Genomic DNA, 72089 nt, shown 5'->3' with positions numbered 1-72089 from the left:
TGATGCTGTGCTTATAAACACCTGCATACTCACTGAGGGACTGTGTCACATGAATGTCTCACTACTTTATTTTTCTTACTGTAGTGCTGCAGGTGGTTAATGTGTCCAAGACGTAACATGCATTGGAACTTGGATTATGTCATCGCATACCAGAATTTGCCAAGCCAGTCTGGCTGCTGACCGTTAATTTCTGACGGCCGCTCTCACAGACCATTCATCTGAGACGCTGTATATCTGAGATCGGAAATACAGCTAAAACTTTAAGCCCTTTTCACACCACCGCACGCAAACTTGCCGCCTCCAGTCATTTTAATGAGGGAAGGGCGGCAGACGGGAAGTGGTTTTAACCATGGCGGTAGGACCCAGAAGCAGTTGCCGCCCACATGAACGTGCACAGATTTTGCCCTGAACTTCCTGGCAGCAGCCAATCACATCGAAGGAGGGAGAGAACCTGGAAATACCATGTTGGTGTCGGAATATCCTGAGCTCTACAACACAGCTCTACCATCGTACAAAGACAACCAGAAGAAATGTATTTTCTAGGGGGAATTAATCTGATGACGGAACCATATTTTTCCCTTCATTTTATAGTACATTTCTAGTACATAGTACATTATACATACTAATATACAGAGATTGTGAGGTACTCTACGTGTTTTTGGGGAGGGGGGTTGTGATGGACTTGTGGGCGGGCTCTGCTGTGACGTTCACTGAAGCACCTCCATGTCATTGCTGCCTCATACCGTGGTGGCAGCAGCCACTTTAAAAAACACTCGGCATTTCGGGGGACTCCTCCAGCAGGGAGGTGGTTTTCAGGGTAGCTACTGCGTGGTGGTGTGTAACCGTCCTTAGAAATAAAATCTAATTTAACTTCTGTTCAGGATTAGGGCAAAGGTTAGGATACTAATAGTTAAAAACCTCCCCTGCAAAACCTAATTACGTTTAATAACGTTTACTAAAGCCAAGTAAACAGTCTGCTTACAGGAAAAAAATTCTTCATCCATGAAAACATACTAACGCAGTCAGCATAGCTTATGTAGCTCTGTGAGCTAAAAGAAAAAGCTACCATGGAAACCACTTGGTTCATGACCTGATCAATGATTGCTTATGTTTTATGCCAGCAAAGGAGCCCATTTTGCTACCATGAATGCCTTTTCAATCATTTTTAAGATGCCAACAACAACCAGCTTCGTACTTAAACATCTATGTGCAGCACAGAGGGTGAAATGGGCCGTGCCTTATGGACCCAACGTTTGTTTTTTTAAGACAGAAGTTAATTGCCTTCCACCTGCAAATCCACCCGCTGACTACTTGCTGTCATAGGTAAGGTGAGTCATAGCAGACCATTTGTTGATTAGACTGATTATTTCCGCTGTGAATTTAGAAAAGTGTTGTTACGATGACATGAGAAATTATCTGTTTCATATCAGGTCACGTTTGCTTTCTCATCCCATTTGTAGTAGAGTCCACTTGAGTCATGCCCAAGACCACCCCACCAAGTACCTTGCCTGACCAAACCAAATCTGACTCTGGGCTCAAGTGTATGTAGATACGGGGCCAGGCTAAAACCAACAATGCATAGCCTTTCAGGCAGAGGAGCAAATCCAAGTGATACTCTTTCCATATCATTTTTCATCTCCAGCCAGTGACAAGTTATATATTAATTCACAATTTGATATTATTAAGCAAAATGTGCGACATGCACAGTTAGAGTCTGTAAAACAACCAGGTGAGGCCCCGTCATGGCTAACCTCGAGTGTGCCCTTAATATTATAAGTAATTAGGTTATAGAATGAATGAAAAGCTGGTCCCTCCTCCCAGCTAGCTTGGCTGATAAGAGGAAGCAGCACAGTGACTAAAACAGTAAAAAATGGCACTGACCCCCCACCTGTGCGTAATGGTACTGTTAAACATGGAGCAGAGGGGAGAGAGGCAGAAAGCTTATCTTCTACTCTAGTGAATCTCTGTTTAAAAAACACTGCAGACTTTCACAGAACAAATGTTTTTGGAATCTGCATAAGTTATTTTCTGAAATTGTTCCACTAGAAAGGTGTGGAAAAAAATTGCCTCCAAATAATTTGCAAATTTGTGTTGTTTATTTGAATCGTCCCTTATGTGGAGAAGAGAGATTACAAGTATCACAGGTCCATAAAATAAAACATGAATAGATGGCAAAATCAGTGAAAATTTTGGGGAACCTAAAACAATATCAGTAAATATTTAACATGAGGCGAATGATTAAGTTTTCCCTTATTCCTGACACTGTCCATAAGTTAAAAGTCCTATTTCTATAATCTGTTTTCATTTCCTGTTTTATTTTGTTACATTTATCTCTTGGTGTCTTTAAATGGGATCACAGGATTTTTAGAAATGGTGAGGCCCAATGACCTCAGTTTACAGACACACAGGACCAAAAGGAGCTGTGGTAAGTGTTAATCTAGATTGTCACTGTTGTCGTCTCATCTCTTGTTCTTCTATGTGGCGTTGTAACACAAAGATATAATGTTAGCATATCTTTGCAAAAAGTCAGGAGGAAAACAGGCCATCTATTGCATCCACATCCTTGCCCCATATGGTTACCACTTGAAAATCAAGCCTTTCTAGTACATGACTTCCCAGCTTAACAAGGACTATTTGAATGCCACGTACACCGTTCCACCCTTACCTGATTACTCTCACCTGCGTCTCATTATCCTCTAATTGGCTGTGCATCCCCTTGTGTCCCAACTTCCTTTGTGTTTTTTTGTCCCAGCATTCTTCTTGTAGATCTTTCATGGCCTGTTTTCTGCTTTTCTAATAAGCAAGACAGCTATAATTGCAATGGAAAAACATTACATCAAGTTATAAAGCTATTTAATCTCTCGTGGTAAATTAAAGTTGTGCTTAGCATTTTTCGTTTTTTTGGTAACACATATGTCGCATGTAAAAATAGATAATCATGCCTTTATGTTCATGCATGTGATGGAACAGGTGCAGCTTTTCAAGCGAGAGCAGTTCATTCTCATCGTTTCTCTTCATGAGTCGGAGATCGTGAGAGGGGAGAAGGTCGTCACTGCAAGACGCACAGTCTTGACCCTGATCGTAAACGTTGAGGTGCCACGGATAAACAAAAATGTCTGAAATTCACGTTTGGGAGTGATGGAGAAGCCTGCTGCTCTCTGCCTCGGTATGTGGGATCAGCTTCTGTGAGCTATTTCAGTCTGCTGTTGGGTTTTTGGTGGACACACATGCAAAGTTTTGAAATGAATTACACGCAGAAAGACAGACAAAGAAATGTGAAGTTGTGAAGGCATGCAGCAGCACATGAACACACAACTCTGCAGTGATACTCATGTTTATTATCTGGCTGGCGTTAGGGAAGGAGCTTAGTGGCAGGTCGGAGGTCGTGATGGTGGGATTTCAGGGCTAAAGCGGGGATCGGGGACACTTGTGAAAGAGCGTGGCCTCGCTGAGGTGCAAAAACAAAAAGAATACTGAATGAACACAGAATAAACAGAGAGGCTTCACTGAGAAAAGAGAATGCTGTGTTCTATTTCTGTTATGAAAAGTTCAAACAAATATGCAAAAGAACTGTAATAAAAACAAAGCGAAAGAGATATGATATTATTTAAAGTCCTTTCTTTCCTATCTCTGTGCTGATTTGCATGTGTTTGTGCTTTCCATTTCTCTCTGCTGGTAAACAATTTAATATTAGAATAAATTACAAATGGAAGACTGATGCCTGTGATAGATTTTTCTTGTGGGAAGTTTAGACTCCGCCAACATTAACGTCCCTCGCCACCATCGGCGGCATAAATCTCCTTTTCCCTCTTTTTGCCTTGAATCATATAGGGATATTGAATTACTCCCCTGCTCCACACACATCGAGGCATTGTGCATTACATTGACTGATAAGCTGTCAACAGCAGTTTAACTTAGAGACATTCAAAGAGTAATACACCAGTTGAGGATAAACTAACCCCAGTCCCCTTAGAGTAAGCTATGGCGCTGTCAGCCTGAAAAATACGGCGGGGGCATTTTATATAACATGCAGCATCTGGCATCAGAAAATAGAGGAAAAAACCTCTGAACAATGCTTGGTTTATGGCTGTTTTCATACTGGGCGACAGTTTTACCCTTGAACGTAAGGGGAAGCTTGGTTCAGAGAAGCAGAGCTCAATAAAACGCTGATATACAAGCCTCACTGTAATCTTTTGACAGTGGGAGAATAATTGTACCATTTATGAAGCAGAAACTTGATTCATCAGTGGTAAACAATGTTTTTCTTTCATCAAAACCATTATTAATGTATTCTTACTACTCACAACACCACCAGCGGTCGTATTCTGAGCTCATGTGTGTGCAAACCTTCATAACTCCTGTGATGGATCAGTCTTATTTTTTACCTCTTTACCATATTTATGAGAGCAGCTAAAGGGCCTTTTCACGCTACAATCTGGGAACGGCCATTAACGCTTGCAGACGGACCAATGGGAGCAAGCCGTCTCTCACTCGTCGGAGTTGGCATGAGAGCGGGTCGATCCATCATGGCAGGTTTGGCGGCGGTGAGACTGTTGGTACAGTAAGCCACAATGCTTCGGGGTGGTCTGTCCAATTCCACATCTGCATGAGAGACTCCGACAGAGCAGCTGTGTAGGGGGCTGTTCCTCTGTGTGAGAGTGTGGGGGGGTTGTTTTGATGCTGAAGTGCTGCATTGTTACTGTCTGGCCTCTGAATGGGGAGAGCAGAGACAATATTACACCATTAATAAAGCATTGCTTATATTAACACAGGAGGAGGGAAGGAAGGAGGGAGGACAGTGAATACGGCAATGTCTTGTTTTTCTTGTATCTTTGTATTTATGATGCTGGAAATACATTGTTACATAAGTATTCACAAACTACAGTGTTGTCTACAAGACTTTTAGAGTCTTGGTAAAATTTCAAAATCTTACAATTGCAGCCGTCAACATTTTTGATACTTTGATAAATTCTCCATTATTTTACTGAACTAGTCTAGAAAAGCGCTAACGCTTCTAAAAACTACATCTATTTTGTAAGCCAGATGCTTAGGAGAGTTGAGTCCTTTAAAAATTGCAGGCAAACTCCTACACACTGTCCAAATTATGTAAAAATATTGGCAATATTGGAGTTTGCTTGCAGTTTTGGATAGCTGTCAACAAGAAATCACCTGAATATCAAGATGGCATTAATTTAGATTAGCTCAGATCCATAATCAGCGCATTCATTTTTTAACATCGAGATTAATTGCAAGCTTATTGTACCTTTCAACACCCTTTGGTTAAGCTACTTCAGCATCTTTCTGCAGCCTTAGTGATGTGAAATAAGGCAACCACTGCTCATTAATGTCTCATTTTACTTTAAATAACATACAGGCAGTGCAGTGGACAAGCCAAAAGTCATTTGCACATTGTGTTATCAAACATTCATTGTTTTACTGTGCCCTTATTTCCATTTCAATCCATCAAAAGTCCTTTTTTCTTGGTAAGATCATGTCATTAATGTTGTACTCTGGACCCATGGGGAGGTTGCGGGAGGCTTTCTTAAAAAAAAAAAAAAAAAAGACATTTAAAATGGAAATGAAAGTTGTATGTTATATCCATTATGATCAAATAATTCAATAGCAAATAAATTAATTTTTGATAAGAGAAGATTTTGCTTAAATGTAACTTATGTGTGCGAAAAATGACTTAAAATGTAAATTTGCACATGATCCATTGTGCAACATCACCTGCTTTATCAACCTCCCAAGGAACGGTGGGGGTCCCCGGTCTATGGCACTGTTATTTGGGGGGTCACATGCTCAAAAATTTTGGGAACCCCTGGTTTAAACAATAAAAAAACCCAAAATGACACAGGGACAGTCTTGAATGTAAATTAGTGAAATTAGGATGTGATTTTAAAAAGATCCTTTTGATCAGAGTTAACATCAGAAACTCTGAGATTAATCGTGATTAAAAATTTGATCATTTGACAGCTCTACTAATATTTGGTTCCTTGGCCTAAAGGCTCATTTATACTCTCCTCATATACAAAACCAGTGTTGTTAATGCAGGAGTCCGCTCAAATGCTGGCTCTTGTACATGAATGATCAGATCAGGATAACATTTGAGAGCTGTTTTATATAAAAGTTATTGCTGTTAAATGATTGAAAAAAAGGTCAAGTTTATCACATCACTATGCTGTGATTAATCATGATTAATCATGCAGTTAAAATATTATTAGTAAGTTACATTTTTATTTGAGGTAAGAGAATACAAGTATGGTGTTTAAATAAAGAAATGTTTATCACACTGGTAACTCTCCATAGTCATGTTATTCTATTCTAACCTGGCATTTTACTCCTTATTTTTATTTCAATGTATTTATGGATTTAGAACTACAGAAGAAACAACGGTGCACATATTTCATTATTTTTATCTATAAGTGCTATTATCAGCCAGTGATTATTTATTTTTACCCTTAATGATGCTGATTTAATTGTTATCATGATTACTTTATTCTCACACATACACTCATTACACTTACTGGTAGAGAATATTGAAATTGCCTACTATTCACCTACAGACGGCCACTTCTCTACTTCATCTCCTCACTCTTTCACATGCTGCTGTCTGTCTATGTCACATACAGGAATGCAGTAGGAAAGACATTTTTTGGCCTGTTCAATAAACAACAGCATCCATGATCAATGAGTCATGTACTGCATCAACAATACAACCAGGACAGAAGGATTTGCTGGAGCAATCTCGATTATCACTAAAATATCCACGAGGGTAGAATGAGCTGTTTACAGCCTTTCTCCCTCTATGAGTGACAGATGTCAGTCAGCACCATGGACAGCACCACATTAACACACATGACATTTTCAGCACAAACATCAACAGTCTTCTCTTTTACAACTTAAATGCCCACTCCTACAATGTACCTTACATTCATTACACAACAAATTATTGAAACCATCACCAAATTCATCAATTTTCTGAATCTTAATGAAGACTTCACAGCAGCAGAGTGGAGAATAACAATAAAACTTGAGCCTACCAGTTAAATTACCCCACTATTGATCCCTTGGCTTCCTTTCTTTCTTCACTAGGCTGATGCTGCCAAATGTGTCCTTGTCTTAGTTTTTCATGCTGTTAAAAAAATTACCACAATTCTCCACTGACACTACTTTCGTCCTCTTAGGGTCTGACGGACGCACCTGTTTGATATGAAACTTGTCAAAGTTGATCATCGTTTTCCACATTTTCTCTGCCCTTCTTGCTGTGCTAAATTAGATCGCAGATATTCAAAACTTAGCTTGTGAAATGTGCTCAAAACTCATGCTTCAGGTGTCCCTTGTGACATGACAGCATCCTGACCTTTGTTTGCATGACAGGAAAGTGCCAATATGTACTGCACCGAAGACATGTGACATGACACACATTTGAGTCGATAAAATATTTTTTAAAAATAAAGTTAGAAGTAAATGAAAAAAGCTGCACGTTTTACGGATAAAATATACCAAACTCTCTCAATAAAGCATTAGAATATACATACATTTATTCATGTTTAAAAAAGTTTTCCTTTTTTTATTTTTTCTGGCACATCTGCAAAGAACCGCTCGGGAGGGGCAAAAGAGCTGCAGAGCTGCGGGTTGCCGACCCCTGGCTCAGTTGACATTCTGTTGATGAATCTGGGTCTGCTGCACTCCACCAGTGTATCTTGCTGACCATGATTTGATCCTGTGCTGTTGTTGGCATCTTTGCTCATACTGGCAAAGATGTGTTTTGCTCAAAGGTGGTACTTCTGATTTGTGCTTTGGTGGAAAGACATTTTATCACTGTAGTAAGTACACACAATTTTGGCTTTTTCTAAACTTCCATCTGGCAGCTTTTTAAAAAGAAATTTGCTGATGAGCTGACCTGAGTCATCTGTTTACTTATCACTACTGGGTGCATCTGACCCCCCTGTCACCTCTTCAGTGGTGACAGGGAGATTCAGTTACTGTAACCCTGTTATTTCAGCCAAAGACTTTCTCTTATTTGCCTTTGTGTAAGTTGTTTGAGCAAACAAAATGAAAGCTGAGCTTTTTCTTACACACATACAGTCGACTGCACAATATACGCCTACTTTTTTTTTTTTTTTTTTTTTTTAAAGATTTATTTTTGGCCTTTATTTGATAGGACAATGGATAGAGTCGGAAACAGGGGAGAGAGCGGGGAGAGACATGCAGGGGATGGTGCCACGGGCCAGGTTCGAACCCGGGTTGCCCGCGCACATGGCACGCGCCTCAACCACTCAACTACCGGCATGCCGATATACGCCTACGTTTAACACATAAACAACAGCACTTAGCTTCACATTAGCACTGTTAGCCTGTTAGCATTAGCTGCTACCATAACTTAACAGCTTACAACAGCCAAATACTGTGCTCTACTGACAACAATGAATCATCCTATCAAATAAATAACCAGTGCTCCGTTATCTAGACACCACATTAAAACTCTGTATTTCAAATGAAAATTAAGTCTTACCATCAGTCGTCCAATATCAGTCCTCGTGATGATTTCAACTGCCGCTGCTAAAGCAGTAAATCCAGCCATCAAGGTTTATTGGGAGTAGTCCCGAAGAGACAAAAGTACCACAGTGGATAGTTTGGTCCAGTCCTCCGTTCATCAATGATTTATCTTACGTTGCTGCTGCTAATTAGCCAGGACACCTCGAGCATTAACAACCAGCCTTGAGGAAGAGAGATGAGCGCTTGCTATCAGCCCCATGCCACTCTGCACAACATGACCAGCGTAGGCCTTTATCTCCCGGCTGCTGCATTTGTTTTTTATGCCGCTCCGCTGTCTACAGTTTTTTTCAGTTTCTTTATTAATTGTAGCGATGACTAACTCAAAATCCTTCTATACTGTTGATTTTATTGAAGCTTTATTTAACCAGAAAAACCTTATTGAGATTAAAAATCTGTTTTCAAGAGTGGTCTGGTAAAGATTTCCTTGCATAGTTTTCCTCAAGTAGCTCTAAACTCCCTCCAAGATAGGATTGGTTTGACATCATCTGCGTTGTACTTATGCATATTAATGTGCCTTAATTAGCCATGTGCTTGCTGCCTGAGTAGAAAAACAACCCCATCACCACACAGAAACTAGTTTGTTGTGTGAATTACTTTGAGTTCATGTTAAAGGATTCATGCAACATATCTTCTAGGTGACAATATATATAATAAGTACGTATTAAGCAGTTAGTTATCTGGTAACTGGCATATTTTCTGCCGGTCATTTTGACCTTTAATATTTTAATGTGCCTGACATCCTCCCTTGAAACCGGCCAATGAGGGGCAAATGCCAGTTAACAGAAACTCAGGCTCTGCCACAGAAAAGCCATGCATTTAGGACACAAGCTTGATGGTGTACCATTGTTTTATATCAGGTATGTCATACAGCCAAGCCAGTGAGCAGGTTTTACCTGAGCCACAATGTAATTTTGGGAGACGGTGCATGTCGAAAAATAACTCCATGACATGTTCATAAATTAAAAAGTAATTCCCATGACTGCTATGAGAGAATGGACGAAAATTTGGGAAACCAAACTCAAGAGTTTGGTTCTCTGTTATTGTCTTTGGTATGAGTATTTAAGACAATAACAGAGAATCGTGTCTGTCTCTACAAAATGCTTAATACCATGTGAAACTATACCTCATTATTGGATTTAACAACAGATTCTTTCTCTTTAGAACATAAACACTCCGTGTCTAAGATCCACTGTTAGTAGTAACAAGTTTCGACTTTATTCACGCCATTTTGACTTGAATCTCAAAATTGTATTTCAATGTTATTCTAAATTTTGACATTATTGTCATCATTTCAACTCAACTTGCCCAAAATTTTTTTGTCCTTCGAAGGTGTCCCTAATCCTCTTCCATACTAGGCCCTTGTCTGGATGTGGTTTGAACGTAGAGTATAAACGAGCCTTAGGACTGCTGTGGTGTTGAAAAGTTTATGGGTATCATTTGGTTTTAACGGGTTTTGAATTGAAGACTTACTTATTGGTATCGTGGCATTACTATCTTCAAAAAACATTTGGAAAGTCTGGTTTTGCTTTTTTATACAGGTTATGGCCTTAGAAAATGTTAAAATTTAACAAATGAAGGAAAAAATCTCTTTTTGTGCCTGACAACTTGCTTTTTGATCTTTTTGTGAACTGAGATTTACAAATGGAGCACCAACTAACAAATAAATACAAAACTGTAAAAAATAAAAAAACGTACGAAATTTACACAATGTTGCTAAAACAGGTGCCTGATTAGTTGTGCATAAGCAGCTGCAAGCTCTGTTATCTGGATGATTTTTGTTTTATTCCTCTTGTTAAAGTTCTGAAAATCCTGTATAAAGAAAAAGGAATTCAGTCTGTCTTGATAGTCATACTTGGTGGTGAAGAGCATCTATACAGCAGAGTTAGCAGGTTTTCTAACAACAGCAGTAATAAGTATAGTACACAGAGGCTTTATCTTTTGAACATTGCTGCAGAGGATTAATTCAGTATCTTTAAATCTCAGACTCAGTGTGACGAAGAGCCGCTTAAAGGTAAGGCCGTAAAAATGTGATATAGCAAAGGACTGCCACTGACTGAGAGGCTGAGAGAGGACATAAACAAGACGGATGCCCGTCCCTGTTAATATAACATAAAGAGTGAGCTGGAGAAAATAAAACACCCCATTGTAATGAAATGCATTTACTGCTGCACAGGCTTGAAATCAGGCAGAAGTGAGCACAAATGTCAAAAGAGCTCTCCTGTTGAGCCGGGCGGCAGAATTAAGAGGCCTGATATCTAATCCATTTCCTGTGAAACCGGCGGTGTAGAGGACATCAAAGAGAGTTAAAGGGGATTCAGCAAGAGCTGCTGGAGTGGCGAGGCGGTGAAATATGGCACATTTGGTTTCTTCTCTCCCCCGGCACTGGGCCTTTGGAATAATTAGAGCCTAATTCTGTCTAATTAACGGACTCAATTACTCCTGAAGAAAGCTCATCAAAAAGATGGCGGGAAAGCAGAGAAGAGAATGGTGGCGTTTTTTCTTTAATTAATGAACTGAGTTGAATAACGGCCATGGAATTAAACATTTCCCCCAATGTGTATGAATTGCAAATTGGAGCATCGTTTTTTTCCAAGACGGGAGCCCAGGGGCTAACGCTGCTGTCAAGTAGCTTTCTAAAAAGTCAAAGCGCCGATGCAGCACTAACAAATTACTTAAGATTACCATCTTTAGCACATGCCGAGGTTCTAACGGATAGCGATGAATTAATATGCCGTCTGTGTTTCAGCGCTCCCATTGGCTATGAGTTTCACTGATCCTAAAAGAGCCAATAAAGCCGGCACCAGCGTGAACTTTATGGAACACTTTTCTTCCTGTACAATCGGTTGCCTGTCGATTGCATATTTCACATCCTTGAGACGTTGATATAAGTCTTGTTAAATTACTCAGCTGAGATAGAGCTGTGCATACACCGGTGTTTTCAGGGGTTGAAAACTTTTTATGTGCTATCAGGGCCGTGTGTACGAGGGTGTGTGTGTGTGTGTATGTGTGTGTGTGTGCAAAAGTGCTGTGCTGTGCTCAGCAGCTTTAAAGGCCCAAGGGTCGGCTAAGCTAACTCACTGCCTCAGCACTCTTTAGCTCGGCTCCTCAACACATTCGCTGAGGCACTGGGAAACAAACTTAAAGGCCCAATATTACCGCCCATATGTAGACGAGGAGCAGCACAAGAGCACAGGAGACATTTGTTTTTATCCTCAGTGTAACTACTGCTTTTCTGCAACCTGGCATATCTTTGCTACTCAATAGGTATGTGCAATATCGAGCTATGACTTTATATTATGACGCTTGGAGGATTTAGCTTTGTTTTGGCAGTGATTTTGTTGTTGCATTCAAGCTGGTGCAAAGTCTTTAAAGCCTTAGAGACAGAAGAGGAAATGAAATCTTCACACAGCTGACTGAATGCAGGTACAAGTCGTCCTAACATAAGATTTGATCAAGAGTTTGATTTCCTGTGTAATAATGTGATTAATCTGCTTAGAATAAAGAGAGGTCTTAAATAAAACTCAATATTATTGATGTTAAATGGCTTTAGCATAAAATTACCCTTGCAGCTCATTACAAAGGACTTTCTGCTGCTGTGGTTTTGTAGCATGATCATCTCCTGCATAAGTGGATAGGGGATAATGCTCACATCCAGCAGCTCAAAAAACCACACACACAGTTTTCAGAGAATATGTTGATTTCAAACACAACGCACCTGAAAAAGTCTTGACTACTTTTAATAAACTTAATTTAAAAACATGTTTATAGTTCTTTTTAGAATATGTAGCCTAAGTTCAGGAGGGTGATGTTTAAAACAATTTACTTCCCCTTGTGACTTTTTCTGTTATGATATTCAGCCTTATCCAAATGTAATGTTTTGGGGGGTTTTGTAACTTTTTTTAAATATATATAAAGTGTAATAGATATATTACATTCAAGTAATAAGTAGTAAGAAGATCATGTGTAAAGCATGAAATTATATAAATCAATTATAATTCACACACATTAGGTTATTTTTGGCAATACATAATTTTGAGTAAATGTTCTTGTATATTTGTATTGCTGTTACACATTACAAACCAAACTACCCAGCTTTGAAATTATTTTGTGACAATTAAGAAGAAACAAAAAAATCAATAAAAATAGTTAAATATGGTGATTAATGAATATGACAGACTAACATGGTGATTGATTTTCTTTTCTCCTTGAATATGGATCTCATTGGATGTTATTTTAGAGCCAGGAGGAAGATTTTTAAGACTCATTGGGAAGGTCAGTGGTGTAGAGGCCAAAATTTAATCCCCACGTTGTCTTGATAAAACTCCTATCAAAAACAACCATACAATGATAATAACAATAACAATAATGCTAGTTATTATTATTATTACTATAATCGTTATTAATGTTGTTATAATAAGCTAAAGTTACAATTTGTAATTTTTTTATGTTCCAAATTTACTAAGTCTGAAATGCTTAATCAAAACATTTTAACATTTTATAAAACAAATCAACATCAGCCAAAGACTTTTACAAATGATTTAAGCAAATTAACCATTTTACAAACAAATTTACAGAAAGTCTGATACAAAATCACAAAGTCTAAAACAGTTATAAAACATAAAACAAAGTTACAAAGTCTGACACAAAATTAAAAAGGTCTGAAACACTTATAAAACTTGAAACTAATTTGCAAATTGTGATACAAAATGACAGTCTGAAACACTTCTAAAAGTTAAAACATAGTCCCAAAGTCTGACACAAAATTAAAAAGCCTGTCTGATAAAAAAATACAAAGCATAGAGTGTTTTACATGACTTCAAACAAATTAATAGTCTTAACAAAATAAAGTCTGAAACACTTTCACCAAACTTCAAACTTGGGTCCCTTCTGGCATTTGTTACATTCCTTTTCCTGTAGGTGTCTTTGTTTGTAAATTAGTTTCAGGAGTTGTAAAGGGTTGAAAACCTTTACAACTTTGCAAATTAGTCTCAGCGCATGTAAAAAAGTTTTGTGTTTAGTGTTGTTTTGTGAATTGATTGTTAAAAGTGTTTCAGACAAACTTTGTATCGAACTTTTTACATTTATTTCAAGTCTTAAGTCTTTCAGACTTTGAAAATTTGTATTGTACTTTTCGTAGGCTACATTTGTTTTGCAAAATTTGAATTTGTTTTGTAAAATGTTCATTTGTTTTGTCATTTGTAGAAGTGTTTTAATATAAATTTGTATAATGAAATGCAAAAATGTTTTGGTTTACGCAAATATGTTTTAAGCGTTTGTATTGCACTTCCACGCCACCGTAACTTCCAAGCCTCTAAAACAATGGTCCTCAACTGGTGGGTTGGGACCCAAAAGTGGCTCGCAGAGCAGTTTTCAGTGGGTCGTGGCTAGGTGTCAGTAAAACAAATGGTGGCAATAAGTGCTGAGGTTCTTGGTAGATATGCATTGATACCTTTTATTTTATCCTGTGTTATCATGAAATGGGGTAAATGTAAATGTTTGATCAATATTTCGACTAATTTAACTCCTTTTCTTGCAATATGAAAGGCTACTTTTTCCATATTAATGGAGTAACTTCGCAAGATCTCTGGAAAACTGGCAAAAATGTACACGTAATGATGGGGAAAGAGGGTATAAAACTTCTCAGTTATGGTCGGATCATCCTCTAGACCAGTGGTTCTCTTTTTTTGCCCAAGGCACACCTAACATCCAGCCAAGTTTTCAAGGCACACCATATTTATTTCCATGCAAAACAACCTATCTAACATGCATTAAAAAAATCATTTCCTAATATTGACTTAATCTATTCAGTATGATGTCATCTAATAGCTAATATAAGCCAAATGACAAATAATTACCATGATATTGTCTACTGGTTGTTTTTTTTTTTCTTTCTTTTTTTTTCTTTTTTTTGGTGGGTCTTTCTCATAAACAGCTCTTTGGGGTTTAATATGCTTAAGAAAACGATCAATTTCCCCTCGATTTCCCTCACAAAACTGTCAATCAAGCCCTTTGATGTGTGTCGTTCTAAGAATCCCCCCACCCACTGATTTAACAAACTGCAAAGACGGCATTCCTTTTAAGGTGTTATAGGCGTTTTTAAATTAGGCGAATAGAATTTGCAGTCATACATGGAAATAAATGTTTATAAAATACTGATAATGTAAATTTAAAAAAAAAAATCAATAATGTGTTGCTGAATAGTTGTAAATATGACTTATAGAAGCACACCATTTGAGAACCACTGCTCTAGACAGCTAAATATTCAATAAACTAAACATGCATTGTTGAAAATTTTTTGGAAACTTAGGTTGCGATTTGACGTAAGACAGACTGGTGGGTCCTGAGGCTGGACTGGTTGAGAGCCACTGCTCTAAAGGGACTGCTCCTACAACTGTGTGTGTGTGTATATATATATGATATATTAAACATAAATTTACTGTGTCTGGTCCTGCTTCACACGTTAAGGCTCAATAAATGATGTCACTGAACATCAGGTCATCTTAGATTTTTAACAGTTCATAAGATCAAATCTGACTCAAAGACATACTCTCTTTGGAGAGCTGTGGGAGTCATTACTGTTTAGTTATTAAAGAGGCTAATATGAACATTTATTTACCAAAAACAAAACAATAACACAAGCTAACCAATGACAAAAATATTGGCTAACCTCTGCTTTTAACTTTAATTGAGGTGCCCAAAATGCAAAACTGCATTTATACAATAAAGCCAGCTCTATTTTTCTGCAGAAATGAAGTGCTTTCAGAGGTGACACGGTCCTGCTTTCACTCCTTGACCTTAGCTTCACTGTTTTAGAGAGAAAAAGGCGAAGTGCATGGCCATGTGCTGGCATGACATCATGTTAGGAAGGACGAGAGAGAGAGAGAGAAAAAATGGAAAGTTCTTAAGGGCATTTTCATGAGCTTTTTTCATTAGGTGTTAGATGTGCCATGACACGCCTTGTTTACATTTGGAATTGGGAAAAGGACTTTCAGATGATCCAATTAAAGTTGTCCCCCTCCAGAGACCCGGTGCCCTTCCTCTCCTCAGCTTATTGGGCAGCACCCACTGAGAAAAAGCATTTGACTGCATTAACAGTAAATGAGGCCAACTTGCTTTTGTTCATTAAAGCACCATTGTGGAGATGATAAAATTGATAATAGTCAGCGGCATGTATTTCCAAATTTGCGCTCTTAATTTGACGTTTTTCATATTTGGGGAGATTGGTGTTGGTAATTGAATACATTTATAAAAACAAAAACAGATATTGTTACGCTTGGACTAGCAGTATAAAAAAGATGTATGATAGCCTGCTTTCCTGCACTGTCTCCAATGATCATCGTTTAGGAGCACCTACTGTGTTTTTAATATCCTGTAAATCTAATTAAGAAGCAATACTGTGGATTTGGGCTTGTGTGCAAACAGTACTGGCTCCATAGTGGATGTAGAAATTGAAATAAGAAACGAACTAAAACAAGCAAATCGGAGCTCTCTTAATTGTTTATATGAAGACGTTAAAATCAATAACAAGCAGGTTTTATTAGTTTAATCACTCTGCACTGGTTTCCTTTGAAATGTGGTGCTCATTTCTTAGCACGTCCCTTGTGCTATTTTAAAGCAGCAGAAGAGAGTTAGCAGGTACATGGTTCGAGTCAGAAGGAGCATTTCTCAACCTCAACACATTTAAAACACGAGAGAGAGAAAAAAAACAATACAGATGGCTGGGGCACCCCATCTGTTAAAGAAATGGTGCAATCTCAATCCGGAGGGTTGTTTCGCTTTTAGACTGAATAGCATGTGGCACGACATAAACAGAATCCAAGCTTATAAAAGGCTTCGCTGGTTTTACCATTTGTAATTAGCAAAAAATAGACGCTAGTAATTCGCCCTCTCGTAATAGCCTACAAGAAGTCATTAGTTCATCACATTAGTTTGCAAAGTTCAAAGATAATTCTGGACGACGCAGAGAGCCAAACATAGCTTCACTGATAATAAGGCTGGAGATAAAGTGTGTTTGTGTGCCACACATGTCGACAGGCAGGAAATGGAAAAGAATCAAACTTTTGCTCTCGTTTCGTCTTTAATCCCATTTTATGCAGCACAAAAGCAAAGACACACACCAACAAGTTCACAGATGCAAACGACAACAACACACACACTTAGACACACACAAAGGGGCAGGTTCCACTGGGGGGCATCCATCTTATGGTAAGCACAGCTGAACCATTAACCTCATTAGTATAATGGTCACACATGAGTGGAATGCAGCTCCATGCTTCATGATGGCAAATTGATGCTGATACACTCCTAATGTTGCTTTGATAAATATAGGCAGGAACAGGGAACTCACACAAAACTGGTATATATCATTGTTAATGAAAAGAAGCGAGTGCAGCCATTAAAGCCTCCTGGCTGCTGATGGAGGTCTGTTTACAGACAAGGAAAACAGAGAGGTGACAAAGTAAAACGAATGATGCAGATGAGATCAAACAGGGGGCTTCTGACAAGAAAGGAACTCACTTGACTTGATTTTTGTTCTACTAACAGGCTCACTTAAATCACAACGCCCTTACAAAGATCACCACATGACCTGTGAAACCTTTAGAGATTCCGTGCTGCATTTGTAGCCTTTTAAAGTCAGCTTTGCCCCTGCATATTGAGAAAGAATACCAGCATCACAAAGACAGTCAGTGTGTCCACGGTGCGCTGCGCAGGCCGTCTGCCATGACGGGGAGCGTGAGGCTCAGGCTGCGCCCCGGTGTCCTGCAGGCACCCTGTTAAAAATGTCACTGCAGGGAACGAAATGGCCGCCCCGGGGCATCACGGCCCCCTTTTTTCCACGGAGATAGAACACAAATTGCATCCTGGCAGTCACGATGGCTCTCCAAATGTTAGGTTTCAGTATCATTTCCTCCGCCCAGTGGCCTCAGAGAAATAAATAAAGAATATGTTTATAAATATAAATACATTCAGAGGCGGCAAAACGTGTCCGATAGGGCAGTAAATGATAACGCAGCGGGGAGCCATGTGGAATGTGTGTTTATCCCTTTGGAAGGCAATGACCTCTATCCCTCCTGACATTTCCTCGCCGCCCATCCCCAGCCAACACCAACAGGGGGAGAACGTACGTATCTGTGTGTGTGCGTCTTACTGCTTTACAAGAAACTACCACAACATGCCCCCGAGAGGTACCCTTTTCAGGCCGAGCCATAAAACCCACCAGCTTCAGCAGCCTTTGGAATCATTCAGGATGAAACATCGGCAGTTCGGTATTAAGTGTTTTTGATAAATCACTTTTATGAGAAATGCTCGGAAAACAAACCGGGGATAAACTGCAGTGGGCAATGGCGAGTGAACTGAAGGAGAAAAATGTCTCCAATGCATTTGGATAGACGTGTTCATTAGTCTTGCTTACTAACATATGGCACAGGGATGAAACAGAGCAGCTCCTCCAATGAAGAGTGTAGCTTAAAGATGCTAAAGTACTCGCTCCTTATAGGGATTCACAAACAAGACAAAACATTAAGAGAAGAGTGTGAGGTGATAATATGAATGTGTGTTGGGAGGTTGATAGGTACAGGAAGTTGTTGCAACACTCCTCCTGTTTGGCCCTTTGCCAAAGCTCCAGTTTGGGTTGTATCCCTGAAGCATTAGCATCACACATTCAAGCTGTTCCAACAGCCTGAGCGCTAACGGGCTAATGGGCTAATGGCTAATGGAAAGACTGCATCACAGGCGCAGGCTCCGTCTCACCAAACCAGCCTGATAATACAGACACGCGACAACATGGCAACAAAAACTGTGCTATCATTAATGAATCTGTGTGGATACAAGAAATAGTCCCATAAACCTGTTCTGCTAACATCTGCCAGCTAATTTTAAACAGGCCTACGTTTAAAAAAACCTCTTATGAAAGAACATTGAAATTAGCCTGGGCTGATAAATTTACTTGTTTACAATCCTCAGTTTACTTTTTCTGCCTCACTTGCTGAAAGGACAACCTGTAAACCTGCTGAAACACCTGCCTCACATGTGGTGTTGTGGAAAGAAGCTAGCTCTTTAACAGCTTGTGCTCTCTCAAAGCGCTGTGTTGAGGAAACAGTGATGCAATTTTATTGACATGCAATCAACAACTCTCTGCAACACTGACTTTAAAAAGCAATAAGTATCTAATTTCTTAATTTCTTAGTGCTTTGGTCAGACATAGGCCATGATTTACCATCCAAATTTGGGTTGCCAGGTCATGAAAGCTTTCATTTTCAGGTTAGATTGAAATGCTCATTTCAAGAAATGAGGCCTGTACAAAAATAATTTATTGACAGTTAATATTTTAACTGCAAATTTAATGTTATGAACAGCAGTTAATGAATCAAATATCTAAATAGTTTAATTATGAAAAAAGAGGAGATGTTTCACCTAACAGCAAAAATAAAACATGTTATAATAACTGATTTTAAAGCCTGTGATTATTGAACATATGTCAAATTAATCCTGAGGAGCAGGCTAGCTGCCTTGTACAGGGTGGTCTATCATGTCACTTTGCATTTTAAGAAACAAAGATATTACATGTTGTTTAAGGTCGCTGCTTATTCCACTTAACTGTTCTGTATTTGCTGGCTAAATCTTTTCATATCATTAAATATAGTCAAAATTTTGCATCCTTCTCTTCAAACTTAAAACCACGATATAATTTCAGCTTAAATCTATTTCTACTCATTTTATTTTTCATTTTCTTAATGTTGGTTTGAGATGAAATAAAATCACTGAGATATAGATGACCTGTTTTCATGGATTCTTAACTAATTTATTCACTCATTCAGATATCTGCTGGTCAATGTGGGTTCATTTTTACTAACTGAGTGGACTGGTTAAGACGTCACTGGTGTAAACTACTGCTATCTAGTGGTGTGAGGATCCATTACACTGCAGGATCAAGAGCAGACCAGAGTCACCGATACCTCACTGCTGCTGTCCTGCATTAGTCAGTCAATCATGTGTCATAAGATGTACAATAAGTGATGATCTATGTTTTTTCAAGATTTATCTCATTGTAAATAACCACAAGAAAAAAAAAACTATGGACAATAAAAATGTTTCTTTGTATATTTTCCTCTTTTAAAGTTTGGCCACAAACAGCAGAATTACTGTTTTCTCCTATCTTCTTTGTGCTTTTATGATGAATTTTCCTTTTGCCCTTTGACTCCAAACTTTATTTTATTTGAAATGTTGTGAAGAAAACCACAAAGACCACTAAAAACTTATTTTGAAATCCCAGATAACATTACTCCATTTGAAAGCTTGAGTGAGACAGGAAGTGTGTGTAAGAGAGTGGGAGATGGCATGGGTCTGTGCTCATGCTGGCACTCTCCAGTGAAGGTTAAAGTCATCTCCCGCTGGAATTTAACAAAGGTGAAATTCTAAAAATCTATTTGACACTTTCAAATTCTTTTCTGTTTTTGTTCATATTTTTAGAGTAGTGGCCAAACAAGCCTACAACTGTTGTCACATCTTTACTGAACACTCATGCGAAGAGACAGATAGCAAATCAGTCTAACAAAGATCTCTGAGATGTTCAGCAAATCAATTTTTTGTTCTTTTATGACATGATCCGAGAGAAGCCGATGGATAGTGAAAAGGGTTCCTAAATGAAGTATCTCTAACAGATATGAGGAGTCTCTAATTGGTTTGATCAGCATTATTTTAATCATATTTGATAGAAAGATACAATAAAAAAAAGAAGAACGACCTTAGTATATCCCACAACAGGTATGTTTTAGTGTCTTTGGTGAAATATCACAAAGATAGACAAAAACGAGCAAACTGATCACAGAGCACAAATAAATATTTGACAGCAGTCACAGAGTTTCAGTTGTTGCCATGTAGTTTGATCATTCACAGAAATAATAATGACCATTCACACAGTGCACATAAAAAGTTAAACATGATATTGCTGATGTTAATATATTCAGTGTCACTGCACGTCGTATTCCATTCAACATGATTAAATTGTTAACTTGGGGCCTAAGGCCAGCAGCAGCATTGTGATAATTTGGTCTCAGGAATCACAACTTTAAAATTACCTTTGGTTACCAAATCTCAGACCAGGCATCTTGCAGTCAGACAAAAGACAATGTAACGATCAGATACTGTCTAGATTTGCTTGTTTTTAAGTTTCCTGATAAATGTTTAAGATTCGTCAATAAATTAAAACCAGATATGCTAAAAATGCTTTATGTGTCGGGAGCCTGAAATTGCATTTAGTCCAACTCTTCATTTAAAAACACTAAACAAGAGAATTTATTTTACGAAATACTTTACATACATGTCACTTGTCACACATGTGAAGGCCGATCCACCAGCCAGGCTTTTGGTTTGGATGAGTCTCTGTGGGGTGGTAGCTCAGTCTGCAGTCACATCAACATGTACAGTCCTGTCTATATAGGAATATGCAGTCACACACACATCACCTGCTAGTTCTTGAACACTGTTTTTACCCATGGCTAATCTAGTCGTAAAGGTGTGTCGCAAACCCACAATGCAGTTCTTGCAGTCTGGCATTACATACAAGAAATTTTCCTAATCATTATCAAAAGAAGGAATTATAAAATGAAACTTAAGTAAATTTCAGTGAGCATTGTAGTCCAAATACATAGTTCATACACTACTTATATTTAGGATTTACAAGGTTATTGCTGGCTTTCATGGGCCCCCTTTGGCAGCTGGCTCCCAACCAGACTACTGACATACACGTATACACAGTTGCACTATGTTGATGAACAGACACCTAAATGGACTACTGAGGTCACTTCATTTTTGGATTTAGTGTCTAGACCAAAATGTCCTTTAGTTTTAGTCACATTTTATTCATTTTCACTCTAGAAATTTTTGGTCAACAAAAACACACTTTAGTCTAGTTTTAGTTCATAAAAAGTTCTTGTATTTTAGCTTTCACTTTAATTCAAAACAATTCTCTTAGACTCACAAACTGTTCATGTGAGACGCCATCTCTGTCAGAACAGAAATACAGTCTAAAACTTTTGAAAGAAAATTGGATTAAACTTGGCCATGGAGGAAAGTCAACAGGAAATCCATTAGTTTCTATGAGATGCTCTGTGATGTCTGACATGCCGGCGAAACTCCTCCCCTCGTGTAATATTTCGTGCCTTGAGTCAGTTGAAAAGATGTAAGTTTTGTTGTGGATTTCAGAGAGTCCGTATGACAGGGTGCTAGCTGACCAAGCTGCTAATAAGATAACAAGCTATGATGACTCATATTTATCTGCTTGAAATAACATGCAGTCATATTAACCACTTTGATATGAAATATGTGAGGATTTATCACTTGATATGTGCTATCAGATTGCTTTGGTAATTTAAGATTTATTTAGACATTTAAGTGAAAAATTAGGAAGGTGTGATTAGATGAAAAAGTGGTTATTTAACATACAAACTAACATCTGAATGGCTAATCAAGTTAGCTTAGCTTAGCCTGTTTGGCTGTTCATATGTCTGTTTATGTGATACATGATGACTTCTTGGTTAGACAACTTCTTCACTTATTTATTGATATGTAATGGGCTATTAGTCTTGTTTTAGCACAGTAGTTCCAGAAGACAAATATTTAAAGCTGCCTTAATGGCAAAAAAAACTGACACTATCATTCTCTCCTAAATAGTTACATGTACTTTATCAGTTTTTAATTCATCCATTATACAAAAAGGTTAAGAATTAAAAACCTGACCTGCAAAACCCAAAAACAAAACATTTCATAAAGCTGAGAAAATAGTCTGCTTACAGACAAAAGCTCGTCCTCCATAAAAACACTCTAACGCAGCAAGCATAGCTAGCTGACATAGCTAAAGCCAAGATTACAAAGCAGCTATGAAGCCATGTTATCTATGTAGCTATGTTAGCTTTAGCTACATTTGCTAAAGCTCACATGGCTTAAGCTAACTTAGCTAATAGCTTATGTAATAATGTTGATTCCGTTGTTGCAAGGTTAGCTATAACTACAGCTAAAGAAGTTAAAGCAAGCCACTGTTTGTGTAACTACTTCTAAAATGGGTTGATACATAATCTAATCCAGACATAAGACATTGGACCTTTGTCCCTGTCTTATTTCAAAAATGATTTAAGAAATATTGCCAAGTCTGTAATGTTTGCATTGTGTTTTTTCATGAATGTAGCTGCCACACTTTTCTTTATGAATAAAGTTGAATAAAAAAATATATTACATAAATATATATATAAATATATATAATTGTATTATATAGATATATTGTACTGTTCATCATATATGCATTTAGTTGAATAAAGTTTGTTTACAAAAAAAAAACAACACTGATGAAAATACTGACATACCTCATATGCCCAGTGGAGAAAAATCCTGCATTTTGAATGTTCAACACTCCAAGTTCTATCTTTAGCACTTTTAGTCAAAGTTTAAGTTGATGAAATGAACACTGCCACATTACAACACTCCAAAGATACAAACTCTCCTATGAATGTGGGGAGACTACTGAAAACTGTTGAGGAAATGTTCACTTCAGGGACACTGTTGCTGTCTCTGAGTGAGCTGGACTTGTTTATAGGAACAAATAAATCCTTATACCTACCACTGCTATTGTGTGCTTCTTACAGTGTGTATGTCTGTTTTTGCATGTAAATGTGGACAAAGATGTGTTTGAGAATGTCGTGTGTGTGGACAGGATTGTTATTGAAAACAGAGGAGGAAATACCGGCCTTCTTGTGGGCAAGACCTGAAAAACCACATCACACCTTCAGCTGCTCTTTTTCAGGCTCATTATTAAAGAATAAATATTGTGTAATAAAGTGTAGTTTGCTTCTTTTGAGACGTTATGGATGAGGATTTAATTCTAAGTGCATTCACTTGAGCTCTTAAATGAAACAGTTTTTCTTCAAGCAAAATAAAGCACTGCTTAGTCACATCACATCATCTTTAAGAGGGCTCTGATTAATCCTGTCAAAACACTTTAAAAGAGTCTGTCTGATCTAAATCCTCATCATTTCAACTAACTCTGGCACCCTCTTGTCACCCAACCTCCACCACCTCAGCCCCCACAAGCGGTGACATCTCTATTGTCCCCCTCCTTCCTGCCCCCCTCCTTTGCTCTCTAACTGAAGTGTGGCGCGAATGAGTGATGAGCCAGTGTTTGGGTTAACGACAGGGACGGGGTGTTAAACCTGAAGTGTTTAATTAACCCCACAATGGGCCTGCCTGTCAGCCCGTGCCCATTCCCTCTTGATGGAGACTTCAACACACTGACACACTCAAATACACTCATGCACCCATACACACTTCAACACACATATGCATGCACATACACACACATATAATCAGAGGCAAGTGTGCACACTCATACAAATTCACATGGAGGCACTCTGGCTCACAGGCCCTGGGAGACACACGTAATGGCAGGTGCACACACACACATAAGCGCACACAGCAGCCCAGGAGGGGAGGGGAGTAAAGTGATAATGCTCCGCCACAAACGCAAGATTGCTTTTTTTTTCTCCCTCTCCTTCTCTAAAGTCCATTTTCTGGGTCACTGCATTGCATTCATTACTGTCTTTGAAGACATTGGGCTGGGAAGGAATAATGCTTCCCTTTCACTCGCACTGAGAGCGAGCAGAGAGTTGTGAGCACCGGAGTCAGGGCCAGAGGCCTGGGAGGGAGGAGAGGAGGGCGGGGACGCGGTAATATGTGACATCTTTATCTAGTTTTAATTTCAGTCATAAATATTGAATGCTTTATTTGCTCATCTGCAGCTGCCTCCACTCAATCTGGGTTTGTGTCTCCTGTCTTGTTTTTTCTCTTTCTGCTTTGCCAGCACACTCAATGTTTCTTATGTTGTAGCTCCAGGGCCAGAGCGATAGGATTAGGTAACGATTTTTCCATTTTCAAATGAACTCCAAAATGGACTTCAGCCGATTGAAACACTAAAAAATCCAGCGTGTGGATCCCCTCCAGAGTGAATGAATATGAATAAAGGTTGATTTAAAACGCTCAGATCTCAGATCTACATCAGCAAACAGGGAGGAGAGAGGCTATCGGCTGCTCTTTGAGAGGGTGACACTGACATAGAGAGCATTATGGGAGTCATTTCATCCCCTGGGTGAATCAATAGGTGCCATATGACAGAGGCTCACCCATCAAGTGGTGCAGTGACTGGGGCTGCTGCTGGAAATTTGCTTAAAGCCTACACCAATTAACTTCAACATGACAGATTCAGGCAGCCAATGAGTGAGCGCTTTGCATTCTGCCGCCTGCCCGACTCTGTGGGTACAGAAGGGGAAGCTCAGCTGTTAGACGGATGGTGGGCTCAACTTGTGTGTGTCTGCCCTGCATGCACACAGGCATCAACTATAGTGCATTTGTGTGTGCATGCAAAGGCAAAATGTGTGTGTGGGAGGTGGTGGGGAGTGGAGTAAATCTGCAGTGATTCAGGCCCCTGCTCTCGCTCCTTAATGATGATGTCAATCTGTGAAAATGCACGCACACATTGGAGCTGTCAGGGCCTCATCAATCAGAGAGGGGTTTGTCAAAGGAGCCCAGGCCCAGATTAACGAGGCGGGGACAATGACGGCAGCCCATTTGCATAGAAAATTACCCTCATCTTTAGGAAAGTGATAGCGCCAAGGAACAGAGGCTGACAATGGTGATGTTAGTTGTGGTGCTTATTGAGGGAGAGAAGCACTTTGATCTCTGTTTTTGTATTAAAGTGGGCTGTAGGAGCATAATTAGAGGATTTCATTGCAGTGTTTTCATGAAACACTTCCAAAAACTTGCCTTTACATTTCAGCTGTGATAAATGGATTTAATAGCATATATGGAAGCAAATAAAGTGAGGTGTTTCTGCACTTTTCCCTGCTGACTCCACACTTATACCTCCCCACAGAGCACACTACTTCAGTGTATCCCCCTTATCTGTCTGTTTGCCCAAATGAGACAGTGATGAATCAAGTGGGTTTAAGCTCCGCTTTTATGAACTCCTCCAAGGATACACGCCAAGTCCATCTTTAGTCGCAGCTCCAGCTAGCGCTCCTCCCTCCTTGCTCACCCCTTTGTCCTGCAGAGGAGACAACGGTTAAAGCTACATATTAACTCGGCCTGTTGTTCGCAGCCATTCTGCTCAGCTGCCATCTGGCTGCATTGGCTCGTCTCTTACTGACAGACAGGACAGTAAGGGTCAGGTCACCTGCAGGGACAGGCCAGAGTACATTAAGGCAGCTCTAGTGTTTGTGTGTATTCATGTGCGTGTGTGAAAAAGGGAGTCAAAAGGAGAACTGGAAGTGGAGAGAGTGTGTAGTGTGGGAACTGGGATCAAAGAAAGTGGTGTGAGAAGCAGAAAAAAACTGGAGTAGGTGTACGTTTGCCAAGTTTGTGCAGCCATGTAGACGTGCATGCATTCACATCTGCACCTGTGTGAGAAAGGAAAGTGAGCGTGTGCACTATGTGTCATTGTGTTTGTCCTTTCACCGCCACAGGAGAAAGCGTTGTGGTGTGTGGTTTGTGCGTGTTGGCAGGGGGCCTTCCTCACTGAGCGAGAGCAGGACAGTTAAGGTGTCAGCGCCATGATGGAGAGGCTCCTCCTTCACAGGAGGCCAGCAGCTGCCAGGTTTTCAGCAGCTTGTGCCGACGACTCCACATAAGTTAGTGGTCAGAGTTTTGGTGTGAATGTGTGAAGAAAAGAGCCAAAAGCACTAGATTTACAGAGGTCAGAGGTCAGAGTGTGGAAGGTCAGGAAGTGCACTTTCTCTCGCACATATAAACACACACTTCACAGCACTTATGAATACTGATGTGACACACGGCCGCGATGCACTCTGGTCAGCCTTTGTGTTTGAATTTCTCTTTTTTTTTTTTAATGTTACCTTAGGGTCATTTCACCTCATCAGCAAAATTACATTTCCTCTCCTGTTTTGGCTTTACGGAGCCTTGATGGTTGTTTTGGATTTTATTTCTCCATTTTTGGAAATTTAAAAACCAAACTCAGCCAATAACAAGGACCAATTTTCGATGGATAATATGTAACATTAAAAGTGTTTACGATGAGGCCTGCATATTATTCACAATAAGCAGAAAATTAAAGCAAAGAAGAATGAATTTTTAATGTTATGGCCACTATAAATGCCTCTGCTTTCTGCTCTTTTATTTGGAAGCTGGCAGAAATATTAGAGGGAAAAGTGTGAAAAAAAAAAAAAACTTAGTCACACAAAGACAAATATTCATAGGTTTCAGTTACATGACTAGCACAAAGACCTGGAGGGCAAAAAGAGCTTAGGAAAGTGGAAGCTACCATTGAACACTATGTGGAGCTACAGCACGGACTTTTTCATTTTCCATCTTTCCAAAAAGACTTAAGACTAACGTAGATAAAGTAACTACACAGCTTACATAGCAAACATAGCAACCCTTGCAGTAATTAACGTTACTACATCAGTCAATTTAGCTAAGTTAGCTTTAGTTGCGCCAGGTTTAGCAAATGTGGCTAAAGCTAACATGGCTACGTAGATAACATAGCTAAATTTGCTATGAAACTTCTACATAGGTTAAGAACATAATGGCATTACAAAAGCTAGGTTTGCTGTGTTGTAATATTTTCAGGGAGGGCAAGCTTTTTTCCTGTAAGCAGACTGTTTACTCTGCTTTAATAAAAGTTTTGTTATGAGGGTTTTCCAGGTCAGATTTTTTCATTTTTATTTTCGGTATCCCAACCCTTACCTTAACGCTTACCCTAACCCTTTATGAAAGTTTAATTTGATTCTATTTTTCAAATTTGAGTGTGGATTTCTGTCCTGAAATATAAGGCGTCTGGTCTGCAGCCAGCCTGACTTGTTAAAACCGGGAATGAACTGAAATCCATGTAAACTCGGTTAGTGATTCCTATTATCCTGACAGTCTGCAAGCGATGCAGTGTAATAAATGCAAGGTTCCCCCATCTCCCAGTTCCTATTTTACTGTCGCTCGCATTGAGATGAGTGAGGAAAGAGGTAGATGACATGGCATCAGGAGTGTCCGATGGGATTATTTCCCTCACGTTCCTCTCTCAGGTAGCTCGTTGCCTTGCTTTAAAAAGTGGAGCTAGTTGTGCTTTAATAATATCCATGTTTGTTTGAATTGCTATAATGAGACTTGTGTCGACAAAATCATACAGCTGAAAGGTGTCAAAGGCTCGGTAATACAAATCGCCACACTGCTATTTTTTCCACATTCAAAATAAAAGTAATTTTATTCACAACTGCAGCCTGAAATGCACTGTGCCAAGAATACATTTTAAATGGATGGATGCACGTGCTGTTAGGACATTGTGTCATACATTACTTGGAATAAAATTCAAAAACAGCACAGTCTTTGACAGAACTTCATTTTGGTGATGTTTTGCATATCCAGTGATTTTTTCCCTTAACAGCCGCCAAGACAAAAGTCTACTGAACATAAACAGCTTGATGCTGGGTAATTAATGCTGCTGTTTGGGAAGTGAAGGACTAGGTGAGTAAAGCACAGGTGAGCACTACATAGCCATGTTGTCCTTGTTGATATTAGCTATCGAGATAATCATCTTTTAGTTAGTGTTGTGGGGCAGTGCTGTTAGTTAAAAGGTGGTCATATTACAATAATCCAATATTTGATGGCAGGATGAGGCAGCTGTGTGTTGTAATATACAGAAACAGCTGAACAACATTATTGATGCATTCAACCAAACAACAACCGTCTTTCATTTTATCAGGGGTGTAAAGAGAGTTAATATTCACAGTTTAAATAAATTTGTATTTGTATTAACTTGGAAAAACGTGTGCACATGCTGCCTTAAACTTCTCTGAGATAAGTTAGTGACTTAGTATTCATTCATTTGAAAGATCCTGGTTAAACTGACCACTATTTGTTATCTTTCAGTTTACTTGTGATCAAATTTTTATTTTTGGCAAAACTCAATGCAAACAAGACATTTACAGTTAATAAAGAAAAAAAGCACTAATATAACTAAACATGTCGATCAGTAGAATAATAAAATCATACAATAGTAAGAAAGAAACAAGAAATCCAACTATAGATCAGACAGTGCCGATGCTGCCTGGTTCCTTCCATTTTAATCTCTGTAAATGATAGAGACTGGAGTGGCTTCAACCGAACAACTAACATCTTCTAAGCAGCAGTGCATGATAATAACCACAACAGTCTTTGAGCCTGGTTGATTCAGACTGTCTGCCTGCCACATCAGCATTCAAAAGCATGAATTCAAGAGCACAAATGATTTTCACATCAAGCGTTTCAGAAAGAGGATCTGTAAGAAACTTTTAACAGGTGGACATAACCACTAAATGTAATGTCTCCAGTTTGTTTAAGTTGCAAAGGGAATGGTTGACCACTGGGTGTCAAACTAATTTGACAGATTTTTAAATGTATTATTTAAATTATTATCATGCTATGTATTTTGTCAGTAAATTAGTTTATTTCATGGAAATATACAGTTCTGTTCTCTTGGAAGCACAGCCTTTCCTCTCCAGTGATGTAAACTAGCGGCCTTCTATCTATGAGGCAACAGCCGTGACTACCGCTCTATGCAGCCACTTTAATATCATCTCAATTAGATATATTTACTGTATATTTAGGTCAAATAGGTCATAAGGTACACTTTTGACTCAATCCTATTTTCAGTTTAATCATTTTGGTAAATTTTGACATTAGTTTAGATTATTATAATAAACACAATTATCACAATAATTACATCTTTTAGTTTAGTAGTTCTCAGCTGGTCGGGTATCAGGACCCACCACCAGAGAAATCATTACCCAGATTTATAACAAATTTTGAACAAGTTAAATGTATTTAATGAAAAAATGTTGCAATCTGGACCTCAAAAGAAAGAAAGCATAATTTTGCAAAGAGAAAGGACAAACATGTTTAAAAAGCAAATCACATGTATGAATGAATCTTATTTTACTTCATTTTCCCAAGACAGCATGGAAATCTGGTCAATTCCTCTGGGACTTTCCTCATTATCTTAGGAAAACCAACTTTGTTCAAAAGAAAAATGGAGAAATAATCTTGGGGAAAATATTGCACTTTACTTGTCTTCACGGAAAACTTAAAAAATACTTACATGAATTTACTCTATATGTACTTGTGGTTTTCAAACATAGACTTTTGCAGCATTTTTTCCCCTTACACACCGTTACAACCCACTGGAAAGAGCTTCACAGCCCACCTTTGGGTCCGGACCCACCAGTTAAGAATCACTGTTCTAGTTTAACTGAACAATTGCCCTGGCGACACAAAAATAGACTCTTCTTCTCTTGAAGTACGGAGTGAAGGTCACTGTCAAACAACCATAAATTAATAAAAAACTTCTAAGAAGTGCATAATTATTTTGATGTTTCTCCTTTTTGGCCTGTTTTTTATTTTAATCTAGCCCTTGTATCCCAAAATCCTCTCCCAGAAATCAGCCAGTGATATTTACCTCCGCCAAGGAGGTTATGTGATCGTCAGGGTTTGTTAGTTTGTTTGACAGCATCAAAACTCAAAAAGTTATGGATGGATTTTGATGAAATTATCAGGAAATGTTAGAAATGGCATAAGAAAGAACTGATTAGATTTTGGGAGTGATCCAGATCACCGTCTGGATCCAGGAATTTTTTTAAACGATTCTTTACTATTGGGAGATAGGGCTAATGGTGGAGGGCTGCGCTCTCCGAGTGCTTTTCTAGTTTCTTTCTTTAATTATTTAATCTCTTTGTTTTTCCAATCTAGACAATACAGAATCTCCCCTCCATTCAATTTTTGATTTTCTAAGTTTTGAAATGTAAATAGACACAGCCATAACGCTAAATAACCAGAAACTAGCTGGGGGTTTTTTTCTTAATAAACCCCTCTTTTTATACAGAAAATGGTGTCCCTGTCTTGGGTGGAGAAAATAGGCGAATATCATGGTATTTATTGATTTGGTTAATCCTTTGACAGCTTAGTTTCTTGTGTCCACTTTCTAAAAAAAAAAAGAACAACAACAACAACAACCCATGTACAGAACAGTTCTCACGGTTTCTATTATTCTATTATTCGGCTATTCTATTATTTGGCCTTATGTGCCATGGCTTACAGGGCTTAAGCCCCAAATGTTTTCTCAAAAGCCCCAGATCTTTCAGGTTGGTAAAAACTATGTTGCTGCTGAGTTTTATGATAGATAAAATAATAAAAGAAATATATTTAGAAATGGGCACTGTAAATCAGAAAATTCTAGTCTTGTAGCCAAACTGAAAAAAACAGACTTTTAATTTTTCACCTCCTAGCGCTTACAAACACTTTACTATGTAAAAAAAAAGCTTTGAACATGGCATTAAAAACAACATCTTCTGCATTTTTATTAATAAATCTGTACCTGCAGCTTTTTTGTGTGGGTGTTTTTTAATAAATGGTTCCAATTTTAAACCTTTACACAAATTCTTAACCTCCCTCTGTTATTCTTCTAAAAAATTTGACAATGGGATGATTCTGCCCCTTTTTGGGAGGCAAAGGTGAAAATTACTGATCTTCAACATGTATTATGATTTTACAACATTGAGGACACTTTTAAAACAATTTGAATTCAGACAGAAAATCAAAATGGGTGACATTTGATACTTATTTCAAACCATTCAGCCACGAAAAAAGATTACAACAACGTCTCAACTAAGGAATCACAGCATGGCACACTACAGAGAAGGATGGGGAATCATTAAGCGCCAAGTAAATGCAAGATAAACATGAATACTACAAGTATCCACTGCTAAGAGGTTACTACAAGGCGGAGGTCAAAACAGGCCCCTTCAAGGAAGTGAATGTTGTGATCATGCTAATTCTACAACTGCACAAGGGAATTTAAATAAAAAATATTATTTCTATATTATATCAATCATTTATTGTAAGTAAGCACTCAACTCAGTATATCAAGGGAAAAAGGGAATCAGAGCCCAATCTAAACATCTCAGTTGATTACTGGTATGAAAATACACCAAACATTCACCAGTTCACAGATATGGAGGGAGTTCTCCAACCACCAACAATGCCTTTAATGTTGTTTTATTGTCCTCTGTGTTACTTCTGATCATTTAATTTAAAGCCAACATGTTCATCTGTGGACTGTATGTGTATAACATTTTGAAATAAATGATAAAGATTCAAGTTACAAAACAACAACAACAATAAAAAAAAAATGAATAAAAAAACACTGACTCTAAAAGTGTTTTATTAGTTGAAATTGCATCACTTATTTTCAAAATGATGTATAGATTTTTAAACAAGTATTTATTTTGTGTATTAAATCCAAATTTGTATTTGAAATTGCATGAAAGCAGTGCTTGTAACTGTCTGAAAAGCAAAACAAATCAGACTAAGCCCAGGATATTTTGCACTTCCATGAGAATTGTAGGTGTTTAATGTGACCTCTCTCAGCACATCTTGAACTCTTTTCAGGAAATATCTAATAATAATGATAAATCACTGACAATAATTTTCTGAATTAACCCTCTGTTGTATTATACCAGGTTTCTCTCAGCACTCCTCGGAGCTCTTCTTCAGATTTAAGCTGTTTTTTTAAAATACATCTTTAACCGTCCTAGTTACCATACTGCAGCAATCATAATCAGGTGTGGATCATAGAGTCAGTCTATGTCTGTCAGTGTTTTCCTGTCGATATATGAATTTACTGCATCAGTAGTCATAATAAAAAATAAACTCTTTCCCAGTCAGGTGTTTTCAAGAAAGAAAGGCATGATGAATTTCAGAAACATCGCTAAATCTGAGTGTAACTCACTCTGTGTTTCTGTTTTTCAAAAATATATTTTGTAAAGTCAAACAAGAAGAACATGCACCAGTTTTCACTATGATTCAGTCTTTCTGAATGTCAAAGTTGACCTTTAAACCTACTACAGAAGAGTATCTTCACAGCCTGTATTTAAGTCCAGTAAACAGATAAACATTCTCATTAATCACCTCTAGATCAGAGCAGACACTTTAATGTCCTGACAGTCCACTTGGCATCCACCCTCATTACACTGTCATAGACCAATAAACACTCATGCCAGCGCCACTCCACCAATCAAACATCTGGCATTTGCAGGTCATTAGGGACGAGAGCGAATCAGATCCCTTGCTCAAGCAAGGGGGGTGGGGAGTGGGCTCTGTGCCCGGACCCTCCTAATCTCACCAATGGGAATGCAGCACTCCTTGTAATCCAATTAAAGGAGCGTAAGCGGTTTGTTAGACACTGTGTGTTAATGTAAGCTCTATCCAATATACTGTGGGCTGGTAACAGCATGGCTGGGGAGACACTTTGGTCCATGAACAGAGAAGTATACAGCTGGAGGGCCTGCTCTAATATCAGGATAACCTCACAGAGCAGGCCCGTAAATGCAGCAGGGGAGAGTGGGGGTCTCAAACACTCAGAATGATACTCCTATTGACCTTTGATTGTTCCTTTTAAGGCATGATGACAGATATAAAAAGGTGTGAGAGAGAAAGACACCATAAAGTCACTGAAAATACCTGCTCAATATGCATTATCATGTTATAACAGAGGATTTTGTTATGAGGATGCATGCAAACTCTGGGTGGGATGGTTCCTTTGTGCTTCATTGCTATTCAGCTCCATTCCTGCTGTAAATGTACAGCCGTGCATCTTAATTGCATTTTCTAAGCAGCATTTAATAACCATAGATTTGTACCATTTGCATTCTTCGCAGATGTAAGAACATGTTTTCTCACACTGGCACCTCCCATTTCCTCCCATCCAGCAGCTGCAAGTGAACACGCTGCATCTGACAAAGAGGAACTTAATCATATCTTCTTTTTCCTCTTTCCCAGATGCACCGAATTGAACTTAATTAGATGCTACATCACCTCAGTGAGGGGCTGCATGGCAAATCTTATTAAGAAAAAGCAGTGTGTTTCTCCAACGCTCGCTGATTCCTTTACATCACAGCGTCTGTGGGAGAAAACCCCGCTGAGGCGTATTCTCCAGCCCCTGTAACTAATGACAGCGTTGCCCAGATCTGACAGTGAGCTGTGTCTGTATATTGTGCTTAATATCATAATAATAATGAGAGCAAATTAGAACAATCAATTTCCATGGCTGGTTGTTGATTGGAGGAGGAGGTGGAAGTGACAGGCGGTGATCCATCATCCTCAGCCAGTCACATTAAGGAGAGCGCCGTGGAGCAGGTGGGCTGGGCTGGCAGCCAGCCGCAGCCAATGGAAACAGGCAGGAGAGGAGTAGGGAGATCCATTACGTCCAAATCAAGTGCTAATGTAGCTGTGAAGTGGGTGAAACACAGAGCAGGGGAGGAAGGAGGGGAGAGAGGGTTATGGGGTGTCGCTGAGACTTACGGGCAGTCTGAGTGTGTGTTTTTTTTACCACAGGATGTAACTCTTTTCCTGCAAGTGTGTCCAAGCATCCTCCATCTAGAGCCACTGATGATACACAATGACTCCACAGAATTGTCATTAAAATGCAAATCTGAAGCTCATGCAAAAATGCACATTTTGTCCCTTCTAAAGCCCACAATCTGAGTCATCATAAAATGCGATACCACAAGGGGTCAGTAAAATCCAACTTTCTTTATGTCATGAAGTCACTACTGTGCTCAGCAGCACATCAAATCAGTTGAATCACAGAATCATGTGCTGATTCACAACCCCAGTGTGAATAAAACACAAAATTGTGTCTGATAATGGAAATTGTATATGTTCTGCTTCAACTGCTGACCTAACCACAAGCATGAGGAGATCAGATTGCTATGGAAACGATTGTGAAAATAATTAGTGAAGCAGGGAGGCCTGGTCGATGATAGTCACTCCACTTCACGGCCTCAAGATATATAAAGTGTGTGACCTTTACTCTCTCAAAGCCACTTTCAGCACACACAAAGAAAAGCTGCATCCATCAGTCATCAGGAAACGTCCTAGACTCCTGCTCAACCACAGCCCAAACTCCTTTAAGTATCAGAAAAAGCAAAATTACATACATTTTCATCTTTTATCAACTCATATAGGGGTCTTTCTCTCTGATCCTGTTTCTGCAAAACGATGGCATGGGGCGAGTATATTAGATTTCATCAGCAGCCATCAATCACGGCTGCACTTAACACGATCAGCTCCCCAGTTTATTCAGAGCGAACAATGGGGGACAGGCACGTCCCGCCTGCAATAGAGTAAATGAGGAATTTAAATACTGCACAAGAGACTACGGCAGCTAGGAGGGGGCTGACTGATTAAAGGCCACAATATCGGCTTTTCTAGGCAGATGATCTGTCAACGGGATGCAGGAGGAGGTTTATTGAAATAATGGGCTGCTAATGTGAGGTTATTCGCCGCCACAGACAAGCAAATGCTTGTGAGGATACTCATTGTGGTAGCATGTCTTTGCAGCACACAAAATTGACTCCTGAGCAAGCAGACATGGTCCAATTTTCACACAGTGTCTCACATACAAGCACAGACATCATCTCCCAGCACAGCTTCCCCTACTGTCTGATATTGATGGGTAATTCATCAAAAGGCATCTCATTCACTGTTGAGAGGAAATTAAATCATGTACTTCCAGATCCTCATTACGATCATGAGATGTCCCTCTTGTAAATTATGAGTCGTTCATTTTTTTTCATAACATTAATTTTGCCAACACGGAGGTGCCTCTCTGCTTTCCCTCCTAATCATGGTGTTAATAAGCAGATACAGTCAATGCCAGAGGATGCTAGCAGAGACAGGAAGGCTAGGAGAACGACCTTGTGATGCAGAGAGGAATATTTCAGATTTCTATATTGTGGGAAAGTTGTGTGAAGAGACGCAAGTTATGCAGAGAAGTAAACGCCCACAATCCAGAGAGTCACATGAGTCTCACTGTGTTTTCAAATGTAGAGAGCATCACTACCAGAGGAGGATGCAATGAATACAAATATACTGGAAAAGCAGATATATGTGCAGGATTTCTACAGGGTAGGAAAGTTACATATTACAATTACTTATGTGACTGTAGTTTAGAAATTTTACTCATTTGAGTGCTTTGTTTTTAAATCATTATATTTTGGAGGGAATCTAGCGCTTGGCTGCATTTTAGTTAAGTTAGAATCAAACTTTAGGGGTAATTGTTTTAAATCAACAATAAAATTTAGAGATGTGAGTTTTAAACCACAATTGTAATGGAATATTCTGTTTAATGTATTGAATTCTGCATGTCATCAATTTCATGCAGAGCCAATCATTAGGATTTTTATCAGTGTTTACCTAACTCCCACAAATCAGCATCTTTACAGTGCCAGTGAAAGTTTTCACCCCCTTGGATGTTTTACCCGTTAGTTGATTTTAAAAATCAATCATGGTCAGTATAAATTGGAAATTTTGAAAAAAGAAAAAAAAATACAACAAAACCTCTTTCTACAAAGTAATTTCAATTAAATGAACACAAAACTGCTCAAGCTCTGTCAGGTTGCACAAGGATTAGGCATGAGAAGCCCTTTTCAAGTTCAGCCACAAATTCTCTATTGGATTGAGGTGTGGGCTTTGACTTGGTCACTCCAGAACATTCACCGTGATGTCTTTAAAGCATTTTTGTGTAGCTTTCATTGTCTGCTTTGGGTCAAGATTGTCCTCCACTATTTTCCTATATTTTGCCACATTCATTTTTCCCGTTACTTTTACAAGCTTTCCAGGGCCAACAGCTGAGAAGCATCCCCACAGCATGAAGCTGCCACCACCGCATGCTTCACAGTGGGGATGGTGTGTTTGTAGTGATGTGCAGTGTTTGATGTCCACCAAACATAGCGTTTTTGTGCTGGCCAAAAAGCACCATTTTGGTCTCATCAGCTGTGACCATGCAAAAAAGAGACTGGTGAGGGAGGTCACCAAGACACCTATGACTACTCTGAAGAAGTTACAAGCTTCTGCAGCTGAGATTGGAGATTCTGCATACAACTGTTGGCTGGGTTCTTCACCAGTCTTTGGTTTGATGAGACCAAAATGGTGCTTTTTGGCCATCAGAGGAGATGGTTTGTTTGGTGGTGGCAGCATCATGCTTCTTGGCAGCCAGCCCTGGAAGTCTGTAAAATTAGAGAGTAACATGAATCTGGCAAAATACATGTAAATCCTGGAGGAAAATCTTTTCCAGCCTGCAAGAGAGCTACAGCTTGAGAAGATTTACAACCCAGTAAGACAATTACCAGAACATACAGAAAAAGCTACACAGAAGTGGTTTAAAGCCAACAAAGTGAGTGTTCTGGAGTGGCCAGTCAAAACCCAGACCTCACTCCAATAGAGAATTTGTGGCTGGACTTGAAGAGGGCTGTTCATGCCTGATCCCTGTGCAGCCCGACAGAGCCTGAGCAGTTTTGCAAAGAAGAATGGAGTAAAATTCCAGTGTCCAGATGTGCAAGCCCAGCTGAGACCCATCCAAGCAGACCCAGTGCTGTGATTTCAGCCAAAGGTGCATTTACTAAACACTGAGTTAAAGGAGGTAAATATTTATGCAATCACTTATTTTACCTCACATATTTTCATTTTATTGACCTCACTTCGTAGAAATCTGATTTCACTTTGACATTAAAGGTTCTTTTTATATTTTTTTTTGTCAAAAAATTAAAATCATATTGACCATGATCGATTTATAGACTCAATAAAAGGGGTTGAACACTTTCTATCGACACTGTACATGTGATTCGAAGTATTCACACTGGGTGGTAAAGAACATATTATAAGCAGAAAAGACTGATGCTGCCAGTTGTGTAATGTAAATGTCATTAGCCTCACCTGCTCACTTGAGGTGAATACCCTTACTAGTCTTTTACCTGCATTGACACACTGGCTCACTCTGACTATGTGCAGGAATTTCAACAAGCAACTGGCAGAAAAAAAAATGGGGAAGATTTTCTGGAGTTTTGAGCACGAGTGAAAACACCAACAGTCTGACGGTAATGTTAACTTCATCTTATTCACAACAAGAAATGTTCACAAACTGAGATCTGTAGTTTCAGCCTGCAATGCTCCAAACTGCTTTTCTCTCATCTCATATTAACGGCAACATAAGCATTTTTCCTTTAACATGTCCACATTTTGAATGCCCACTATCAAAGGTGAATGCTGCAGCAAAAGTAGGTCAAACGGACAGTCTCATATATCTCAAGACTCCTTCTCTGCCTCCCTGTTGCATTAAAGATCCAGTTCATAATACTGTTTTTCTTTAAGTTCATTCTTAAGTCAGAGTCCAAAATACATGTCTGATCTAATCCAATGTTACTTAGGACCCACTCCCCTCAGTTCAACATGGGTAAAACTGCTGTCAGCATGCACAATGAGGACTGTGCTCATTGAGCGTCTCGGGCCACAGCATTTAAGCTGTGGAATGTTTGGCCCACATCTGAGAGGTCTGCTGACCTTGCTGATTCCTAACAAAATCAATTTACAGAGCTGTTTGGGCAGGAGTCCAGTTAATGTGTTTGGCCAACGTGAGGATGTTGGCGCATGTGACAACTAAAACGACAGATAGTTCACTCAGGAGCAGGTGGTGATCAAAACAGAGAGGAAAATAAACCCTGAACTGAAAAGATGATGGAATTAAAACTCTTCAGAAGAGTTTTTGATGAGGTATAAACAGTGGTGTAGTGGTGCCTGAAAAAGTGTGTATATTCTTAATTTAATACCAAAATTTCTAGTGGCCCATGCAGCAAAGGATAACATTCCTGTATTATTAAAAAAGACATGTAATTCTATCTTTGATAAATAGCTCACCAAAAACAGGCCTTTAGTATTCAGACATTGTCATTTAACTTCTGCATACTTCTTCTCTATATAAGCACACTTAACCCATATTTGCTCCTGTTGCTTCGTGTGCTGTGCAGTTGTGTATGGATGTGTATGATTGGGATTAGCTAATACTGATGGCTAATTCTCCATGGCAATCTCTGCCATCAGTGTGTGATTGTGGAGTAAATGCGTGTGAATGGGTTGGTGTGACCTGCTGTGTGAAGCTATCCTGCACCTAAAGTCTAAATTGTGGCGCTGTATGATTACTTCTAAGGAAGTGTAGTCTTAAGGTAGGCGTGCAATTACCTTTCATTGCTTCCTAATATCTACCCAATCAAGTCAACAGGCCCTTTTGACTATTTTTCCAACTCACTAAAACTTTACCTAGCATCCAAGTTCACAGAGGATAGCTGCTGTTAACAGGGGCAGCCGATATCAGTATTTGGTTCTGAGCGACTTAATCAGGTGCATCAGAGCAAGCAGGGAAGACATCTGGATGAAGGGAGTTAGAAGCCAGAGAGATGGAAGGGATTAGGTACATCCTGTACAGGAGTAAACTAAAATATGACAGCATGAATCCTTGTGTTTCACTTGACTGTTTGAGAATCCTGTGATGGTCACATTTAATTATCGTTAGTTTGTTGTGATCAGTTTCCCTGAAAATGTTCCATCTTGTTCTCACATTAGCTCAACCTGGCTTCATGGGTAAAATCTACAAGGTGGTAGAAAAAGTCCAGAGTAAAGACTGGGTAAATCTGTTTTTGTTTACACATGCAGATCATTTTCATCAGTTAAAGAATAGATATTTTTTTTCTTTCAAGGTCATCTGAGTTCATCTGTGAAGTCAGCTGTAATCCAGCAGGACAAAACTTGAAATTTGTTACTCGGTCACTCAGAAGCTGAAAAGTCTTATGTTACAGAAGTAATTGTCTCATTTGGTTTTGGTTGAATTGATTTGTTACAAAAAACCCATGATGGCATGGGTTATTTAAGTCAAAGAAGTCATTTGACACCGGCTGTTTGACTTGTCAAATGGTTTTGGATGGTTTTCTGGTTTATTGGGCTAAAGGTCAGAGTACAGGTCTAAAAGTTTACTGGTTTTATGTCCCACCTATATTGCTACAAATGAAAAAAGTATTTTTCATGGCATCTACAGTATGTCATGGATAAGAAAGTAATGGGTGCTTATCTAGGCAATCAAGATTTCAAGAGAAACCATTTCTTTAAGACTTTACCTGAATAACACACAAGAGTAATAGCGTAAGAGTCAGAGTGAAGCAGGCGTCATGTGACCAACCTATCTGAGAGGTGAATTAACAGTAGTGCAGACATGTAAGGAAAGATACAATGCATATCCTTCAGGCTTGATTCAGTTCAACTATGCTACTTCTGGAGAGGCCTGATCGCAGAAGAATCAACCAATCAGAAGACAGCACCTGCAGACTCTGCTCTATAAAGGCCTGGTCCGCAATGGATTCAAGGCACAGCCTTGTTTCAATCAGCACACCACTGTGCCTTTCATTGTCTTATTTTGTGTATTGTTTTAAGAAAGAATTCATCCTGCATCGTATGTGTTTTTGAGGGACTCACTTGTGTGACTGGGCCAAAGATTAGTTAGATAAATGCACACACTCACGCAGCTTGATTTACTTTTATATTTAGTCACATTAGGGCTAGGAATGCTGTTAATTTGTTGTTTGGTTTGGTCAGTTAGAGAAGTGAGTAAGGACTTATTTTCATTTCTTTCTCACCAGTTAGTTGGTTGGTTAAAAACACTAGTTTAGAGATCTTCTGTTTGATTGGAGCAGCACTCGTCAGTCCCTTGATTTTGCCTCACCTGTTAATTGGTTGCATAATTTCACTGCTTTTGTAATAAAAAACTTTAATTTACCGACACCATCTGGTTTTATGTTACTACTCCACCCAAACGAGCTAAGTCGTTACATAAAAGGGGGCTTGTCCGGGATCAATCTGTTAAGGGATTCCTGGTTATCAGTGTTATTTGTTATGTGGTAAGGTTGTCTGAGTGCAGTTTGTGTGTGCAGCTAAGTTCTGTTGTTGTAATTTTGTAAAGTGAGTTTTTTTAAAAGTCTTCGGTGAAAATTATTCCTGTGGAATTGCAATACTCACTGTATTGCAAAATGTTTAAAATAGCAATAATATCCAATCGTGACCCGAGTATCATGATAATATGGTATCGTGGGGCCACTAGTGATTCCCACCCCTAGTTAACTGTTGTGTGAGCTAAATAGTCGTCTTGGGATTTGTACTGCTACCTGCCCAGTTTAGCAACTCTGTGTTAAGTGTAGTTTAGCAGCTGAAGCTGCTCCTTCTGTCAAGCACCAGCATGAGGAATTCTTGTGTTGTTCTGAGTTTTGGAAACGGGTGTGGCTGTTCAGTGACAGCAGCAGACCAGAACTAAGGCAAAGGACAAGTCAATGTCCTTCTCCAGAGCGAAGGAGAAATGGAGGTCAGAGAAAAGCATACCTGTACACTAAAAGCTCCAAATGCGGGACAGGGCAAAGAACTGTGTGAATTTTCCTTCAAAATCAGCTGCTTCATCATTCACGGGGGGTGAGGCAGTGCAGTCCAAACTGCAGCTCCTGCAGGTTAAATAAAAAGATGACAAGACTAGGTTAAAACCTAGCATATGGCTGACTGCAACTATCTGGGATGCCTGTTGAAATGCCTGACTGAATTGTGTGTTTTGGCAGAGTGATTGGTTTTAGGGGAGTGTAATTGTACTGTCCTTTATGTTTGTGGAAAACAGCCAACCCGACATTCATTACATTGATATATAACTAATTTATCTGGGAAAGCTCTCATAGAAAGTATTTCGGAAGGGCAGGACTTTCAAAAAAGATTCTCGAAAGCTAACAGGAGAAACGCTCTGTCTGTCACATTCATGGAGGACAAATCAGAGTGACAAGGCAAAATGAAGTTGTGTGCATGCACTACTCTTGAGCTGGCAGGCTAACGCTATCTTTTCTGTGAATAAAACAAATGCCAAAGCAGGTCAGGGGAGGGGCAAAAACATCTTCTATGCCAAGACAAGCTTCAATGTGGCACTATGCTCTTGTTTTAAAAAATGAATGTGATCCACTTCTGATTAACCTGTTGCTCTCCTACAGCTACATTTGAGCTAACAGCTACCGCGGCAGCAGCCATTGGCTTTACTGGCAAACCCCATCCTAAATGATCATAAACCTATGCCAAAGCAGACTGGGAGAAGAGAGAAAAAAACTTTTCTGTCACGAAAAGCTTTTGGTGTTTCTCTCTGGCCTTGTTTTAATGAAGGCATGTTGTCCTGTTATGACAAAACTCCACTATCAGCTATTGTATACAACCACTCACAATAACCAACCCTCTTACCTGTAGATATCAAAATGTCATGCTGAAGTAGGTCCGCAGAAGAGTGAAAACAAGCTTTTAGTGGTGTTTTATTCTTTATTACATACAGAAATGTCGTCAAGTTCTAGTAAAACTGACGCTATGATAAAGCTAGATCTGAGGTAATCATCGCAGTGGAGGCAGCCATTAAAAACAGCTTTGACTACAACTAAACCCTGCCCATAGCCCAACTCTGTATGTACAGCTCTGAAAGAATAGTCAGTCAGTCACTCAGTCAGGCCGACCCCAGCGGTCAGCCAAAAATATGAGAAGCCTTGCGTAGCTGCCCTGATGTGCCATACGGCTGAAGAGCAAGCACCATGACATCTTCTGTATGTCTGTTTTGTGAGTAAACTGGTTGAAGTCATGTGAAGGAAGGAGGCTGGCAATGATGCAATGTCTGACCAGTTTCTCAAAGCACTTCATGGCTACTAGTGTGAGTGCGATCAACACTGTCAGTGGTGTATTTTTCAGTAGTGTGACGATTGCATCAGATTTCAGGAAGGCTGGGGTTTTGGCGGATTGTCTTTATGAAGACTCCAGCCAGCTGGTCTGTCAGTCTTCCAACACCCTCCCAGGTACTCCATCAGGTGGCCCTTCTGAGCCCCTCTGCTAGACCTGGAGGTGATTTTCCTGTCATTTAGCAGGATTTGGAATTATTTTGTCATCTGGTTTCTGGTTAGGATAGCTACAACTTAACACAATTTTTTCAGACCTTTATTTTTTATTTTTTAGAAAGGAGAGTTGTCTGCAAAGTGCAGGACACATATTTATCTAACCAGTTGAAATTACCGGTTGCCTACTAAATCATACATACGAAACGTACCTGTATTCCGTGAATCTCTTTACTTAGCGGAACATTTCTCCTTCAACTTTGGTTTCGCTACCGCCACCTCAGCATTTATCAAAGATTGCTTATTGCTGATGAGAGCATTCACTTCATCCCCAATTCACTCACACAAACAATAGCTGTTATTGAAGGAGCGAGCCGTTCTCTTGACATTTTTCATATCCTAGCATTTGCCACGGGAACGTGAAGATATTTTAGTATACACCTCCTGAACTTGGTGACCTCAAAGGCAGGCACGGCCATGCGTATAACCCTGTGACACTAGCTGTGAAGGCTACAAGTCCAAAGTGGCCGTTTCTGTCAGTAGGAGTCCTATCTCTTACATTACTAACCTCTGTTTTTTCCTGCCATTTATTAAAAACAGAAAGATTTCTTCTGCATCCTGACATCTGCATCATGCAGAATTTTGTGTTTTTGAAGTGGTGGTATATTTTTCAGTTTGCTGTAAAAAAAAAAAAAAAATCTCACAATTTGATTCTGTGATATGAAAAACTAGAGTTGGCTAATGTGTAAGAGTGCTAAACTACCTAAATGATGAAAATCTTTATCTTCAGGTGGTGTTCAACTTATAATATTTCATTTTTAAACTTTTATTTGACTCAAAATTTAAATAACAACTTCGGCAGCTCACTGCTGCTGACAAAGAAGTTCATTCTTTTAATAACTGAAAATAAACTGTTAAATATAACTCATCAAATAACACGCACCCATGTTATGTTTATGATCCACATCAGTTATCCCAAATCCCTTGACTGAAAAGCATGATGGTGTAAGCAGGGGTAAGTAACTAATTACATTAACTCATATTACTGTAACTGAGTGTACTTGTACTTTTTGAGTAGTTTTTAAAATCACTACCTTTACTTTTACTTCAGTGTATTTTGAGTAAAGCATTGTACTTAATTGCATTTTAAAAAAAACATTGAGTACTGAGTAAAAAAAGGAAACACTAAAAGCCACAACAAAGAGGTCCAATCTTTCTGCCAACAACATGAAAACAACCAGCCGTTTGGCTTCACAACACATGACGGTCAGTTCATAGAATGATTCCATATTTATTCCCAAAATAGCTGTTGCATTGTACTTTAGATTAGGTCAAACCTTATAATAAATAACCTGGTTGGAGGTTCATGTTTACTTGCTGTTATTGCACATTAAGGACAGGTCATATTTCACTGTGAAGCCCCTTGGGTATCAAAAGTAGCTACTCAGAACTTTGAGTAAATTTTAAATGACTTACTTTTTACTTTTACTTGAGTAGATTTATAGACCACTACTTTTACTTCTACTTAAGTAAATTTTAACCAGAGTATCTGTAATTTTACTTTAGTACAATAGTCTGGTACTTTTTCCAACTCTAGATGCAATATACTTTTGTGTCAATTCCCAATTTTCACCAGACATTCTGAGCTTACTAAGTGTTTTCTTTGGTCTCATTGATCCACCCAGCAGTCACAGAGTTACTCTGGTTAGTATTACCACCAGTCAATAAATCAATCTCTGTTTGTATAGCAACAATTCACAACTGAAGTTACCTTTTCTATCTACAGTTGAAACCAAGTATTTAGCATCTTCACATGTTCTTTTTCTTTTGTTTTAGGGTTGATATGCATGATATCTATCTATCTATCTATCTATCTATCTATCTATCTATGAAAATAATATGAAAATAATTCCAACATTAATTTGATGAGTCAACTAAATAATTTTGATGAAAAATCTCTAAAAAAAAAAAAAAAACTTTAAATAATGATGAAGTTGTCCCTGAATGTTCCCTATTTTCCCAGCCAAGCCCCAATTGTTCATTTATCCTAAGACCTGCAGGCACCTCGGGACGTGGGTGAGCCCACTTGGCTCATGTGATTGCTGATGGACCAGGGGAAACGATCATGGCTGGGTCCGAGCAGCTCAGCTGTACGGTGATTGGAGGCTGAGAGTTTGACAAGCTTGTTAATTCCACCCATCAACAGCACGCCTCCTCCCCGCCTCACGCGCATGGCTGAAAAGTACAAATAGAGATGCCGAGTGTAGAGAGTTGTGAGGAAAGTTGTGAATGTGAGTTTCTTCTTTTGTTATACGAGAAAAGCACGTACGGGTTTTTTTATTATTCATGACATAAATGGCGGAGGAACTATTAGTGGAGAAAACTGCGAAGCTCAGCACGGTGAGTGTGCCTTTAAAATTGACGACTAAAATGAAAATCAAACTATTAGAGTCGCTGTTGTGAAATAAGCTAACAATAGCAAACATTGCTTTTAACATTTTGACAATCCTCCTGGCTTCACCTTCAGCTGAAAGACCCCGTGACCTAATTTCTTTCAGTGCTGTCTATAAAGACAGATCAATACACCGTCGCCTATTGTTGCTCTACTTAATACCTATCATGTAAAAATATCTGGCTCAGCATCACATGTCATAGCCTAATAGATGCTGCATGGACATTTGTGAACTCTCTGGTTCACAGTCATGCGCGAGATTTCATAGCTCTGTTATAAATCCTAATCAGCTTTCATTTCTTAATAAAAGTCATACAAACAAAAAATTACAATGAAAACCTATGGGAAAAAAGCCTTAAACTCTCAAAGTGCACAGGGTTTTGACTGATGGGATGCAACATGTGAAGAGCTGCTCATCTGATAATGAACTTAAGCTGAATGCAGACTGGGCAGCATTGTCTGCCATGAGCTCCCCTCACATTTGTCGTCCATCAGGCTAATACAGATGAAATTGGGTTTCTTTTAAGCATCTATGCTGTTATTGTTCAGTTAGAGCAGAGGAGTTTCTCCTCTAGTTTCTGTCATACCAACATCCGGCAAATAAGTGGACCTCTTCAGAACCCTGACATGGAAGAAAAGGCGGTTTTGTTTACACTTATTTCACCCAAATGATCAGAGTTGTAATGTGTAAGGTTAAAGTGAGGCTTACATTAGTCCTTCCAAATATTTATGAACTTTAAAATGAGATTCAAATCTTTCTGAAATTCTTCCATAGAGGTCATGCTCACTTTCCTTATGTTCATACTTTTAGCAAAGTGGATAGCTCAATAGCCCATAGCTTCATAGAAAGTAAAGTGTCCCCATTGCTTTGAAAACAGAAAGGGGACTGATGTCTAGGGATGTTAAATCAAATACTTTATTTGGCATCTACAGTGTTGATTTTTAGCCTGTCCTCAAACTGAACACAAGTTTAGTTGCTTCACTCGATCTGCAGATTGTTCAGCTCATTCAGTGTGCCTAATCCACAGCCAAATGCTTTAATAGTACAGTGAACAGGCCTGTATCCAAAAGCTGGTTTATATCCGTCTTTTGATTGAAAAATTTGCTGCTTTTTGCCTGTTCAGCTCTGCTGCAAAATCTACAGATCAGGCTGGTATGCAACTTTTACACTCAGTGAAATTAGAAAGCTGCAATTAGTATCACAGAAGGGGCTGGTGTCTTTACTGGCTGCTGATAATTGTAGAAAGCTAGATACAACATATCTACAACATTTAGTTTTTTTAAAAACTTATTTGGTAATTATTATTATGGAGCCTTTTTTATTGCAATGTTTTAAAAACTTTTCTGAGTTGCAATGAAAAAACAGACTTGAGTGTCTTGTTCTGAACTTTAAAAGAATGTCAAACTGTAAAGCTGTTAGTTGTATTTATGTACATATAAGGTATTTAATGTTGCCTTTATCTTACATGGGAACTCCAATTGTTGTCAATAATCTAAAGAAATTTAGAGCTAACATTTTGTGTTAATTAGTTTGTGCCAACATCTGTGATATGCTCCTAAACTGGAACATGTTCTTTTGCAGTTCTTTAAAAAAATCACTGTGTAGTTTTCTGTACAATATTAATGGCTTTTTTCTATCCCATCTTTTCTTCAGCATCTTACAAAGTCACTGCTGGCAGTGGCTTTTCTGTCCTCATTTGGCAGCTCAATGCTCTATGGCTACAACTTGGCAGTGGTCAACTCCCCAGCAGAGGTTTGTGACACACCAACGACATCGACACCTTTGCTGTGATACTGATCGCTCCCATTGCTGTCGTCATTGTTAAAATTCTTTTCAAGCTTTTCCTCTAATCCTCGACTTCTCCTTGTATTAATGGGAAAGGACTCAGACATGTGGGCTGAATCTGGGTAGTTTCTGAGAATTAATGAAATAATACAGGTCTGATTGTATTTCATTGTCATGTGAATTCATGTGGCTTTGTGTCTCAGATGTAGATACTGCTATGTGCCTGTCCATGACATCAATTTTCTGTAGTTTTTATCTGTCATGTGCTCAGTTAAGTTGCTTTGATGATCATTTTGCTCTGGTGCAGTGACTAAAATGTAAACCATTCCTGTTTGGCTATGGACTGGCTCACGTTGGCTCAAGTTAGTTACATCTCACTAGTAGAGCATGCAGTTTCTTAGAAGAAAGTAACGTACAGGCGGCTGTGGCTGCTGCAGAAATCTTTGCCCTACTTTTTCTGTGACTAACTCTCCTCAGTGAATGTGCATTTACTTTATAAAATTATTTTTTCAAACAATACTGAGAATCTTGGTATCATTGGTTTGATTGCACTACATGGAGACTTTTGTTTATTGATTTGGCTTATCTTTTTATGTATTTGTAGCGCTGAGCTACATGGTTTATTGTTCAAACAGTGTGTGGTTGCATAGTAAGATTTTTTATGTGTTGATATTCACTTTTAATGGTTTTGATTAAGGCTGTCAGCATTAATGCATTAATTAAGGTCCATTAATTGCATGCTTTATTGTCCCTCAGTACAATTTGGCTAAGCCACCTCTCTGCTACCAGTCATGTAAAATAAGCCCATCACCCTGCCATAATGTCTGATTTCACTCTTAAAATACTCAGAGATAGCAGCTACCTTTTTTCTGTTATACAGTGTTTCATGTATTGTACCTCTCTTGTGATGAAGTGGGTGTCATAAGCTTGATCTATCTGAAGTTGCTTATTTTCTTTTGAAATTAAAGTAGGTCTGTATCTTATTTTATATTTTTTAGGGAGCCAAATTTAACATCTGGCCAGGGATTGCTAGCATCGCAAAGCAGGTGGATTTGCCAGACTCCATCTCTGTCATCAGGCAAATCCATCTTGAAAAGCTCCATTCCTCACTGTTATGCTGCTCTGAACATGGTTGGGACCAATCAGCATTGTTTAAGGAGAACAAGGCGGTAGCTATGGGTGGGGATTAGTTGCACTGAAAGCTGTTTGCAATGGCTACTGCCAGTGCTGTGATTAGCTCAAATTTCGCTATTTTCACTATCAAAACAAGAGCAAAGAGCCACACCGAAAGCTTTTCATAATGGAAAAGATGTTTTTGGTCTTCCTCCGGCCTGCTTTGGCATGAGTTTGCAATTGTTTTGGTTTTAGTTTGCCGGTGTATTCATTAGCTGCTGCTGTGGTAGCTTTATGCTCGGATGGAGCAATAGGAAAGTGGCAGTTGAATCAGAACTGGACAACATTCATTTTTAGAACAACAGCAAAGAGCCACACCAACAGCTTGTCTTGGCAGGGAAGAGGTTTTTAGATGGCATAAATTTTATGCACCAAGAAGCTCCACCATTCAGAAACTACAGCAGCGGTAACCTGCCAGCTCAGGAGTATTGCATGCATACAACCTCATTTTATCTTGCCACACTGATTGGCCCGTCATGAACTTGATGGACAGATTGTTCGTCCAATCTTCCAAGAATGTTGTTTTTAAGACCTACCATTCCCAAATGCTTTCTATGGGAGCTTTACCAGATGAATGTGAAACATATCAATGTAATAGATACAGTCATGGACGACAATATTGGCACCCCTAGAAATTTCCAGAAAATCCATCATTTCTCCCAGACATTGTTGCAATAAACAAATGTTTTTGGTATACATGTGTTCATTTTCAGAATTTCAAGATCTCTGGAGATGGTCTTGAAACCTTGAGATTGTTCATATTTTTCCACAATTTTGCTTCTTAAGTCCTCAGACAATTCTCGACTCTTCTTTCTCTTCTCCATGCTTGGTTTGACACACAGAGGCACAAAACACAAAGGTCAAGTCCACTTTTATACATTCTAACTGGCTTCAGGTGTGATTTTTATATTGCCAGCACCTGTTACTGCCACAGGTGAGTTTAAACGAGCATCACATGCTTGAAATAAAAGGATTTACCCACAGCTTAAAAAGGGTGCCAATAATTTTGTCCAGCCCATTTTTTGAGTTTTGCGTAAAATTGTGTCAATTTTGTCTTTTTTCTTCAGATTTTTTGTGTTATTCCAATGCACATAAAGGAAATATGCATGTGTATACCAAAAACATTTGTAATTGCAACAAATTTCTGGGAGAAATGGTGTATTTTCTGGAAAAATTCTAGGGGTGCCAATATTTTCGTCCATGACTGTATATGAAACAGTCAATGTAGTGTGTCAGTTTAAGGGACTACAGATAGAAACTAGAAAAGCAATCGGAGAGCACAGACCTCCACCATTAGCCCTATCTGCCAATAGTAAAGAATCCTTTAAAACATGCCTGTATTCAGACGGTGATTCAGGTCACTCTCAAAATTGAATCAGTTCTTTCTTATGCCATTTCTGACATTTCCTGAAGATTTCATCAAAATCCGTCCATAAGTTTTTCAGTTATGTTGCTAACAAACAAATTAACGAACAAACTAACAAACCCTGCCGATCACATAACCTCCTTGGCGGAGGTAACTAGCTTCTCGGCTAACTCTGGCATGTTTACAGGAATTGTCCCTGTAAAGCTGGGTGTATACTGTGTGATTTTCCTCCAATTCAGCCATGAATATTGAGTCGCACGACTCACTTTAAAGGCATGACAAACAATGCCCCATCCGACTTTCAGTCAGATGGGGCATTGTTTGTCATGCTGTGTACAAGGGTGTACGACGGCCGACCACGGCCCAACTATGACCTGATGACCTGATCCTGACTGGTTGGAAGGATTTCTGGCATGGTCGTGCATCATAAGCAATTCAGTCTCACAGTATGAGATGACATTCTGCCATGACAGTCGTATTCGGCTTGAAATTGCATAGTGTATGCCTGGCTTAAAACAAATAAATACATCTAAAAGGAGGTCAGCTACTCTTAGTTTAAGACAGAACAAAAATAACTATATTTTAAAAAACTGTTATAAATGCAAAATAGTGGAATGTAAAAATGTAACAACAAGAGGAGATTAATCTCGGTTAACTACAGCAACAGTCTACATCTTGCTATAACTGATTTTTTTGGCCTGTTGGTGGCAGTAAAAGAAGTTGTTACCACAAAATTTATTCAATAATTGTCATCTTTAGAGTTAATTGTTGACTAACACTTTCTTACACACACATCTAGTACTTACACATATAGTTCCTGGCTACTCTTTGCTTGAAAAGTTAATCAATATTCAGTTTTTTAAGTTAATTTGCTTGCTAAATTGAAGTTTTACCACTCAAACATGTTAAATTGCTGTTATTTTTCCATATATTATCAGAAAAAGTACTTCTGATTGTTTAAAAGTGTTGAAAAGTTCAGCAGGAGATAACTGCACACTACCGAATGACCTCTAACATGGCAAGATGAATCCTTAAGACATGGGCCCCATGTGACTTTGGTAGCTTTTGTTAAGTTCACTGTTGACTGCTGCGTGTCATCTGACATTAGTTACTCAAGTGTGCTTCAAATCAGATTTTAGGTGTGGGGGAGGTCAGCTGGCTGTGAGTTCAGCGTAAAATAGCAAAAGAGGTTTTTATAGGACATCTGAAAAAGCAGTGGTCTGGTTTTAGTGTATCCCAATCCCATTACATTATCAGAGCCCCCCACCCCATAGTGTGTACTTTAGATGGTCAGAGCAAATGAGGAGTGAAGTGGTTAGAGTCACAATATTTTAACATGGTTTTAATCTGTGACTTCTTTACAGACCTTTATGAAGTCTTAACTTCAGTGCAGGAATCAAAGACTGGCCATCAAACTGGAAATGTTATCTTAACAGAGAGACATAATGCCGGGCCCCTGCAGACTCTCGAAAAGTCTGAAATAGTCCTACATTGCACATTTGAAAATAAAAGCCTCAGAAAGTCTTAAAAAGCCAGATTTTTACCAGTGAGTGGTCCAAAATTTTAGAAGGCACTTTGACTAAGACACGTACTTCTTTAGTCTTATACAATTTTAAACATCTTCCTCTACAAATTGTTGCATAAATATTCTCCAGAAAAGAATTCAGTGTTGGATGTTCCAAATTTCTTGGGGTAGGACCCCAGACCCCTCTCTGATTTTATCTGGCTCACTGTGATTAAATAAACTCTGTACTGTTGTAAAATACTAGTCTAGTTCTCTTAACATCTGGGCTACCAGGTTGCCCACCTGGAAACCAATGCAGCCAGCCCTTATTTTAACAGGTCTTCACAGACAAAAAGCATTATTCTGCTTTTCAATATAACTTCATTGTTCAGAATCAGCTTACCACACCTTCTGAAATGTGTTATGATAAATATCCCCAGATGGCATGGTGATAGAATAAAGGCATTAAATGTGCTAAAAAGCATAAAATTTGGGTGTTTATGACCAAAACTGTCCTTGCCCTATACCATTTGACATTTCATAAACAGATCATTAAATAAAAATATTAAGCTCTGATCCAGTGTAACAAGAAATCTCATATGCCTTTTATTATTTGACTGTGTGCAAAAAGTGGTATTGAGTTTTCTCATTCCAGGTCTTAAAGCGATCCTAAAAAAGTCTTTAATTTGATTTATATATATATATATATATATATATATATATATATATATATATATATATATATATATTTATATATATATTTATTTATTTATTTATTTATTTATTTGAAGTGATTGGTTAGACAATAAGTCAATTTGCCAACCACAGTATCTCAGCATCAAGCAAAAGTCAGGGTCTTTTGGTCCTTGGTCCTCCCAGGCTTACTGTACTAGGATGCTGGCAGTCAGCCAGCCTAAATGCTGAATGATGGCCAGAGATGCAGACTGGACTCCTTTGTGATGACATCCAGCTGGAGCAGCTGTTGTGCTTCTACCTGGTGGGCTGGACTGAGCCTCTGGGGCAGCCACATGCGTTGTGTAGGGTTCAGCTGGTAGGATAGCCGTAGAGATGGGGCATGGGCGCAGGCCTTGGCAATGACCATCAGGAGGTAAGAGCAGTACAGGGCTAATGTTGACACAGTGAAATGCACAACTGGAATATGATCCTATACCTGACCTGACCTAGAATAACAGCTCCCTGTTTCCATTAGAGAATTTCTCAACATCCCTCTGAAATACAGCTGGGCAATACTGCCTAACATTTGTATCAGTTTTTTTTCTTTTTGTGGTAACAGTATTATATTGTGGTATGCAAAATTAAAAAGTATTGCACAAACTGAGCCGTTTCCTATTACACATCATGCTGCTGCACTAGTTTTATTCACTAACCACCATGGCTAGTAGTTTGAGCAATCTGTGTCATCAGTTGTGCTTTGTTTGTGCAGAATCACACAACTCATGTGTTTCAACGTGTGATGACGGGGTTGAAGAAATCCATTTTGGGGCAGAGATAATACCATTGACGGCATTAATACCAGTTTACTGCCAACCGCTATGCTGAAACCTCTTTTAAGTATGTTTAGCTTTGTTTTTGACAAGTTAACAAATCTCAATAACTAGAGGGAATATTTGGTAATAAGACCATTAAAACCAAGAAAATATCAATGTTGGATTTTTAAAAGCATCACTAATCCACCCCTGCCTGCGTGTGTGTTGTGTGAAGGCCCTTGCTTGTAAACAGTAGCTTTGTGTACTGTATGAACTTGCATAACGTGCAACAGCTGTTAATATTGATCCATCCAGGTGTTTGTGAAAACTCAGTTTACCGCACGTGCTGAGAAAATAAACAGTGTGTCAAAAATATCTCTGTTAAAAAGATGTTTTTGTCTCTGTTATTGCTGAATTCCTGTCAGACCACCTACAGTATTAATACACTTCACTTTTAAAAATTATTACTGATTTACAAAACCAACATATTTAATCCTAGTGTTTAAATAAATAAATAAATAAATAGTGTTTAATATGATGGATTCTCTCCTGCTCTGCTTCACCTCATTGGATTGGTCGCTCTGTTAGATTAGCCAGAGTCAAATCTGATGGTGTTTTTGGGTGTTTTATTACATTTGTTCCAAACTAGTAAGAGCCACTGTAATTTTATCAGTCACACAGTTTATGATTGTCTTCTGCATTATTCGGTTTAACTCAGGCTGAGGGAGCTCAGTGAACTTCCTGTCTTCGCCAAATTAAGAGGAAAAAAAAGGGAAAATCACATGAATATGGCTGCCTAATTCGTCACATTAGTACAACCCTCAGCCCACTGTTCACCCAGTGCTGTGGAAATTCCAAGACGGTTGTTGAGTTTTCTGTAGTTAATTATGTAATCATATTTCAGACTGCTGCTTTTATGCCCTGTAGTTTTCTTGAGTTTTGACATACAGATCATGAGGATAAAAATGATTAGCCCACCCTATGAAAATTTCACTTTTTAAAGTATTTCCCAAGTGCTGTTAAACAGAGCGAGGGATTTTTAACACAAAACATCCTAGTTTTTATTTTGGTTGTTATGTTATTTTACTCTGCAAACAGAAACAAAAGTATTTAACAGAAACCAAAAACTACCAGGATCTAACTGATTAGCCCCCTGATGCTAATTGTTAGTTATGTCTCCTTTTTGGCTGGCCGCTGAGGTCAGCCCTACAGATGCCTCTGTCTGTGTCTGAGTAACTGAGTAAGTAACGCACTGAGTGTGTGATCCTACTTTATGAGCCATAGCATACGTTTGCTTGTACTGAATGCTGTCGGTAATGGCTTCCTCCACTGTGGTAAATAGAGCTATATATACAGAGTTATGCTATGGGCGGGGTTTAGTTGTGCTGAAAGCCCTCTAATGGCTGCTCTAAATACCTCAGATATAGCTTTAACATGGCCTCTGTTTCAACTCAACTGGGCCACATTTATGTATGTCAAAGAATAAAAACAACCCTATAAGCTTTTCATGTTGGGAAAGATATTTTCACTCTTCTGCTGAGCTGCTTTGGCATGACTATGTGATAGTTGAGGGGGAAAGGTAACTTCTTGTGTAAATGCTTGTGTACAATGGCTGCTAGTGTAGCGATAAGCTCTAAATTGGTCACAGCAGCACGTTGTCAAAACCAGACATTTCTTTATTAAAACAAGCAAAGACAGCAACACTAAAAGTTTTCTGTGACAGAAAGGGTGTTTCTGCTCTTCTGCCAACCCGCTACAGCATGAGTGAGTCATAGTTAAAGGGGGAAAGGGTTGCTTGTTGTGTCAATGCAGTGTACTCTGCTAGCAGACCGTTAAGCTTAGCCTTAGCCAGACCAGCACTTTTCTCAGAAATGCCCAGCATTTCTTCATTACAGTTAGCACTGAGACCAACACAAAAAGCTTTCTTTGACAGAAAACGATGTTGTCGCTCTTCTGCCTCCCCGCTTTGGCCTGACTATGTGATAGTTACGGGGAAAGGCGTAGTTGTTGTGAGATACAATGCCTGCTAGTGCAGTCATTAGCTGGGACTGAGATGCAGTGGCCCTTTTGTCTGAACTGGACAGCATGTCTTTATTGAAACACATGCAGACCGCAACACGCTTTCCATGACAGAAAAGATGTTTTCGCTATACTCCTGGTTTGCTTTGGTATAGGTTTCCACTCATTTCTGTCGGCCTGTCCAGTATGATCAGGACCTGCTAGCGTGTAAGCAGTTAGCTTGGATGCCTTTCTTGGAACGCCTGGACCACTTTCCTTCTTAAAACCAGAGCAGAGAGCCACACAGAAAGCTTATCTTGGCAGAGAAGATGTTTTGCATGCCTCTTCAAGTGATGTGTCACTCCCTGCACAAAAAAGCTCAGAATAAAGGGAGGATATTTCCTCCTCACCACTCTGCTAGCAATAGCACTGTTGTTGACTAGACATCTTTGTGTTGTGGTCACATGATTCTGTGTAGCCAATCAGATGCGAAAAAAGAAAATCAGGAGAGGAGGGGGGATGATATCGCTCAGGGCCCCATGTACCATTCGCTCTCCACACAGAGAGGAGAAAATATAGCCGTATTAAGTAATCAGTAACAATAACTTCCATATTAATAAGGGCGGTACCTGGTTGTATAACATTATGTGAAATGCAGTCATTCTTTCAGTTTTATGGTTTATTTATTGTCCCCATGCTCCACTTAGAGTTTGATTTATTTGGAAATAAAGAGTCCAAGAGCTCAAGTTTGGTCTCATCTGACCAAAGGACATGCTTCCAGTATGCATAATCTTTCTCCAAGTTTTCCTTATTATTTCCTTAATGTACTCTGCAAAGTAAAATAATGAAAGCATCTTAAATAAAATTAGGATATTTGGAAAAGCAGTGTTAAATACTCCATGCTCTATTTTGAAGCACTTGGGAGATACTTTTCAAAAGGAGAAATTTGCACAGAGGGGCACTCAAGTTTTCTAATTTATAAGTATTATGTTTTAATATATATATTAAAATTAATATATATTGTCCAGCAGTAAAAAGATCATTGGATTCATAAAAATAAAGAATAAACATGTGACGTTACAAGATCATGCTTATTTTCCTCATTGCTTATTTTTTTCATGAACTCTTTATTTTTTCACAGACATAAAAATATTTCTTGCTGAATGTGATCTTCAAATTCAGCCCTTAGTTTCAGTACTTTTCTTCCTTTAACTTTAAGACTTTCATTCCAAGTTAGAATGACTAATTGTTTCAAGTGTATTAAAGTTTGTACATTAACTATAAAAATAGAAAACATTAAAGCTATGACCTGTCAGTTATTACTATTCATTGTTTTTCAAAATGTTCAAATGTGCATGTCCATTTTAGGGTGAATTTTCTGTCAGCTATTTGTTTACTCTTCTTCCAGTACATCAAAGATTTCTACAATGAGACACTGGTGGAAATTTACGACTGGTCTCCGGATGAGGAGGTCCTCACTGTCTTGTACTCCCTCACCGTGTCCATCTTTGCTATTGGAGGGATGTGCGGGGCCCTGCTGGTGGGCAGACTTGTAACCAAATATGGAAGGTAAGTGTGTGTGTGGATTTATTGCTGTACAACACATCATATAAAAGGGCATCAGGCTTTTTTTTCTTAAAAATTTCATCTTTTAGTGCTGTTGAGAAACAAAGGGATCCTTGTGTGTCAAAACAGGAAAGGGACACTGGTGAGAGCCTCTGTATTGGTGTTCATTGGAGCATCTCTCATGGGCTTCAGCAGAGGCTGCAGGATGCCCGCCATGGTCATTTTTGGACGCTTTGTTACAGGAGTACACTCAGGTATGAATCTTAAATTAATAATGTGACAGAAACTAATGATTTGAATCAAGCAGTGACATATATTTCCAGCCAAATACAATTCTGCATTAGTAAGTTAAGAGGAGAAAATGTGAAGCTGTATGTTTGTCTGTTGTAACTATACAGAGTTGTGTCACATACTTTTCGCCGTTTGCTCTTATGTCATTAGAAAACGTGATCCTTTGTTTTGAAAAAGCTTTCTATGTCTGATTTTGTTGATTAGGCCTTTTTGGAATCTTTCCTACTTCATTATGATATTCAGTGGATTTTCATTCACGACATAACGCGTAAATAGTAAGCTGCTTATACTGCACTAAGACACTGAACTATGAACAAATACAACATATTGACACATGAAGGACAGTTACTTTGGGTTTTATTAGACTATTTTGTTTGAAAGTCAAACTAACATTAAAGTTGTGCTTATTTCCCCCCATGTTATCTTTCTTTTTTCTCCAACAGGTATTTCTCTAAGTGTGGTGCCAATGTACCTCGGTGAGATTGCCCCAAAGAACCTTCGAGGTTTTCTTGGCCTTGTTCCCAGCATTCACATTTGTCTTGGAGTCTTCACCGCTCAGGTCCTGGGACTCCATGAGCTTCTTGGAAAGGTACTAATAGCAGCTTTTAATCACCACACAGGACTTCAGTTACATTTGTGAATGTGCCATGTTCCCTTTCTGCTTCCTAAGTTTTCTCAACTTTGTACTGGTGCTGCAGTTCAATTGTGAACCCGTTCCTTCTTTAATATGTCAAATAACTGATGGCATAATCACACTTGTCATGGTTTTATTGTAACTTTGAGGCATACTTACAAGGTAGATTTTCATTCTTCCTTCATATACCTTTCTGGGTATACATATAGAAATCAAATGTTATCAAACTGTTGTAAGTATACAAGTAAATTATTACCAGCTAACACAATTCAACAGCCTACTTATGTCTTCTTTTTTCTATAAAAAATTCATAACTATTTCATTTGGCTAGGCATCATTGGCAACTGCTTCCTCAATCTTAATGTGATGGTCTGGAGGCACAGAAATTCAACATTTTTTTTTATTTTGAAGACCCTTTTCTGGCAGACAGTTTGAAGTAAAGTTCAACATATTTATATACACACACACACACACACTATATATATATATATATAAATAAAAGTCAATATAAATTGGCTCCTTTGACAAAGATTTAACAAAGATAACCCTCTTCAATGTCAAAGTAAAAACAGATTTCTACAAAGTAATGTCAAATAAAAGTATTTAATGTAAAATAAGTCATTAATTGGTAGATACACCTTTGGCTGTAATCATAGCACTGAGTCTGTGTGGATAGGTCTCAGACCTGTCCACATGTAGATGAATTCAGGAGAATACGCAAAATTGCGTATTCAACCACACAGAAATGGCGTTTTAGGAGGCCGTAAATGCTACTTTTTGAAACCAGGTCCCAGAGTGAATAAATCTGTAAACGCTTACTGTTTCGCCTCCGTGTGGACAGCCAACCACATCTTTCTTGAAACGATTACATCATACATAACATAGCCCACTTAAGCTGCATGCGCGGGTCAAGCCAAAAACAACTATGGCAGATTACAGGGCTGTGCTCGTGCTGCAAAAGCTGCTGAGCTTATTATGGCTTTTACAGCAAAATCTGATGCTCCTTTACCACCACCTCAAACAGCATACACCTGATGTTCTTCGATCCACCGTGGAGAACAACCAGAAGGACAACCAGGAGAAACTTTCTGTAATCTTCTTCTCCCTTTTGGTGCATTTCCGTGGCAGCATTACACAACACTTAGAGGTTTGCCATACATACTACAGCGTTCAGTCGTGTTCAGTGGTTCTGTGCTTACGAGGAGGTCTGGGCTTTGACTTGGCCACTTCAGATCATTCACCTTGTTGTTTTTAAACCATTTCTGTGTAGCTGTTGCTGTATGCTTCCAGTCATTGTCTTGCTGAATATAAACCTTTCTCCAAACTGTAGTTCTGCTGCAGACTGAATAAGATTGTCCTCCAAGATTTTCCTATATTTCGCTCCATTCATTTTACCCTCTACCTTTACAAGTCTTCCAGGGCTGGTTGCAGAGAAGCTTCCCCACAGTATGATACTGCCAACACCATGCCTCACGGTGGGGATGGTGTGCTTGTGGTGATGTGCAGTGTTTGGTGTCTGCCAAACAGCATCTTGTCTAATAGTCAAAAAGAACCATTTTGGTCTCATCGGATTAAAGATCTTTTTTCCGCTTGACCATGGAGTCTCTCATGTGCCCTTTGGTGAACTCTAGTCAAGATAAAATATGTTTTGTTTTTTTTCATACTTTGTCACTCTCCCATAAAGCTTTGACTGATGAAGAACTTGGGCAACAGTTGCTGAAGATTGTAACTCCTTCAGAGTAGTCGTAGGTATCTTAAGGTATCTTGGTGGCCTCTCTCGTCTCCTAGTCTCCTTCTTGCACGGTCACTCAGTTTGTGGGGACGCCTGATCTAAGCAAATTTACACATGTGCCATATTCTTTCCATTTCCTGATGACAGATTTAACTGAACTCCAGGGGTATCCAGTGCCTTGGAATTTTTTTTTTTCCCTCCCCTGACTTATACTTTTAAATCACCTTTACTCTGAGTTGCTTTGAGTGTTCTTTTGCCTTCGTGGAGTAATGGTAGCCAGGAATACTGATTAACCTGCAACTGGACCTTCCAGACATATGTGTCTTTATACTACAGTTACTTGAGACACATTCACTGCACTCAGGTGATCCCCATTTCAGTAACTGTGAGACCACTAGCACCAACTGTCTGAAGCTCTGTTGAGTTAGGTCAGTCACTTTAAATGAGTGAATATTTCACACACTAATGGAAGGAAATGGTATGTAAAGTGCCCATCAGTATTAGCTCATACCTGTCACACAAATGTACACACCACTGACTGTGCCACTCTGGAACAATCTGGGGTTCAGTGTCTTGCCAAAGGACTCTGTCACTGGGAATCAAACAGAACAATCTTCAAACTGAAAGATGACTAGCACTTAGCCACAGCAACAGTCACAACAGCTGCAAAGAAGGATTAAGGGCTACCAAATGTGGGATTTATATATGTATCATACCAAATTATAACCTTGCAATGACTGGAATGGATTTACCAGATTCCATGTCTGTCAACAGGTGGATTCATGTTGCAAAACTACAAACTGAAATGATTGTTCCTGGGCAGAAAATGTGGGACCAATCAGCATTATTTGAGGGGAACAAGGCGATAGTCATGAATGTGGTTCAGTGTGAGACCAAGCCTGTAAACACTGGCTGCCAGTGAGACTATCATGGATGCAGCTTTAGCAGCAGTTTTACTGGACATTTCTTTATTGAAAAAGGCAAAAGGAACTACACTGAAAAATTTTCTTGGTGGTACATATGTTTTTACTTTTCTTCTGACCTGCTTTGCACTTTCGCTGAGCTCCATGTTTACACATTGGACTTTTTCCACATACCAAACACACCTTAGATCTACACTATACTGAGTGCACTTTCCTGTTCTTTCTATATCAAAAGGGGCTAAGAGATAATTTTCATCATAGCTATTCTGTCTGAAAAAGGCTAAGAGGGGAGCTGTTGGATGAAACAGACAGGCAGAAAATGATGCATGCAGTGGAAACAGTGGCACCTTGTCTTTTAAATTCATCCTTATGATAAATCTTATGTTTGTTGGAGATGGTAGCTAAATAGGTCAAAGTTCCTGACTGATAAATTCAGTAAGGTTTTAATGCTGTCTGTGTTTTCCCCTATACAGGAAGACCACTGGCCCCTCCTCCTGTCACTGATAGTGTTTCCCACTTTGGTCCAGCTGATGCTGTTGCCATGGTTTCCAGAGAGCCCCCGGTACCTGTTGATAGAGAAGGGAAATGTTCATGCTACCATTGCAGGTTAGAGTGGGCTCTCCATTATTCACTGTTGGGATGTTTTTAATATTCAATCACATGGAATATGATTGTTTTAACATATATTGAGAATGTAAAGCTACTGTTTGTTTTCTTTTAAAGGCCATCATTCAAAGTTCATTGAATAAATGACTTTGTTATTGTGTTTGTAATAAATTTAGAGGATATTCAGATTGTCACTTATCAAGTCCACTTATAGTACATGCTTCCATCATACATGTTGAATTTTTTTGTTCTTTAAATGTAAGCAAATAAATATTGCATATAGATTCTACAATTGATTACTCTTTAATGAATAATGGCCAAAGTGTCAAAAAATGCTATTAAGTTCAAAACATTGTGGATATTGTAAGTGTTTACATATCGTTTGTTTTCTCTTGAATTTTAAGTTAATTTGAGTTATCTTTAAAATTATGTTGTTGGAGATTGGTGTTTTTGCAGGTAGGTAAATCTTGTTTTCTTCTGTCCGTTTAGCTCTAAAGTGGTTCCGTACTAAAGGTAACATCCAGGCAGAGGTTGAGGAGATGCAGGAAGAACAGCGCTCTCTGTGCTCAATCCAAACAATCTCTGTACGCAGCCTGCTCACAGACCGCTGTGTTCGCTGGCAGGTCATCACCATTTGCGTGGTCAACATTGGCATGCAGCTGTCTGGCATTGATGCAGTGAGTGTGAAGAACTTTAATTCCATGTGCCCCTATGTTCTTAGGCTCATATTTTGGAAATGTAAAGACTATAGAGTTATTATACTAAAAGTGAGAGCTCTTACTGATGTAGTGCCTAGCTGTGCTCTACCAATCTGCACCTGCTCTTGTCCATGCATCAGTCTCAGTAAGCAGGGCAACAGGAGCAAGCTTCATTATCACCTGGCCCTCTGTGTTATATAAAACTCACCGACAGCTACATCATATTGAGTCCCAATAGCTAACTACATGAATTATTGCCACAACATACTTTATCTTTTAAATTACCCCTGCATATTGCTCTTTTCTACAATACTGTAAATTTTACAAAACCAGTGGCATTGCACATTCCTGTCAAGGTTATTATAGTTAACTAAAACTAACTAAATTACTAAAACTAAAATTCAAAAATCATTTTAATTAACTGAAACTAAATAAAAACTAAGCTTTACCAAAAAAACGAAAACTAATTAAAACTGTATAGAGCGCTTACAAAACTAACTAAAATAAAATAAAAATGGGGCAAAATATCCTTAGTTTAGTCTTTGACACAACCATACTGACTGGCACCTATACACAAGTCAGGGGAGTTTGAAATTGCCTGATCTGATTGATTAAGACTTTACACAGTGGTAGTTTATCTCTGGAGTTGTATTCAAACATCATCTTTGAATAAATAAAATGATAAGTGAAGAGTAGCCTGTTAGAATATGCTTTAAAAATTGTATGACGTTCACTCAGCCCCGACATGTATCCGAAAAAACTAAAACTAATGAAAACTAAACTAAAACAAAGCATTTTTGCAAAATAAAACTAAACTAAACTAACAAACCAGCAAAAACTAATTAAAACGGAACCGAAGTTGAACACAGAAAGTGAAAACGAAATAAATATAAAAACTAATGAAAAATCCCAAACTAATAAAACCTTGGTTCCTGTTCATACTTTTAAACTCTTTTCATATACCACATACATCAAATTACACTTTTCTATTTGCATTTGTAATATTTTTAGTTTAAACATTATTATAGATATGGTCATAGTGCTTTTAGGTAACTTCAGGTACATAAAACAATAAAAGTATTAACCACAAAGCAAGACTAACTGGTAAAATCTTACATTTTTTTAGGTGGCAACTGATTTAATTTATTTCAATGTCATATAAGAGCTCACAGTTAATCTGTGTGGGGGGTTAAATGATCCAGGAAAACCTTGGAGTTCAGGGTTCAAATTAGTCTATTCAGACAGACAAGGTGCTTCCCTCTGGCTATGTAAGTAGGACAGGACCTTGTTGTACATCCAGATGCACCAAAGGGACATCACTGGACAGGCATGAAACAGCCTGGGTTTGGATTGGAATCTAAAGGAGGTCTCAGAGGTAAACGTGCCTAGGATGGTCTGTTTTTTTTCAGGTTATGTATAAGTAGACTCACAGAATTCCTTCAATTCATGGCTGTAACTGGTATCCTTTAAATCCTGGGATTTAGCAGGGTTCTGTTGATGTGATGAAATGCACAAGTATATAAAAAAAACAATTAACTGCACAGATCAGTGTATAAGTGTATTTTTTCACATTTGGATTATTGTGAACAATTTATGTTGTTAACATGAAAACAACACCCAGGATGCCGTTTCTTCTACTTTTTCAGTGTGTTTGTGTATGTTTTCTTCTTTGATGAAGGGTATGCATGAACACATTTCTGTGCTGAAATAGTGATGAAATAGTATATGTTTAGTTACTAAATCAACAAGACAGCATTTTACCACACCAATTACCATGGTGTCCACACCTCATCAATGATGGATGTTGCATCAGCAAAGTGTGATTAATGAGAATACACAAATTAATTTCAGGGGGAGCTCTTGTCAGAAGTCCATACTGATGAAACATCCTATCTCAAATGCATGAGTGATGGTTGACGTTCAATAATGATCACTATGATGAATCACGTGAAAACACTGAATAAGCACAGTGTCTGTTTGGCAATTCATGCAAAAAAGGAGACAAATTCTGAGTTTCAAAGCATGTCTATGTTTGTTTGTATGTATTTGTTTTCACCATAATAATACAACTTCTTATCACTGTAAATTTCAGATCTGGTTCTACACCAATGAGATATTTAAGAATGCAGGAATCCCCGACCCTTACATTCAGTACACAACAGTGGGAACTGGTGCCATTGAGGTCATCTCTGGGATGCTTGGGGTTGGTAAACATTTTCAATCATAAAACATGACATTATTATTAAATAATGACTACATGGATTTGTTTTATGGGTTGTGGGTTTCATTTACAAGATCTACTGCCTCTTCTATTTTATTGAAACATGAATATCTTTTTGGAGTGTTTTTGCTCTGCCAGAACTTGGCTTTTTGAATGTGTTTGGTTTGTGTTTTTGTGCAGGCTGTACATGTACTCTAGAAGATACACTGTACACTGATACACTGTTAGCCACTAGCTGCTAGAATGACAAATGACAAAAACCCAGTCATGGTGATGTGGCATATTGAGGCTCTGACTGGAATTTACATCTGCTTTTAAAGTATGAAAAGTTGTGTCAAAATGTCACTGTCCTCATTAGGATGTAAATATTGATACAGACATTTTAATTTCTGATTCACTCTAATAATCAGGATTATTGTACTGTTACTATGGAAACACTGGTTTGACAGAAGGCACAGGAAGTCACACACAGAATAGGGTATAAAGGATTAAAGAGAATACTGCCTTTAAAAAATATTAATTATTATTTCAGAATGAAATAACAACAAGGTTAGCTAGTCCTACATAAGCAGTATTCAAATGACAGATTACTTAATGACAGTTTCCTTTATGTCAATCGTACAGAATTAAAACTTGAAAATAAGAAAACTTACTGAGTTTTGTTTTGTAAAGGTTGTAATACATAGACTTGGGGATAAAAATAACCCAAAATACTGGAAAATATGTTTTTGCTATAAACTTTTCAGTTAACAGTGTTTTTGTACTCAGTTTCAATCTCCATTCTGCTACATTAGCTATGTCCCAATTCAGGGAGGGCATACTTAGAAAAATGCTGCCTCCATAGTCAGCAGAAACCACTCCAGATGATCTGAAATGAGACAAATATCCTGTTTGCATGTTCCTGCCCTTACCTTACCATTAATACAGTAGTTTTAGTACACTTGAGTTCAACTGAGTTAAAACCACATGCTAACAGGGAAAGGAGGATGCATTTGTCAGCTATATTTGAAGAAGAGGTCAGCCTTTGACACACCATTGTGACACCATCTTCAAATGGGTCCTCCTAGCAGCCCCTTAAATTTGTCATACTTTAAACTGATAACATACACACCACCTTATTCCAGATCCCTGTATCATGTGTGCTTATTGGCATTATTTAATGAATGAATAAATCTTTATTTGTAACCATAGTTTTATATAGACAGTTTACAAAGAGGGCAGGTCTAGACTAACCTTGCAAAGCAGATGGACTGGCCAGACTCCATGTGTTTCATCAGGCTGATTTATATTGCAAAGCTCCAATCTGAAACTACTGTGCCAGGTCTAAAACTAACCTAGCCAATCAGTGTTGATTGAGGAAAACAAGGCGGTAGCTACGGGTGGGGTTTAGTTGTACCAGAAGCCAAAAGGGAAGGCTGCTGGCAGTGTAGCAGTTAGCTCAAATGAAACTATAGTATAGCGACAGTTTTACCAGAACTGGGACACATTTCTTCATGAAATAAAGAGCAAAGAACAGCACTGAAAGCTTTTCATAAGGTTTTCACATTTTCCCCAACTAGCCTCTGCACCATCAGGCTCCACAACTGGAAAACTACGACAGTAGTTTCCTACTGAGCTTAGGTTCTGACTGAAGCTGTGCATGCTTTCTCCCCCATTTTGTCTCATTGATCTGATTGGCCGGTAATGAATGTGATTGACAGAGCGTTCATCCAGTCACCTTCCTAGAATTTTTGAAAAAGTCCTACCTTTCTCAAACACATTCATCAGGTTTTCCCGATGAATGAGAAATTTATTCATACTATGGATATATGAAAGTCTATCTGATTTGTCAGTTTAGGTCTAGAGTGTCTTCTTGGTCATGCTTTTTATCAAGACTCAGCTTTAAAAAACCATGAGCCGAGCACTAAGCATCTTCCTTTTACCAGGCAGAAACCATGAGCAGAACCAAACTCATGTTGAAAAGCTATCTGCCAAAGCTGTGTTGGGGGTTTTTAATAGAGTTGTCGTGAATGAGGTCTGTGCTCTTCCTGGCTGGAGGTCTGTATTGAAAAGGTCTATAAGTTTGTGGTAATGGGGCACTTCCCCTACACTTGTCCCTTGAAACTTTTGTTTAAAACAATCTTTTTTAAAGATCCTCATCACTTTTGCTTTCTTATTTATCAACTCATATTTTTCAATCAGTGCTATTTGACTAGCTATCTAATTACTCACTATGTGTTGCATTAAATAGAAACACAGAATACTTACCTTATTGTTATGGCACACAAGTCAACAAGACAATGACTTGATTATCAGACTTAATAATTTGCCCTTATTCTTGATAATTTGATTAGTTGTGAGCTAATCCTAATATCTATTTCCTCTTGAAGTGCTTTACTATCGAGCGTCTGGGCAGAAGACCTCTGATGATTGGTGGATTCGTCTTCATGGGACTCTGCTGCTCAGGGATCACAGTGTCTATCCTTTATCAGGTACGGCATCTGACACTCGTTGTGGACTGGAAAACTTGAAGTTGCAGATTTGCAAGGATATACTCAGATTTACAGTACTGTTTTACATGAACTGAAATCTGTGTTTTTGTCTGGTTTTGGCATTTAAATGGTGTAAATACAGTGGCATGCCTAAATTGGTATTCCAAACCGTGCTTGTTGTAATCTTTTCTGATTTTAATGCTGGTGTAAGGGATTGGGAGAAAATCCGCTGCCTGCATGTGCAAAACATATTCAAAAGCTTAATTAACAAGGGGCTTAGCAGCCACAGCTACACAAACCAAGTGAATTTGTCACAAAATTGATCTTGTTTTTAAAGTGTAATTCCCTGTTTTTTATGAAAATAAATAATTTGTTACATAACACTGGAAGGAAGGCCACAAGAAGAGAAAGGGGCTCATTTTAACTTGATTTATATGTGACTTAATACGTTTTTTTCTGCAGTGGTTATGGAGCTGCAGATTTTGTCCATTATCACCAATATGATAAAGATAGAAGGGAGGGATCTCTTGACAGCCAGAAATAACATAAATGATCAGACAGTTGATAACAACAAGCAAAATATGCTAAAAAAATATGAAGTTAATGTAAACCATACCTCTAAAGTGGAGGGAAGCAAACAGTAAGTACAGTATTAGTCAAAAAAAAAAAAAGTCTGTCACTGTAAACATAGTGAAGTCTATAAAGCTCCTGCTTAAATTGAAGCACAAACTCATCATGAAATAAATGGTATGGAGGCCTGCATGGATCATGCTCCTCATATGTTTCATATTTCATAATTATTAAACACCAGCAAATGAATAGCAATTAAAAACTAAGCAACTATTTCCAACTCATGACTTTGACTCATGACTTGTCTTTAACCCTTTGTAGACACAGCTGTCCTTCATGCGCTACATAAGTGTTGCCTGCGTCGTTGGGATAATTGCTGGATTCTGCATAGGTCCAGGTTAGTAGTGAATGTCTGCACCCCACCTGAAACTTTTTTTTACACTCAAGTCCAGACACACAGTTCTGCCTTGTGTGTAAGATAACACTGCACCCTGCTGGAAGCTCACACAATAGCAAGCACCAAATCCAGACAGCAGCAGCTCTCCCTCCCTGCTCCTCCTGACTGTGAAGAGATATTGTATTTCATTAGTCTTGTAAATTAGGAAATTATAAGTGCCACACTACATCCATTCCCGCAGCCATTTGTACACTGGATGAGTGAAGTGAATTAAGAGGCAATAGTTTACAACTTTAGGAGCCAGGCTGAGTGGACCTGCGAGGATGATGAATTAGAATGAATGTGGTTTACATAGCGCCATTCGTCAAGCCAACAGAATCTATAGCTCCGCACGCAGACGAGGATTTCTGCTGCTGCAATTAGACTTTTAATGGCTCATTGTTCATAAGCTAGCTGGGATGAATACGGTTTCCTTCAGAAGAAAACCTTGCATGCACAATGACCCCCTCCCTCCCCTCGTATATACCACAGATGTTGACAAATTATGCCTTAGTTATTGGTTTGACAATATTAAACCTTTCTCTACGCAATTATCATGCACGGATAATGAGGACATCATTTGGAAAGCTCATCAGTGGAGCATATTAATGCATATTTCTCCTTCATAGCTTTCACTTTTAACAATGAAGAATTATGTGTTCAGAGCTCAGAAAAAATCCCATGGATTCAAAGTATAAGATTTATAAATATGACAAAAGTCCTGGCAAGGCTATCAGTTGTGTGATGTTTCAGAGTTTTGCCAAGTTGACAATTAATGATAATTAAGAGCAGTAAAAAAGAAACTAATGCCAGCACTTAAGAAATGTTTATCAATTGTTATATTGTGTTTTGTTTCTTTGAATGACTGCCAGAGAATAGTCCTTTGTGGGAATATTGATAAAGTAATTGATGAATGAAGATGGTGGTGTTAATTTCTCTACAGCCAATAGATTCTTACAGCTGTACTGTGTGCTTTAAATAGGATTTGTTTTATGACAGCTCAAAAGGAAGCCTTGTTAGAACAGACCAATGAATTAAACAAAGTGGATTGAACCGTGACTGACTGAATGAGAAGGTTGCTGCACTCCAATTGTTCTTTTTAAGTAATGCAACTGTGTTTTTGTTTTTTTGCATAGCTGGAGTGCCTTTCCTGATCACTGCAGAGCTCTTTAAGCAGTCACATCGGCCAGCTGCCTACACTGTGGCTGGCTGCCTCAACTGGCTGTCCAATTTTACAATCGGCTTCGTCTTTCCCTTCCTAGAGGTCAGAGCAAACTTAGTACAGCCAAAAATGGTATCTATGTGTATATAATGCATTTGACTCTTTAAGTCTGAACTCTTGCATCTAAAACAACCAAAATGTAGTCAAAACATGAGCCACCATCAAAAATAGTCATGTCCTTTGCAAAAATAAAGCTGTATTCAAAATGTAGACAATTCATCAAGGATGTGTGGTGGCTTTACATACTTGCATTGGCATTTACTTGGCATTTATGGTACGTGCTGCCTGGTTTTGTTTGGATAGAGGTGACTCTCAAATACCAATAAAATTCTGAATTAAAAAGGCGACCTTGTCGTCTGACTTTGTCCTCCGTTTGTGTTGTTCTGGTTGAACAAACACAAAGCAAGAGGACATAATGGTTTTATAAACCAGGTTTATACCCAGTGTATTAAAAACCCACATGCTCTGTCTGTGGTCTATAACCTTACCAATAGATGTCAAAGAAAACCTGTAACCTGCTCTGGTTACTGAAAACCTGTAACCAGAGCATCATCAGGACTGTCGTCACATAAAGCTGTGTGAGCTCTTCCTGAACTTTGTCTTCGCGCAAAGCTGGCTAAATATTCCATCACTGGCAGTTTCAGTGTCAGACTCATTAAAGAAGTAGCCTATATGTTATGTTTCACAAAAATTCTAATTGAAAGCTAACGTGTTTCGCTCATGCCAGTAAAACTTGAGAAGGGTAAGTCTCATCTTGCTGAACTACAGCTTACTTTCTGCTGCCCCTAAGGAACCAAAAAAGGAAATTTATTTAACCGACTAGCTGACTAACTAACTTACTTAAATGTGTTATATGTGACATTTCCATTTTAAAATATCTTAAAGTATACTTGGTAATGTTCTGTGACATTTAGTTTTGTAATGAAATGATCCAAATGTTTCCAATAGATAATCCCCCTCAAAAAGCTGTAATTGTATTCAGGCTAATTTTATTTATTTCATGTTTATTTGTGTAGGGATAAGTATGAAGCGAGTTAATCATTGCCACGTACTACAGCATTTTTAGCCAGAGATCATTTGCAATGCCCATCCCTAGCTGGGTCTTTTGATGCATAAATTCAACAACAAATACAGACAAAACAATCTCCTTAGGTAACAAAACAAAACACAGAATAAATAAAGTACATAATATCACACAGTGCTTTATTTTGTTCTTTCCTTTGATGGAGAAATGGGAGACGGTTGGCGATATTAGCTAACACCATTAGCCTTAGCATAAAAAGCGAAAATGTAATGTGATTCAAACTAAATACAAAACCTTGTCTTTGAACTGGACTTTATCAGCAACACTGGTTTTTATTCAAACTTCCAGGATCCCACACTTAAAATGTCATCTGAGTCTTTAGTCAAGGTTTTGATATGAAAATGACAATGACATTTTAGAATTATCAGATGTGTTGATGAAACCTGAAGGAGCCTACCTCATGTTTTCTCTGGTCATTTTTTATATCAAATTAATTTGCTGTCAAACTTCACTGTCAGCATATACAGGGCATTTAGAAAGTAGGCAGACCTCCTTCACTTTTTCAATTTTGTTATGTTGCAGCCTGATGCTACAGTAAAAAAAAGTCATGTTTATTCTCATTAATCTACACTCAGAACCCCATTGTGAAGACAGAATTTTAAAAAATGTGATTTTGAAAGGTACACACCATGCAAATTAGAGCAAAAAACAAGCCATGAGGTCAGAAGGACCTTAGCAAGAGGGGTGACCTAGAACCCGATGGCCACTCTAAATGAGCTCCAGAGATCCTGTTTGGAGATGGGACAAGGTTCCACAAGGACAACTATCACTGCAGCCCTCCACCGATCTGGGCTATTTGGCAGCAGACATTTTTTTAGCCTTCCACAGATCTGTGCCTTGCAACAATCCTGTCTCTGAGCTCTGCAGGCAGTTCTTTTCACCTCATGGCTTGGTTTTTGCACTGATATGCATTGTCAGCTGTGACGCCTTTTATAGAGAGGTGTGTGCCTTTCTAAATCATGTCTAATCAATTCAATTTACCAGAGGTGGACTCCAGTCAAGGTGCAGAAACATCTCAGCAAAGATCAAGAGAAATGAGAAAAGAGAAATAGACAAAAAAAAAAAAAAATCAAAAATTCTGTTTTGATTTTGTCATGAGTGTAGATTAATGAGAATAAAATGTTTTTCAACTAGAATCAGGCTGTAACATAAGAAAATAGAAAAAAGTGAGGGGGATTTGAAAACTTTCTGAATGCGCTGTATCAGTATAAAGAAAACATTCTTATGTCTTGTCCTTGCAGTAAACCATAGCTGTTTGAGATACAATCATCCAAGTTTGTCTTCTAATCTTCTGACGCACATTCACCCGTTCATACCACATTCACACACCAATGGCTGATTCGCACTGCTAATGTAGCAGCACGAGAAACTTGCAGTTCATGTCTGTCTTGCCTAAGAAGACTTTTGCATGTGACTACAGGAATTGGGGATCAAATCAATGACCCTAGATGAAAGATGACTGACTCTACTGCTTAGTCACAGATGTCCCAAGAATTTGAGCTATAACAATATGGCTGTTTTGCTCTCATTGATCAATTAACACTTTGTTAAAAAAGGAACTTTTATTTCAAGACAAAGAACACAAAGAACAAGACATAAAGCAACACAGGACAGGCAATAAAAAAAAAAAAACACAACCAGGCTAGTTTAAAGCTAGTCAGGAAAAAAGAGTGATGGAGGGGTTATTTTTCTTTCTAATGGGACCTACAGTTTATCAGCAATGACAAGGGAAAAAGGTGGAGAAATAAAGAAGAAAAAATAATCACATTGACAATTCTGCTTCTGCTAATCATCACAGAGTCAATAACAATGTTTGTATTGGTTGTAATAATAATAATAATCCTCAAATAATGATGGTAATTAGTTGTCAGGAGAGTACTGCCCATCTCTCCCCCTCCAGCAGTCTGACCAGATTGGGACGACATGGTCATTTAAGTAAGGCTAACTACAGTACAAAATCATGTGTTTATTTTATTATCCACTTAATTTTCTAGAGGTTTGTGGAGGAGGTTGAGGAGGGAGCCTGTCTGTCAGCAACAGGGGTGGCCCATAATTTTTTAACTGTTTATGGAAGTGGACAAGGTCCTTAAAGACCTTAAATACATGTCATTTATATATCATGTTTTTATGATCATGCATTTGAGGTTTTATCCAATGTAACATGCTGTTTCCTCCATAGATTGCTACAGGTCCTTACTGTTACCTGATCTTCTGTGCGATCTGCTTGAGTGTGGCCCTCTACACCATCTTCATTATCCCTGAGACCAAGAACAAAACCTTTATGGAAATCAGCCAGATGTTTGCATCAAAGAACGACATCCTGAAGCAAGAGTTCACTTCCAGTGGTCTTCTCAAACTGGCTATGATGAACGGCTATGGAACCCTTGAAGATAAAAGAATTGAAGTCATAAGATAAACACTAGTCTGTAGAGGTGACAGTTGTAGAACTTTTGTTGCCACAGAGAGATCTCTGGAGAAACTATGAATATCAATTCATCTATGCGTCTATTCTGGTGACAGTGATCACTCTCTGCACACAGAATAGTCCTGAGTTTTACAGTTGATCCGCAGTGGAAGTGTAGCAACATCTGAGACAGAAGTCATGCATGAGGCACGCAGTCATGCATTTCAAATTGACTATCACTGACATTTTAATCAATTTCTCTGCATCTTAAAGCAATTTTATGGGAGCTAAGTTGGTTTCTCACAGTCGTCTGAGAAGGTTTTAATTTCAACATTAGCTTCACTTTGTTTAAACAAATCCCATGATCACTTTGTGGTTCACAGTCAGTCTTTTTTTAATTCAGAGTAAAAATGTTTATGGAGTGACACAGAAATAACACTTCATTTGTGCTGATGTGTCACTTGTATACTATATTATTTACTGTTTCTTCATGTTTACAGTTTTAGACACAAGCTTAACTTCCTGAAAAAACACAAGCTTGTGTCTTTTTTTTGTCTCTCAGATTATTTTGTCTCTTTTTACACAAGAGAGCTGGGTATCAACGGCTACTGTAGTAGTCATTTCAAATGTCTTGTCCAATTATATGCACATGTATGTAAAGCAATGTAGCTAAGGAGTTTTTATTTATCAGTATTTCACATATAGATGCTGTATAACTTTACCTGGTGGTTCTTCAGCTGCTGGTTGTTCAAAAGACCTCTTTGTAAAATATATATCATGAAGTCATTAATAATGAGAGATATGAAGTCAAGACTTTCTCTAATATACACATTTGAACATGAAAATGTCTCAGTTGTCTTTGTTCTTCTGCTTTGATGATGAAGCTTCACAACACAGGGAAGCAGCCAACAATGGCGTCCAAATAGAGTGATATTTAGGGCTTAACTCACCCTCAAACACAGAACAGCTCTTCTGCTATTATTTTAAATGTTAGACTGTAGGCTGAAAGGCACTGATTAATCATCATTCATAGTCGAATGGGTTTCTAGGTCATAAACACTAGATTTATTAATGGTTGAAAATGTTCAAAAATCTATCTTGACCTTGAAAACAGA

At 38.5% G+C, this 72089-nt stretch overlaps 1 protein-coding gene across 1 annotated transcript; it reads left to right on the top strand.

The window, feature by feature from the left end:
• Positions 1-44567: 44567 nt before the first annotated feature.
• slc2a15b (solute carrier family 2 member 15b) lies at positions 44568-71819 on the top strand. Its single transcript, XM_041784439.1, has 12 exons — positions 44568-44750; positions 46457-46555; positions 55525-55685; positions 55812-55936; positions 56417-56562; positions 59736-59868; positions 60358-60545; positions 62659-62769; positions 65157-65258; positions 66150-66225; positions 67401-67528; positions 70750-71819. Exons 1-12 carry the CDS (start codon positions 44706-44708, stop codon positions 70984-70986), a joined length of 1551 nt encoding a protein of 516 aa, XP_041640373.1. The 5' UTR covers positions 44568-44705; the 3' UTR covers positions 70987-71819.
• The last annotated feature ends 270 nt before the right edge of the window (positions 71820-72089 follow it).

This window comes from Cheilinus undulatus, linkage group 4, assembly GCF_018320785.1.
Source record: "Cheilinus undulatus linkage group 4, ASM1832078v1, whole genome shotgun sequence".
In the NCBI taxonomy this organism is placed as follows: domain Eukaryota; kingdom Metazoa; phylum Chordata; class Actinopteri; order Labriformes; family Labridae; genus Cheilinus; species Cheilinus undulatus.
Note: the sequence above shows the minus strand (reverse complement) of the source record. Positions and strands in the feature narration are given on the sequence as shown.

Bases quoted from the DNA above. Each gene is read 5' to 3' on its own strand.
- slc2a15b (XM_041784439.1), top strand. From the start codon at position 44,706: ATGGCGGAGGAACTATTAGTGGAGAAAACTGCGAAGCTCAGCACG. The intron at 65,259-66,149 runs GTACGGCATCTG...AACCCTTTGTAG, and splicing joins CAGTGTCTATCCTTTATCAG to ACACAGCTGTCCTTCATGCG. The intron at 67,529-70,749 runs GTCAGAGCAAAC...TTTCCTCCATAG, and splicing joins TCGTCTTTCCCTTCCTAGAG to ATTGCTACAGGTCCTTACTG.